Here is a 72089-nt window from a genome sequence, read left to right as displayed (position 1 = left end):
TAAATAAATATCAATAAACAAGTAACGACTAGTAAGTATCAGTTCCTAAGGCCAACACCAAAGTGAAATCTCCCAGTCCTCTGGTCATTGAAGGCATACTCCAGTCTTAGAGGTCCTAATGGCGAGTCTACGCGAATACCAACTCCACATCCATATCCACTTCCAGGTTTTCGCCTCGGGCCAGCAGGATCACCTGTTAAGGAAAAACAATATTGACCTAAAAGCATGCCAAAGTGTAATACATGTCAAATCCCCCAGATTTAAACTGACTTGAGTAGAGTGCTCGTCAATGGAGCCTTAGTCAAGTAGATAAATTTTAATACTGAGATTGAATAGACAATTTAGTTTATAGTTCCTTCATGTTTTTGAATTTAGCGGATGTTGCCTACAAAGGTGTCAAATGGGCTGATTGGACTGAATTTTGGCGGGTCAAAATCAGCTGAGTTAAATAAATGGGAGGGCCGTGAAGCTCCTCAAACTTGGGCAGGTAGGACAAGTCAAATTTTAATGCGCTAATTTTGCCGCTCCTAAGTTGCCTATTATCCACAAGTATGGATACTTATTCTATCAATCTGGTCGCAGTTAGACTACTACTGCCATCAGAAGAGATTAAACATTGTAGTATACTCTGTTTTATGTTGGTTTTTCTTTTTTTTTGTGTGTGTGTGTGTGTGGGGGGGGGGGGGGGGGGCAGAAACATCAGACCAGAGATACATACCAGGAACACTTGGACCAGAACCAAGATCTGTGCCATAATCAGCAAATACAGCCCCTTCTAATGGCCCCATCTGCAAAACACGGGGAATATGATAAGAAAGATGATAGCATACAGTATTCAAGTCAAAGACGTTTAGCAGAGAACTAATATTGTAAGGAACGTGTAGCTTAACAGAGGATGAAGCTGAAATGAAGACCATGGGAAACTAGGGTTAATAGTAGAGGCAAAAACCGTTTGGAAATATTCTTCCATCTACCTAAGTACTGATGGATAAAGTTGGTGATATTTGTACCGCTGGTAGGATGCAGCTATCGGGTGCAGTGGCGGACCCAGAATTTTGTGCAAGCGGGTTCAGTCGGAGAAGTCCATAACTAACATAAGCGGTATAAGCCGTATAAGCGGGTTCAAAAATAATTTCTATACAAAATTTTCCTTGCTTTAGCCATAATTTATACATACACAATATTATTTTTTGACGAAGCGGGTTCAGTTGAACCCACTTCTCACCACTTGGGTCCGCCCCTGATCGGGTGGCATAATTGAGGTGCGTATAAGTTGGCCCGAACCCTATCATTAACAAATACCAAAGTAGAGGGAGAAGGAGAAGGAGTCAGAGAGAGAGGTCTAATAAATTGTAGGGAAAGACGCCCATATAGAGAGGTGCCTAAAAATCAATGAACATTAGCAACAGTCATCTTGGTAGAGATGGGATAGCACCAGCATCATCAGGATAGATTAGAGAGATAGTGAAAATCACCAATAATCTAGAGAAGGTGTTGAACTATCAGATGATAATTTCCAACTGCCTCCACTTACCAGAGGGAACGAAATTTCTCCACAGCCAACCACATAAGACCGGCCTGAGCCAACTGCGCCTTCTTCATATCCTCTCACACTATTGGTTCCACCAATAGCAAATGCTTCATGAGGTGGAAAATTACCAACCACATGACCACCAGAGAAGCTGCAAAAGGAAACTCGCAATAGCCAGCAACTTAATTTAGAGGAATTTTTAAAGGATACAGTTGAAGGAAGAACAGCCAAATTTAGCATCTTTCTAGCTAATCCCACAAAAAAATGGAGAATGTACCTTCCAAGAAGACGAATAGGACCAAATACAACTCCTTTTCTAGCACGAGCATTGACTCTGTTGAAACCTAGCCACTCTGACCACACAGGAAGTCCTTGCTCCATGTTGAAAACGAACTGCAAAACAGCAGGGTAACCAAGTTTGGAGTACATCAATAATTCTTTCTATCTGTTTATTCACTAGATAAAGAGTCTGGCAGAATATTAGAAAACTCACCACTGACGAACCAGGGTCACCAGAACCAGTATAGACAGTCTCAAGTTTGGCAAGCAACATATCATCGTGAGTGTTGCCACTGCAGCAGTTCAGAAAGGAACACATTGGACAATTTCTTGTGGCCAGATATAACAACACTTTAGGCAGCATAAACCATCAACATATACCTTGCAGTAAGTGGACTACTGTAGTAGTCCCTTATAATAGGATTCCCTTTGTCATCCCGAGCACCAGCACGCTGAGAAATTCAAATAGGAAAGACAAGTAGCAGCAGCATTAACATATGGAAAATAAAAGATATGTCAGACACTGGAAATGATTAAATAACTCCACTGATGTCCCAAGACTAGAAAGTAGAGAGTTTTCATCCTCCTTGGCACACTCTTAGTTCTTACAGCACAATCTTACGGCAGAAAATATTATTCAAACTATTCATGCCCAGCTTCTGCTAATTATTGCATAAATGACTCAAAATTATTCCTAGGATTTGCTATTGTTGCATCACTATTTATAGGAATGGCAATGGCGCGGGCCGGGTTTAGCCTTAACCCGCTAAGACTTCAACCTGCACCGCATAGCAATATTTTCAGTTCTCAACCCGCAAACCCACCCCACCCCCACCCCCACCCCCCGCATAAACCCACACCACACTGTCTGTCTTCACTGAAGGAACCAAGTCGTGTAAAATGTGTTGAAGATGTGATCGATTTTACTTCAAGCTTTTGAATATTAACTACCTTACAAGTAATCCATAAGTATAGTTTGCTGAGGAAGGAATTTATTTTTACAAAATTAATCAACTCTGTCAGCAATGCAACTCAAACTGTCATTGAGTAAATTAATTACTTTAGCTTCTCCAAGTTGGTGTGGGTACTTGTACAGATTTTTCTTTTTCTTTTTTATATTGGATAAGTATTAGTCAAATAAATACTTGCAACAAATAACTGAAACATAGTAACATTAATTATCTATGAAAATTATAAATTGAAATGGTCAAAACCAGTCAAAAGAAAAGCTAAATTGAGATAACGAGAGTCGAAAGACAAAGTCGATTGAAAGTGGTAGAGTGAAACTTCAAAGTTAGTGCATTTAAAAGAAATGGAGCTGGTACAAAAATAGTATAACCCGCAACCGCCCCGCCCCCGCTAAAATTTTAAAAAATTTACTTCAATCCACACCGCACCGCCCCGCACCCGCCCCGCCCCATTGCCATCCCTAATCACTAAGCACAAGTGATATTTTTTTCTCCTGTTTTTGCCAGAGTAAAGTTGCTTCTGAACTCATCACTCCGAGATATGCTCTTTATTTCCAAGTTTCTACCAGTAATTAAATGCATTGACATGACGGTTATTACATCCAAAACCTCAAATATTCTTACTACGAAGGTCAGATGACTCATCCTAACTATCTGACTCTTCTGTTGAACAGCATTTTCTTCTCGAGCTCATTTATTGCAAAATAATTATGGACTTCTAATGAGCTAATAGAAAAAATGTCGGAATATGTAGAAGGTCATTCCACGTGAAATACACCCCATCCTAGCCATATATTATGCTTATTTGATATCAACATTCAATGGAGCGCATGATCAACCCTAATAGTAAATAAAAAGATAACACATGACATCTCTTTTTCATTTTCACAAGTTTCAAAATGAATTAGAAACTTTACTAGCAGCCTGACGTACCAATATTTAGACAAATGTTTAAACAATTCATAAGGCTTTTATAAGAAAGGGGGCTTATTCATGCCCAAAAATCTATTTGTTTTCGCCTTGCAAAAGAATTAGTCTATGTGGAGAATTGAAAAGGTTTATAATTGGTAACAGCATTGTACTAGGATCACAATACACTTAAATCGCCAAAATTACTTGGTAACAATGTAAATATAATGCACAATCACATTTAACATTCTTCTTTTTATTAAATGTGTGAATTCTTTTTTTTTCTTGGATTAAGCACATGCAATGTTTCTCTTTTAAAATGAACACTCCAAAGTTTAGGTAATAGAGATAATCGTTGGTCCCTGAAACAATACCAGTTCAATGAAATTTTACGAATAACTAGAGATGTAAATTCAAAACTTTTAATTACTAAATAACCCCATTCTAAAAATTCCCAAATCGACAAGAATTAGAGTTTACTCCCACAGGCAGTAAATTTCATGCTACGACATCCTGTTCAGGCTACATGGATGAGATGGTCTCTACACATTTGACTCTTGACTCTAAATACAAATCTCTTCGGGCCTTTTGGAAACAAGAGTTGAGTTTCTCACAGGCAAAAAATCTCATTCTCTTGGAGTCACCATTTCAACTCAATGTCAATTGCAGATTACAAAACCAACTTTCACACTCTTCAAAATCAATAAAGATCTTTATCACCATATTCCCTCTATAACATGCAAACCACCCAATAGCAGAAAGTAAGATAATCATTCTGCGGAGGGTGAATTAAATTATCAGACATTAATATATAAGCTACCTGAAATATGATTCCAGCTGTTCCATTCCACTTTGGTTTGAACGGCCGGCTGTATTCAATCCCAGCCGTGACACGTCCTATCGTCAGGCTACCATCGGGTTGGTTATGAACAAGCGTGCCAGGTGTCCTGGAATTCTAGTTAAAATAGGAAGTCAGACAGAATGAGCTCTGAACAAGCGTGCCAGGTGTCCTGGAATTCTAGTTAAAATAGGAAGTCAGACAGAAATGAGCTCTGACTAACTGCCACGATATATGCTTTAGTGGATCTTAAATTACCTGTATCATAATTGATCTTGAAGTCCTCTTATCATCTCCTTCAATCCATGGGTCTGTATAGTTTATCCGAAAAAGTGAGTCAATTTGACCTCGCTCCAGTGACAAATTCAGCTTTTGATTTCTTCCGAAAAGATTTTTGTGGTATATGGCACAACTGAAATGGAAAGATAAAATGAACAGCATACTCTAGGATCTTTTTTTTTTTGAAAGTGAATCTTTTTGGATTCAAGGTGAAAAGTAGCACACATCTTGAATATAATAGGAACTACTAATACATAGCATGCTAACTACTAGCACGGATGTCTGCCTACATTGATAAGGCTTTGTTTGAACGAGCTATCCTATCTATTAACAGAAGTTCATGTAAGAGTTTTTATTTTATATTTTTAATAAGGAAAAGAATTTGTGGCTGCTGGGATACGGAAGTCCATGTAAGAATATATTTCCTAGAAGTGTTTGAGCTAAAAACTGGTAAATATGTGGACCCTGAACCCTAAACCCTAAACCACAGATCTTTTTCCTAAGAAAAGGTAATCGCATTGGCTTCTTTTTTTCCGTTTATGGAAAAGCTATTTAGAGTATATTTGCAGCTTGTAAGAAATGAAGCACCAAAAAGTAGCAGAAATATAGTAGATTTCGCAGAAGTGCTCCCCACGGGGTTGAGCTTATGCTTCTAAGTAGTCCAATGAATAAGCTGTTTTTTTTTTAAGAAAACAAAGTCAATTTAGACCCTTAACGTTTTTTCTGAAAAGTTGTTCCTAATGTTAACCAAATTTAATTAAGAATTTCACATGCTTGGCATGAGTATATAGGTTTCACCAGTACAGCAATTTGATTAACCACATCCTTATGTTACGACAAAAAATTTCAATTCACAAAACCTAGAAATGTAAACAACAAAGTGGAGAATCTTCAAAGAACATGGAAGAAAGCCAACTTGACCATGATTGCTCGGAACCCCAAAAAACAATCTCCTAAAGTTGAAGACACTACACCAAAAAGAATTTCCCACTACTGAAAGTACCTGCCAATCAATCCAGCAAGGGGTCCATTTGTGATCCTGAAATTGAAATACATACAATTTAACAGGCAGTGGAGAAACCAAAAGAGACATTATAACAGAAAGTCGTTTTCCAAGAATAATAACTTCTCAAATGTCACCATACCCACTAGAAATTCCACCACCAGCAGAAATGCCACCCCCACTTTTACGCTCGACAACATTCATAATTAAGTCTACCTTACCAGTATCTGCAATATTGCATTCAAAAAGTTAATTTACAGAAAGAGCAATAGATTACAGCAAACAGAGAAGACGCCCAAAGGGGTAAGGAGGGCCTTGACGCCACCAAAACTTTCTGTAGTGCATATGGTCTCTTTTATATGCACAGCATTTTCTATAGTGCTTAATCATTGTCCGCCCCCTGGTGCAACCAAGAGGACCCACAAGCAAAAGAATATTTTAGTTATTAATAAGGCTGTAAATTTACCAAACAGATATATCTTGCGGTAATCTCCAATGCCTTAGATCTAAGTAATAACCACTAATTTCACAGATCTGTTCATTTTATTCTATTTTTATTCATTCTTGGATCTAATACATGTTATATTTGGCCTTCTATTATTTCTAGTTAAATTAGACTTTAATTTATAGGTCGCAGTCCAAAAAGCTCTTACTAATTAACATCAGGCTTGACTCACAGGTCATCCTCAAGAGAAGAGAAAGTTTTAAGATCTTAGGGTCAATTATCCAGGGAGATAGGGAAGATCGACGGGATGTTACGCACCGTATTGGGATGGGGTGGATGAAATGGAGGTTAGCGTCTGGAGTCCTGTGTGACAAGAATGTGCCACCGAAACTCAAAGGTAAGTTCTATAGAGCGGTCGTTAGACCGGCCATGTTGTATGGAGCTGAGTGTTGGCCAGTCAAGAATTCACATATCCAGAAGATGAAAGTAGCAGAAATGAGGATGTTGAGATGGATGTGTGGGCACACTAGGCTGGATAAGATTCGGAATGAAGATATTCGGGAGAGGGTGGGCGTGGCTCCCGTGGACGACAAGATGCGGGAAGCGCGGCTTAGATGGTTCGGACACGTGCGGAGGAGAAGCCTAGATGCACCGGTTAGGAGGTGTGAGTTGTTGACTTTGGCAGGTACGAGAAGAGGCAGATGGCGGCATAAGAAGTATTGAGGCGAGGTGATCAGGCAGGACATGGCGCGACTTCAGATTTCCGAGGACATGGATCTTGATAGGAACAAGTAGAGGTCTAGCATTAGGGTGGTAGGCTAGGGGGTAGTCGAGAGTTCTTCCCTCTTTATACGGGGTAGTCTGATAAAGTTTCGTGTAGGTTTGTTAGCGTTTTATGTTGTGTTCACATTGTTGTTTTGCTTAGTTTTGTGTTATTGTCCTTTCACTTATGCGTTGTTGTTATTTTCTTTCTGGCATCTCTTGTTGTTACATGCCTTTTCTCTTGTTTCTTTTCTGATATTATTGCCTCTTGTTGAGCCGAGAGTCTCCCGGAAACAGCCTCTCTACCCTTTTGGGGTAGGGGTAAGGTCTGCGTACACTCTACTCTCCCCAGACCCCACTAGTGGGATTTTACTGGGTATGTTGTTGTTGTTGTTGTAATTAAGGGTTGGCTTTCTTCCATTCCATGTTCAAGTAATTATTAGGAGCTTTTCGGACTGCAACCTATAAATTTGTTCTTGGTATAAGTATAGGTTCACCATTTGATCACAACACATCCCTAAATTAATTCTTGGTATAAGTATAGGTTCACCATTTGATCACAACACATCTCCTAAATTGAAATGGTGTTTGTTACTATATTTTCCTAACAAGGACATTCCTTTCTTGTGTTACTATATACCTTTATAATACATTTTGCCTTTGATAATATGTGTCATTTCATCCTTAATATTTTCTTTTATGTAATGCTATTCCCCCAACCCAAATAGAAAAAGAAACATCCTAGCTATGCCTCTCTTAACTTAGATAAAAATGCAGTTATGCACAAAGAGAGGTGCGATATGATTTGACAGTTAAAACCATCTTCACTAAATCACCTCCAGCAGGTTGAGGGATAATGCTAACATCTTCCATAATGCCCATAGCTAAGACAGTGTCCACATCTCTTTTCCCTTGAAGCATGCTGTATACCTAGACAAGAATAGACAAAATTTCACATTCGAACTAGCACAAAGATAGTGGATTTCCCAGGAAAAAAAGATGGTATACAAATTGAGAAGTTCCCATGCAATTTGCAAAATCAGCAATTTCACTTATGCCAATTCACAATTAAGAAATAGTAGAACAAGCTAAGTGTAAGATAGAGTCTTTTGGTCATTTGATATACATAACTATGTGAACCTCTCAATGAGAAAACCATGATTAATGGGACCTCTCTTGTTATACACGGGTAAAAGACACTCTCAACTTTGTGACTTCTAGTAAGAAATATTTGAATGGATAAACTAGTAAAAGCTAGAGCTTTCACACTTGCAACAAACATAAAAGAGCAGAAGTTGGAAAAAGAAGATAGAAGGAGGGTATTGTGCCAAAATGCTAACGTTCTCTGCCATGCTTCCCAAGTAACTAAAGTGCAGGTCAACTAACTTTGCAGCAAAATTTAGGATAACAGCAATTTCATTCAATCAGAAGGTGCAAAAAAATCCAATTGGACGCATTTTATTTCCATATATCTTTTTAAGATTTAGCCGCATGCGTAAGACATGCAAGTGAGACGCAAAGTGATGTTGAGATACTATTAACACAAGGTAGAATTTCAGAAAACAAAAACCAGTGAATTTATAAACGTGTCAAGCAGAAGTTAAGCTCACTTATTGTTTTGAAACACTTAAAACTCTAGATTTGTACAAAACTTTTCCCTTATTACAATGACGTGTGATAAAAAATATTTGGAGAACGATCATTTATTACAACAAATGTTGTCTGGTGAGATGAACCAGCCACAATAAGAAAATTGGAACAATTGCAACCAAAAGATAAATCTTCAGAGGAAAATCACTGAACGTATACAGAAGCTAGCTATAACTTTTTAGGGCTTCCAGATAAGGAGAGGTAGAGGAAGACCGAAGAAGCAGTGGGGAGAAATAATTCGGCAGAATATGGCATATCTTCAGCTTACCGAGGACACAACCCTTGATAGGAGGGGGTAGAGGTCAAAAATTAGGGTTGTAGGTTAGAAGGTAGTCGTACGTCTTTCCTTTCCATGATAGTAGTAGTATTTTTTTGCATTCTCTTATTCTTGGATTTATAGTACTATTGTTTCTTTTGCTTCGGCTATCTCACTATCTTGCTGTTGTACTGCTTCTTTTCCTTTCCATGCTTTTTTCAAGCCGAGGGTTTATCTAAACAGTCTCTCTACCTTCACAAAATAAGGGTAAGGTCTGCGTACACACTACCCTCCGCAAACCCCACTTGTGGGATTACACTGGGTTTTTTTTTGTTGTTGTTGTAGATAAACCCAAGCCAAGAAGTTAAAACAAACCTATTGATCAAGACTGCAACCTTTTCGTGATTTTTTTTGTTTTCTAATAGGTGAACAAGTTGGTAACCTATAACTTCCTATTGATTCACGAAAATTGAAGTTGACAACTGCCAAGGAAAAGATGACCAGCATATTAGCCTACAGAATGAGCCTCCTACTAAAGCATCAAGGTTCTGCAGAATTAGATGGCATAAACAAAAAAGAGAAAAGGGGTTAATAGGAAATTCGCTACTCTAACATACTTTAGCCTACTTTAATTCACTACTCTAACATGCTTTAACCTACTCATAGAAACACAAAACTGCTAAGAACTAACTTCAAATTGTAAAAGTTTCTAGATATCAAAGATGTACATTGAAAGACAGTTTTTAACACCAAGTTTTTAAAGGAATAAAAAATAAAGTGCTGTTAGAATAGGAAAGGCCAATCAAAGTATACCTGCCCTTTCTTTGTAGTAAGTTGCCGAAGTATAGTTTCAGGCCTTGTTTTCCCTACAGTTGGCTCACCACTGAGACATGCAAGCAAGTGCAAGACATTGCTAAGAGCAATTGTATTCACTAAAAGGCATAGGTATAAGAAAGTTAGGTTCTTACGTCTTATCAAGGAAACGGATGGCTATGTTATTCACCTCTGCTTCAGAAACTCCTAGCCTAATCATACCTCCAGAGAGCATCTCTACACTCGATACCTACAGGACATTATAAGATAACTCAAATTTACCACATCACAAATAAAGGCATCCAAAGGAGAAAAAACAATAACAGGCTAGTTATCATAGTGAAGTGCTAACCGCTCCAAAAAGCCCCCGCTCCATGTACCAACCATTTATAGAGCTTATTATTTCATCTATACGCTTGATATTAACAATTTTTCCTGCATTGCTTGACACCAAAATAAGCACAGCATGGGTTGCGTACTAGACAGAGCGCAAGATAGAGGCTGATTATTTAATATACTTGAAAGACAAATACAAAACAGAAGCTCGTGCATATGAAAAGAAATGACAATACAGGGTGTATAGCGAGAGTATAAGGAAGGCTTACCACATCCATCTCGAAAAGAATCCTCTACAAACCTTGCTGGAAGCACATTGGCTCCTTCACATACCAAACCATGGAACTCCTGGTTTGGTTCTACCTTATGCCAAAACATAACAGATATAGGCAATTATACATGGCAAACAATGAGGAAATAGTACATTTTTCTGAATGCATTTGAACATTTAGAAACTTTTAATAATATAATACAATCTTCATTTGCTTATCGAAAAGGAAACTCTTTTTATGCAATAGAATTTTTATCGGTTTATCCTAGTCTAATAATTACTACTATTGTTATTTCAAAATATAAAGTGAAATATCACTATTTGAAAAAAATAATATTTTAACCTGTCAATGGAATATATTTTTTCCTCTTTTTGTGACTAGCTTGCGCGCACTTTGACTATCCCACCACCAGCACAGGTATAGTTGCACCAGTTAATTCTACCTACCCAGGCTTAGGCTGATGGAATTTGAACCTGAAACCTCACGGTTCTCCTCCTACTTCATTGCAATACAATATCTTATATCTCAATTTATTCATCATGTTTCTTCTAAAAGAACCAACCTTTAAGCTAAATAAGATATCAATTAGTTCTTTTTTTAAGCTAATTAGATATAAAACTTGTGGTTTAAAACAAGCATAGACGTTTTTTGTTGATCTCATCAAAGGTTAAATAGGAAGTTTAAAGTTAAATTGTTTCTAAATATAGAAATCCGTCAGTTTTCCTGAACAATTCAAAAAGGAAAACGTGCCACATAAATTGGAACGGGGGAAGTAATAACTGAAGAAAAATGTACCTGGAAAACCAAGCGAATACCATCTCTAGTATCAACAGCAACAGGCATACAAGAGCAAAAGTACCCACTATCAATGATCCTATGCACATCTTCTTGTACCTCTCGTACAGTAAGTGCCGAATTGGGCCGACACGCTTTAAGCGCATTTAATGCTTCACTCTCCAAATCCTTCAGTTCAAGTTCTTCACCGTCCTTGTTACGTACTAATACCTCACTAATCAGAACTCTCTCCTCGTTCCCACTCCCCATTTTTGGGCCGGGCCCCGATAACTGAGTCGACCCGGGTAAGTCATCCGGGTTGTTCTGAGTCAATGCCATTGATGCAGAGCAGAGGAGTGGAATTTTTCGTAAATTCCAGTTAAATAGGTTGATGTTTCTGGGTTTTTTAAGGAATTGGAGAATTGCATTTTGGGGATTGAAATTTTGGTGAAATTTTGGGAGTGAGAATTTGGATAAAGTTTGTAAAATTGGATTTTGATTAATTAAGTGGAGATTCGTGAAGAAAGGGTTTTTTGGGGTATGGTGGTCAAGAGGAGGAGAAAAGAGAGGGAGTTTGATAGAAGAAGAAGTGAAGCGAACGTCGTCGTTTTGGGACATAGCTGAATGTTTACTTGCCTCTGTAACAAACTAGGGTTTTAGGGGTTGAAGAAGAAGAGAAACTGGAGCTGCACTCCACTCTACAGCTGATGACTGAGAAGGGGACAAACACCTTTTTATGTATTTTTGGTAAATAAAAATAGTAACATAAAATTATTAGAGCAAAAAATAATAACATAAAATGAAATGTATTTTTCTATTTTTATTTTCTTCTAAAAATAATAAAATAAGTATTTTTTGGGTATATATTATACTTTTTTCTGATTAGTGAATATAATTAATTTTAATTGACCATCCAACTTTTTACTTTGCCTAAATTATTATGATAGGGATCACTTTTTTTAACGAAAGCGAATCCAAATTAATGAATTCCAAATACTGGTTACCATGCTCGTAAACCTATTGTTTTTTTAAATTATTTTACGATAATGATAGGTTATATAAGTATTATAGGGGGGAAGTAATCACTACATATTAACTAAATAACTACTATAATCTATTTAAATTTATCTCATAAATTAACTTAACGACTATATTAAACTTAAAATGTGAGAATTACTACGGAAATTGAACCTGGTGCTACTAAAATGCCTCAACTGTTTTCCCATAACAACTTTTCTCTCTACTCTAACCTTGTTAATGAGTGTAGGTTATTATTTAAGAAACTAGAGAATCCCAAATCCGACACAATTTCCGCGAGGGGAATAGACTTGCACATAATTTGGCAAAGAAAGGATCCAAGCAATCAAGCAATACTCCCTTATCAACAAATGTTTTACCCACCGAATGTTTTTGGGAAGTTGCTATAGGAGGACAAAGCTACACATGATATGACTAGTAGTTGGCTCAGGTGATTTTCATGCCCCTAATGAGGCATCACCTCTATGTAATGCTACTACTTAATTATTAATATAAATTTCGTCGTTTTAGCAACAAAAAAAAAAACTTAAAATGCCCACCCCTTGATCAGTATAAAATAGTAAGTAGTAGCATGGTAAAAATAGAGGTTATAATAAACAGCAGGCTTTTAGTTATTGGTGTCATTGGTGTGTGATTTTAATATTAAAAATTGACCTATTGATTAGTCAACAACTTTTTTGTTACTAAACATAACTAAAAGCTGTTTTCCAACTTCCGTACAAAAGCTGAGTTAAACACTCTTTTTTCTTTTTTAAGACTATGGTCTAAAAGGCCCATAAGCGCCTGCCATTTTTCCGGGTCCTGAATGGCCCAAGAGGCCAACCCCAACTTTATATCTACCATTGCAATTGAAACTAAAAGCCCATAAGTTACAAATATCGCCAAAGTCTAGAATACCAACATGTCCCAGCTTACTCTCTCTCTCTCTAAGCCAGTGTTATATGTGTTTGATGGGTGTACTTTAGGTCTACTACAATATTCAATCGAAACACAATCTAGTTAATGTATCTAAATAAAAAAGAAAAATTACACGATACATCAAATATATATATATATATATATATATATATATATATATACACACTCTATTTATCATTTGTAGATATACTTTCAGGAATTTACCATCCATAGTTATATTTGGATTTTATAGCAAATCCACAAACAAGAGATCAATTGTTTTGAACTGAAACAAGAGAGCAACAGACTCTCATAGCTTAGTTGGTGAGAGTGCTCGCTTAGTAAGTAAAGGTATTGAGTTCGACTCTCAATTAAACAATAGTGTTTACCTTGAAAAATGTGGGTAACAATTAAAGATAATTTGTGGTGTTAAATATATGTGATATATTCTCATACTAGTGATTATGCAAGTAATATTGAGCTTAAGTAAGAAGAAATAATGAACCAAATCAATGTTATCGAAACAGTTGGGGCCTCGAGCTCGTCTATCCAGGGATCTCGAGGTCAGCTAGGGCCAATCAAGTATGAACAATAAAGTAAAGGCAGTAAAGTTGAAGAATAATTGATGAGCACGTTGAACAAGAAAAGAATAAGAATGTTCTATTGCAGTGAACGATCTGATCTTTACAAAATGATTGGGGTCCCCTTTAAATAGGAGGAGAAAACCCCAATATAGTACCTTGCTCATAAAGGTAAAGAATCCTATTGGTATAGGTGTATGACGGTCTAGTACGGACCTGTACTATTTTGTGCAACCCTTATCCTCTAATTAATGCGCTGGTCCACGTGTCCTAAAGAAATTCACGCTCTTTCTTGATTGATTTCGAGATTATGCTGCCTTCGATGCAAGCCGTGTTAGGCCTTCAATCAGCTTATTCGAGGTAGGTGTCCCTTAGCCGGATGCGACACCCACTTCGAGACTCCCGGACTTGAGCCTATAGCCCGATTTAAGACTTTAAAATCGTGCTCCTCGATTTTGACCCTCCAAGTTCAATGGCCCATCTACCGCAGCTGAAGATCGGCCGACCTGGGACGTGGATGGCGGGCGCAGGTTGAGTTATGCCTCATTCCCGACGGTTGATGCGGATCTACCACAGGCGCAGGTATGTTTGTATTACTATAAAATTTCAATTGTTTTCTTTTCCTTAATGAGCTGTCATTAATTAATTTTTAACTTTCTTATGAAGGCTTCGTCCCAGCCCATCTTTGAGGCCACTACATGCTTTAATAAGGACACCACAGATGCATATACTCAGGATGCCGACGAGAACACGGTGAGAAAATATTTTTTGACTTAACACGTACAATACTAATATACTTTTCACATGCTAAGCTTAGTACTTGTTTTGTAGGTTGTTGACGGCCCGACGGCCTCTTCTACCGATCCTGCCACTTATGGTGTCGATGTTGCTGCACATCCTCACATAAAGAGGCAGCTTGATGATGATGATCCAGATAGTGTACCCGGGCGATAGGGGATGCGACTCAGGCCAGCAACAGCACTGAAGCACACAGGCTGCGGGACACATTGATTTACTTATGTTTGTATTTTTTATAAATAGCACATTATGTAAATAATGGTAACAATTATGTTTTAGAAACAATTTTATTTTAACTGCGTTTGAACAACAATTTTACTTTAGCAGTACAGCACAAACACAAACCTTGCGAACCTAACACAAAAACAAACAGTAGAACTAATGAAAACACTTGACAAAGGAAACATAAAGATACACTACACCGCTCAACACGTACATGCCATTGTTTAGTCACTACTGCCTAGTATTCTCTGCTCCAACCACTTGAGCTGGTCTTCCAGCTTTTTTTTCTCTTCTTCCACCTCCTTGAGTTTCGCCTTCAACTCCGCAATTTCTTGCTTGGATTGGCGCTCTCTGTCCTAGTACCCCGTACACACATTATGAAGATGATACAACTTGTCTTTGTAGTATTCCTGCTCACATGTTTCATCAATCCACACCTTAAAATTGCATGTAGGTACGTCGGGTTGCCTATAAAACTTGTTCATACAGGCCCAGTAGCGGCGTCCAGCTTCTTCCCAACAATCGTACATCATGTTTTTGGTTCCGCAGTCGCACCTTGGGCAATAAAGGGGTTGTTGAGACATTTCTTAAAGAGAAACTTTGGTTTTATGGAAATATTTGCTATAGTTTGTTGTTAAGCGCAGAAAATAAATAGAATGCGCTCGTTATTTATAGGTAAGATTTCACATAAAACGTAATATTATACCACGCTTTACATACACATAAAACGCAATATTATACCACGCTTTACATATTAAATTTTTCTGCAAGAAAATAGCTTTTTCACATGGTTTTCAGCTTTTTCATAACGATAAGACAACTCAAAAAAACGTAGTATTATACCGCGCTTTACATATAATTTTTTAAATTTTTAGATTGGTCTTCCTTAGTAACACCAATAAGTTGAATATTTGAACAATTCTATGAAGAAAATACTACATTATGTAAATAATGGCAACAATTCTATTTTAACAACATTTTTATTGTAACAGAATTTGAACAACAATTTTATTTTAACATGACAGCACAAACACAAACATAGCAAACCTAAAGATACACATAACAAAAAACAAACAGTACAACTAATGATAACACTTAACAAGGGAAACATAAAGATACACTACTACGTTCAACACGTACAAGCCACTATTTAGTCACAACCAGCTACTACTCTCTGCTCCAACCACTTGAGTTGGTCTTCTAGTTTTTTTTTCTTCTTCTACCTCCTTGAGTTTCGCCTTCAACTTGTGAGACCCCATGTGTTTTTTTCTCTTCTCTTACGTAATATACGTAACGTGGCGTGGTTATATTAGGTATATATGATTGAGTATAGCACATTGGGAGAATAAGACTGAAAATGTGTGGTAATATCAAGGAACTAACTAAAGCTTTAGGTTAAAGGAATCCCTTAAACAAAGGTTCGTGGTTAAAGAAATGGCTCGGGTAGCACCCCGCGCGTTCGGAAGGTTTAAGTTAACCTGCACATGTGGGATAAGACTAAGAGTGTCTAATATGCTAAGAATAGTGTATTATGAGGTATTATAATATCACACGGGTCACATGTTGAGTTTTGGAGTCAAGCAAGTTGCGAAATAAAGATCGACAAAGGTTATCGTAAATTTCTCTAATAATTTTTCTAAACTTTAGGTCAAATGTATCAGATCATTTCTCCCAATATATAATGAGTTATGGGACCCACAACACATCAAATTGAAGGTCTACAAGTCTAGTTTGCAAAAAAAATCTCACATCAAACGGACATTGGAGTAACAAGTTATGACTGACTATTTTACCCTGGACTATCCAGGTTGAAACCGAGTCACGAACCGAGTCGGGTCAAATAAGTGGTATAAGCCGGAAAATCCGACTTGTAAGACCCCAAAACATTTCATTTTCGTCCCAAAACAGTGAGGGAGCTGAAGAGAGGGTTCCATGGTATTCTTGAGTGATTAAGGTACGTTTTTAACGATTTCTACCGTTAAAGTTTGTCCCCATGCCTAGAAACTCAATCTCTACGCTTTGCAATCGTTTCCCCCTTCTATTAGCTGTGTTTGGAGCTATTTTTGGAAGATAGGAATTTGTTGCTCTTGCTGGTTCTTCAGGCTTTATACTTGATTTTCCAAGGTAATCATCTTGGGACTCTTTTATGATCGTTTTTACAAAGTTCTACGGACGTTTCATCAAGTTAGGGCCATATGGCAAATCTTCCGATTTAAACTCAACTATGAACTATTTATAGGTGTGTATAAGCTGCATATATACAGTGTTTGCGAAGCTTAGGACGTAAGAAACAACTTTTGTGAAGGAACTACAAGCATTCGGACGTTCGTTGGGAAGGTATGTTAAGGCTAAGCTCTGTCCTTCCTTTTTGCACGAATTCTTGGAAATTCCTAGGACGTCAAATGTGATATTTTACTATTCTATTGCTAGAAAGACCTTCTGTGAAAGGCATTGGGATCACAGCTGAAGTATTTTCATGATGCTATTAGGTTGATATTCCACTCGTTCGGTTAATTAGGGTATTTGACATCTATATATGTCATTTTGTCGGTTTTCTTATCCATATGTTTATATATATGAATTCTTACTCGTCTTTGGGTTGTGTGACTAAACAAAATAAAGGCATGTAGTATTTACGATCAGTCTTTCTTCCTTGTTAAAGTATATTTTAAAATCTCTAAAATGACACATCGATTTCCAAAAATATCAAATATAAATTTTACGTTTAAACTATTAAAACACTTGATTTTTGATATACTTTCCTTTACTAATTACCAAGAAATTAGGTATAAGGACTAAATGAAGTACCTTAAGCTTTTTATGAACATCTTTAGAGTTAAGTTATCTTTCTAAAAGTCGAGTTAAGTTTTCAAGCTTATTTATTCAAAGAAAACATATGAGGTCCCACGAGACAATTGTATGCGATACGAAGGTGATTATGAGATCATGAGGATAAGAGTACCTATGAGCCAAGATTGGTTAAGTTCTTGTTATAGCCTATTATGTGCATTCAAAGTTCATGTCATACATGTCATATTATGCATGGACTTCGAACTATAATCGGAGGTAAGGGGCCTATTTGCCCGAAAAACTATATATATTGTACAGATGGCCACAAGTTGGCAATATGATATCAGTTAGCTACCGGGAGAGACCGCCATTGCTAGCATTTGGTTGGGTATGTCATGCATTTGCATCAATATATATGTATTCACGACATACACTTACACGAGCATATCATGCATAATTGATTACTATGAGGTCGGATGTCGGTCATGGAGGCTATAAGAGTTTCAGTGTCACGTGGTTTCACTATTTTTTTTTACATCAGCTATGTATGATTCTACTTTTTGCCTTACATACCAGTACATTTTTATTCGTACTGATGTCCCGTTGCCTGGGGACACTGCATTTTTGTTTCGTGCGTGTAGGTGCAGGTAGGGACTCTGATCGAACCCTCTGCTAGGATTTCGGGGTTCAGCTATGAGTTGGTAAGCTTCACCTCTTCCTGGAGCTTTCATAGGATGGTTACTTTTGTGTACTGTTTGGGTATAGTCGGGGCCTTGTTCCGACAGTGCTTATGATACTCTTAGAGGCTATTGTGGACACAATATTCTGGGTTTCTTTTTGTAGCTTTCAGTCTCCAGCCCATAGGCTTGGCATGTATATATATGTGTGTAGGCATGTATGTCTCCAATCGCGGCCTCGTCGGCCAACTAGTACTTTATTATTTTGGCTCGTCTACCTTTGTTTATATGGTTTATTGTTATTCAGGTCATGACTTTAACGGTCCAGTCTTAGTATTTCAGATGTTGTGCTGCTCGATCTGTTGGGCCCCAGTTTAGTTAGCTAGTATGTTTAGTGGCTAACTCGATCGAATACAGTATCGAGTGCTAGTCGTGGCTCCCCTAGTTTGGGGCATGACAAACTTGGTATAAGAGCAGGTCATGTCCCAGGGAGTCCACAAGCCGTGTCTAGTAGAGTCTTGCTTATGGGTGTGTTGTGCACCACACTTATAATCAGGAGGCTATGAGGCATTTAGGAATGGTTATGTTTCTTTCAATTAATAGATCGTGCTATAGAGCGAAGTTATAAGAACATATGAAATCTAAATCGTGCTTTGTGTTTCTTATCTTACAGACTACCTACGCTTAGGAGATGGCACAGCGAGAGATAGGTAAAAATCTTGGGGAAGGTACCAGTCGTTCCTTACTGGTTCAGAGGGATAGATTTCCCTTAGAGGCACACAGTGAGTCTCCAGTACCCCTAGTCTCAGCTTCCCCAGCACTTGTTAGAGCCTAGGGAGATGCAGTAGCCCCAGCCTCACCAGTTATATTAGTACCTGAGGCAGCCCGAGACACATGACATCTAGCACTTGTTGTTCCGCCATCAGAGACTGGGGAGCAGGGGATGAGGGAGGTAGTTCAGTTGCTGACTAGGATGGTTTCTATTCATGAGCGACAGCTAGAGTCGGGAGCAGATTCCCGGAGAGATCGGACAGGAAGCTCGACGGTACGAGAGTTTCTTCACTTGTCCCCTCCATTATTTACTAGATCCAGTTCCACTGAAGATCCCCGGGACTTTATAGACCAAATGTATAGAGTATTGAGGGTGATGCATGCCTCTGTCACCGAGGCTATGGAGTTGGCTTCTTTTCGACTACGTGATGTATCCGTCCTATGGTATGAGGCATGGGAGAGATCTAGAGGACCTGATGCTCCGCCAGCAGAGTGGGAGGACTTCTCTGAGACTTTTTTAGCCCATTATTTGCCATGGGAGGTTCAAGAGGCCCGTCTTGACCAGTTTCTTAACCTGAAGCAGGGGGATATGAGTGTGAGGGATTATAGCCATAAGTTTAATTCTTTGGGGAGGTATGCACCAGATATTGTATGTACCATGAGGGCTAGAGTTCATCATTATGTGGATGGTTTGGGGGATCATCTTATTAGAGACTGTAGGGTAGCATCCCTATCGGATGATGTAGATATTTCCCGCATATAGGCTTTCGCTCAGAATACAAAGGACCTTTCCCGTCGGATTTGTGATACTCACAGAGATAGGGAGCAGAGTAAGAGGGCTCGTACTATGGGGTCTTATAGGGATCCACGGGGTGATTTCAAGCCCGCACTACATCGATATCCACCTCGATCAGCATGTAGTTTCCCACCACAGATGCAGGGCCAGCGGTTTGATCGTTATATTCAGTTAGGACCGGGGCAGAGCTCAGGCCAGCCTGAGAGCCGTCGATAGGAGCGTTCCGCACAAATGAGACAACCTATTCCTCCAAGTACTTAGTGCGGTACGCTGCACACTGGGTAGTGTAGATAGGGTTCGAGTGCATGTTATCATTGTGGGCAGACATGACATTTTATTAGCTGGTGCTCGGGGTTAGGCAGAGGTGCACCAGCTCAGCCTTCAGGATCCACAACAGCCTCTTCGCCCTCAGTTCGTGCTCCCCGACCAGGTCCATAGTCTACTCAGGGACGTGGTAGGGGGAGAGGTGGAGGAGACACCTCAGGTTCTAGTGGTGGATAGAACCGCTTTTATGCACTCACAGGCCGACAAGATTCAAAGGCATCCCCAGATATTGTCACAGGTATATTGACAATACATTCTCATGCCATTTATGCATTGATAGATCCTGGCTCTACATTTTCATATATTACTCCATTTATTGCTGGTAAGCTTGACATGAGATCTGAGTTATTGCCACAACCAGTTGAGGTGTCTACGCCAGTTGGCGACTCTATTGTTGCTAATCATGTCTATCGAGGTTGTACAGTGTTAATTAATGACCGTCCAACTTCTGTTGATTTAGTGGAATTGGTTATGCTAGACTTCGATGTCATTATGGGTATGGATTGGTTGGCAGCTTGTTATGCTAATATTGATTGTCGTGCAAAGTTGGTCTGATTTCATTTTTCAGGTGAGCCTGTCCTTGAATGGAAAGGTAATGCAGCCATGCCCAAAGGTAAGTTTATTTCATACCTTAGGGCTCGGAAGTTTATTGCTAAAGGCTGTATATACCATCTGGTTCATGTCAGGGATATAGATAAGGAGCCACCGACTCTTCAATCGGTTCCTATTGTGAATGAATTCCCGCCGGTATTCCCTGACGAGCTTCCAAGAATTCCCCCCGAAAGGGAAATCGATTTCGCTATGGATTTGCTTCCTGATACGCAACCTATATCCATTCCTCCCTACAGAATAGCTCCCGCAGTGCTAAGGGAATTGAAGGAACAACTGAAGGACTTGCTCGATAAAGGCTTTATTAGGCTAAGTACATCCCCATGGGGTGCTCTAGTGCTCTTTGTTCGAAAGAAAGATGGGTCCTTGCAGATGTGTATTGACTACAGGAAACTAAATAAAGTCACTATCAAGAATAAGTATCCTCTTCCATGGATTGATGAATTGTTCGACTAGTTACAAGGTGACAAATGCTTTTCGAAGATCGACTTGCGATCCGGTTATCATCAGCTACGAGTCAGGGATATTGATATCCCAAAAAACAGCATTTAGGACGAGGTATGGCCATTTTAAATTCCTTGTCATGTCTTTTGGGCTTACAAATGCCCCAACAGCCTTTATGGATCTTATGAACCGGGTATTCAAACCATTCTTGGATGAATTTGTGATTGTGTTTATTAATGATATCTTAATATATTCACGATCGGAAGTCGAGCATGCGGATCATTTGCGAGCTGTATTGCGGGCTCTCCAAGACTACATGTTATATGCTAAATTCTCTAAATGTGAATTTTGGCTAACTTTTGTAGCTTTTCTTGGTCATGTTATTACCAGCGATGGTATCAAGGTTGATGGCCAAAAGATTAAAGTTGTGATGACTTGGCTGAGGCCCTTGAATCCGACAGAGGTTCGTAGCTTTTTAGGCTTGACAGGGTATTACCGAAGGTTTGTGGAAGGATTTTCCTCTATTTCTGCACCATTGACGAAGCTGACACATAAGGGAGCTAAGTTTCAGTGGACTGAGGCATGTGAACAAAGTTTTCAGGAGCTAAAGAAAAGGCTTACGACGACACCTGTCTTGACTCTTTCGGATGGCACCGAGGGTTATGTTGTCTATTATGATGCCTCGAGAATTGGCCTAGGTTGTGTTCTTATGCAGCATGGTAAGGTTATTGCGTACGTCTCCAGACAGTTGCGGAAACATGAACAGAACTATCCTACGCACGATCTTGAGTTAGCCGTAGTTGTCTTCGCCCCTAAAGATTTGGCGGCATTATCTATATGGGGTTCATATTGATGTTTTCACCGACCACCAGAGCCTTCAGTATTTATTTAAACAGAGGGAGCTGAACCTACGACAAAGAAGATGGCTAGAATTACTAAAGGACTATGATGTTGATACTTTATATCATCCCGGCAAAGCTAATATTGTTGTTGATGCTCTTAGCCAGAAGTCCATGGGCAGTCTAAGCCATGTTAAAGTTGATAAGGTCAAGATGACCAAATATCTATGCCAGCTAGCTAGTTTGCAGGTGCGTTTGGTAGATGCAGAGGGTGGACGCATTCTCGTTTAGAATACGGCAAAATCTTCTTTTGTTACTGAAGTGAAAGAGCGACAACACGAGGATCCTGAGCTTATAAAACTGAGGGAAAGTATTCCACAGCAGAGACAACCTTTATTTGAGCTAACTGGAGGTGGAGTCTTTAGATACCAGGGTCGCTTATGTGTACCGACGATCGGAGAGCTCCGCGCCAAGATTCTTTCGGAGGCCCATTATTCTAGATATGCAGTTCACCCTGGAGCGACAAAGATGTATCGGGACCTTCAACAGATCTATTGGTGGAATGGAATGAAAAAAGATATCGTGGAGATGGTAGCCCAATGTCCTAACTGCCAGCAAGTTAAAGCCGAACATCAGAGGCTTGGAGTAACTTAGTGTATTGAACTTCCATTATGGAAATGGGACATGATAAATATGGACTTCATCATCGGTTTGCCTCGCACTCCACATAGGTATGATTCTATTTGGGTAATTATTGATAGGCTTACAAATCTGCTCATTTTCTGCCAGTCAGGACGACATATTCAGCCGAGGATTATGCCAAGCTTTACATTCGGGAGATTGTGCGCCTTCACGGGGTACCATTATCTATTATCTCTGATCGATGGGATCAATTTACAGCACATTTTTAGAAATCTTTTCAGAAGGGTCTAGGCACGCAGGTAAATCTTAGCACAACTTTTCATCCGCAAACTGATGGACAGGCATAGCGTACTATTCAGACAGTTGAGGATATGTTACATGCTTGTGTGCTAGATTTTAAATGAAGTTGGGATGATCATCTACCTCTTATTGAGTTCGCTTATAATAACAGCTTCCAAGCTAGTATTCAAATGGCCCCTTACGAATCACTATACGGGCGGAAGTGTAGGTCGCCGATCGGTTGGTTCGAGGTCGGGGAAGCAGAGTTGCTAGGTCCTAATTTAGTCCAGCAAGCAATAGAAAAGGTAAAACTTATTAGAGACCGGCTGCATACAGCACAAAGTCGGTACAAGTCTTATGCAGATGTTCGACGACAAGACTTAGAGTTTGATGTAGAAGATTGGGTTTTCCTGAAAGTATCGCTTGTGAAGGGCGTCATGCGATATGGAAAGAAGGGGAAGCTCAGCCCCAGGTATGTTGGACCGTATAAGATTATTCAGAGGATTGGTAGGGTGGCGTACGAGCTTGATTTGCCTTCAGAATTAGGAGCAGTCCATCCTGTGTTTCATGTATCTATGTTGTAGAAGTGCATTGGAGATCCTTCACGTATTACGCCCAATGAGGATATTCACATTGCTGAAGACTTATCTTACGCAGAGGTACCCGTAGCTATTTTAGATCGGCAGGTAAGAAAGCTTCGAACTAAAGAAGTGGCTTTCGTGAAAGTGTTATGGCAAAAGAACAACATCGAGGAAATGACCTGGGAAGCTGATGAGGAAATGAGGAAGAAGTACCCCTACCTATTTACGACTTAAGGTGAGTCGCATTTAATTAATTGGCAATTATTTCTTTACAACACTTGATTGGATTTTTAAATGACAAGAAAGTGCAATTTAAATTTCTTATTGCGAGATAGCTATACGAAGCCTAGTAGTTGGAATCTTCAGAATTTGATTTATGCTTTGCAAATGTAACAAATATAGCCTCACAAATAATGTATTAGCGGAAAAAAATGAAACCAAGGAATTGATTTGACCCATTCGTGGACGAATGTTCTTAAGGGGGGAGACTGTGAGACCCCATGTGTTTTTTTCTCTTCTCTTACGTAATATATGTAACGTGACATGGTTATATTAGGTATATACGATTGGATATAGCACACTGGGAGAATAAGACTGAAAATGTGTGGTAATATCAGGGAACTAACTAAAGCTTTAGGTCAAAGGAATCCCTTAAACAAAGATTCATGGTTAAAGAAATGGCTCGGGTAGCATCCCGCGCGTTCGGAGTGTTTAAGTTAACTTGCACCTATGGGATAAGACTAAGAGTGTCTAATATGCTAAGAATAGTGTATTATGAGGTATTATAATATCACAGGGGTCACATGTTAAGTTTTGGAGTCAAGCAAGTTGCGAAATAAAGGCCGGCAAAGGTTATCGTAAATTTCTCTAATAATTTTTCTAAACTTTGGGTCAAATATATCAGATTATTTCTCCCAATATTTAATGAGTTATGGGACCCACAACCTATCAAATTGAAGGTCTACAAGTCTAGTTTGCAACCAAAAAAACCTCACATCAAACAGACATTGGAGTAAAAGGTTATGACTGTCCAGGCTGAAACCGGATCACGAACCGAGTCGGGTCAAACAAGTGGTATAAGTCGGAAAATCCGACTTGTAAGACCCCAAAATATTTCATTTTCGTCCCAAAACAGTGAGGGAGCTGAAGAGAGGGTTCCATGGTGTTCTTGAGTGATTAATGTATGTTTTTAACGATTTCTACCGTTAAAGTTTGTCCCCGTGCCTAGAAACTCAATCTCTACGCTTTGCAATAGTTTCCCCCTTCTATTAGCTGTGTTTGGAGCTATTTTTGGAAGATAGGAATTTGTTGTTCTTGCTGGTTCTTCAGGATTTATACTTGATTTTCCAAGGTAATCATCTTGGGACTCTTTTATGATCGTTTTTACAAAGTTCTACGGACGTTTCGTCAAGTTAGGGCCATATGGCAAATCTGCCGATTTAAACTCAATTATGAACTGTTTATAGGTGTGTATAAGCTGCATATATATAGTGTTTGCGAATCTTAGGACATAAGGAACAACTTTCGTGAAGGAACTACAAGCATTCGGACGTTCGTTGGGAAAGTATGTTAAGGCTAAGCTCTGTCCTTCCTTTTTGCACGAATTCTTGGAAATTCCTAGGACGTCAAATGTGATATTTTACTATTCTATTGCTAGAAAGACCTTCTGTAAAAGGCATTGGGATCGTAGCTGAAGTATTTTCATGATGCTATTAGGTTGATATTCCACTCGTTCGGTTAATTAGGGTATTTGACATCTATATATGTCATTTTGTCGGTTTTCTTATCCATATGTTTATATATATGAATTCTTACTCGTCTTTGGGTTGTGTGACTAAACAAAATAAAGGCATGTAGTATTTACGATCAGTCTTTCTTCCTTGTTAAAGTATATTTTAAAATCTCTAAAATGACACATCGATTTCCAAAAATATCAAATATAAATTTTACGTTTAAACTATTAAAACACTTGATTTTTGATATATTTTCCTTTACTAATTATCAAGAAATTAGGTATAAGGACTAAGTGAAGCACCTTAAGCTTTTTATGAACATATTTAGAGTTAAGTTATCATTCTAAAAGTCGAGTTAAGTTTTCAAGCTTATTTATTCAAAGAAAACATATGAGGTTCCACGAGACAATTGTATGCGATACGAAGGTGATTATGAGATCATGAGGATAAGAGTACCTATGAGCCAAGATTGGCTAAGTTCTTGTTATGGCCTATTATGTGCATTCAAAGTTCATATCATACATGACATATTATGCATGGACTTCGAGCTATAATCAGATGTAAGAGGCCTATTTGCTCGAAAAACTATATATATTGTACAGATGGCCACAAATTGGCAATATAATACCGGTTAGCTACCGGGAGAGACCGCCATTGCTAGCATTTGGTTGGGTATATAATGCATTTGCATCAATATATATGTATTCACGACATACGCTTACACGAGCATATCATGCATAATTGATTACTATGAGGTCGGATGTCGGCCATGGAGGCTATCAGAGTTTCAGTGTCAGGTGGTATCTTTATTACCTTTTTACATCAGCTATGTATGATTCTACTTTCTGCCTTACATACCAGTACATTTTTATTCGTACTGATGTCCCGTTGCCTGGGGACACTGCATTTTTGTTTCGTGCGTGCAGGTCCAGGTAGGGACTCTGATCGACCCCTCCGCTAGGATTTCGGGGTTCAACTGTGAGTTGGTAAGCTTCACCTCTTCCTGGAGCTTTCATAGGATAGTTACTTTTGTGTACAGTTTGGGTATAGTCGGGGCCTTGTTCTGACAGTGCTTATGACACTCTTAGAGGCTATTGTGGACATAGTATTCTGGGTTTCTTTTTGTAGCTTTCAGTTTCTAGCCCATAGGCTTGGCATGTATATATATGTGTGTAGGCATGTATGTCTCCAATCGCGGCCTCGTCGGCCAACTAATACTTTATTATTTTGGCTTGTCTACCTTTGTTTATATGGTTTATTGTTATTCAGGTCATGACTTTAACGGTCCAGGCTTAGTATTTCAGATGTTGTGCTGCTCGATCTGTTGCGCCCCAGTTTAGTTAGCTAGTATGTTTAGTGGCTAACTCGATCGAATACAGTATCGAGTGACAGTCGTGCCTCCCCTAGTTTGGGGCGTGACACAACTCCTCAATTTCTTGGTTGGTTCGGCACTTTCTTTCCCATTGCCTCGTACACAAATTATGAAAATCATAAATTCTCTCTTTGTAGTATTTCTGCTCACATGGTTCATTCATCCATACCTCAAAATCACATGTAGGCTCGTCGGGTTGCCTATCAAACTTTTTCATACACGCCCAGTAGCGGCGTCCACCTTCTTCCCACCAATTGTACAAACTGCAATTTTCTCCGCAATAGCACCTTGGGACATAAAGGGGCTGTTGAGATATTTCTTAAAGAGAAACTTTGGTTTTATGGAAATATTTGCTATTGGTTATTGTTAAGCACATAAAATAACTAGAATGCGCCCGTTATTTATAGGCAAGATTTCACATAAAACGTAGTATGATACCACGTTTTACATATTAAATTTCTCTTAAACGAAACTGCTTTTTCACATGGTTTTCAACTTTTTCAGAATGACAAGACAACTCAATAAAACATAGTATTATACCGCGCTTTACATATTAAATTTTTCTGCAAGAAAACTGATTTTTCACATGGTTTTCAGCTTTTTCAGAATGACAAGACAACTCAAAAAAACGTAGTATTATATCGCGCTTTACATATTAAATTTATTTTTTAATATTAAATTTTTTGTATTTTTTACAAACACCAATAAGTTTAATATTTGAACAACTATATCAAAAGGTCATGTTAAAAAATAAGATATACCAAGATTATGGAACATAATTTTATTTAATAGATATTGCAACATACACAAGTACAGACACGTATTACAAAAAACAATACGAAAACAAAAGACTAGAGGTATCCTTGATAGTTGGGTACATTCGACGAACTTGCACCAGGAGCTGGATTACCACCACCACGCACACCACCCGAACGACATTTACGACGGTCGTGTCCTTTTTGTGAGCATATGCCACATTTGCGCATATAAACGGTGTCACCAACATCCATTTGGTTCCGTATACACGTTCTCTTTTGCACTTGCTGCTTGTGCAAATAGTCCTTGTTACGTACCATCTTAAAAGGTTCCAGCGGCCAATAATGCTCAGCACCTAATGGCTGCAACTGCCCACTATACGTGTCTACGTATGCAGCAACACTGTATTGCCTATCAATATAGTTGGTTGCCCCAAAACTAACTTGTTGAAAGCACTTCAACGCATGTGCGCACGACATGTGGTAGATGGTCCATTTCCCACATGAACACAACCTTCTAGCTTCATTCACCGTCTGTAGATTATTCCCACGGTGTTCGCGGATAGCGGTCTTAACTTCAAAAATACCCCGGTCATGATCGTACTGTAAAAATGAATGTCAATGTGCTCGCCTCCTGCACCTTTCAAATCTTCTCATGGGTATTGACATAAATTGAATACCCATGTTCATCAATGCCGATGCAGCTCCATGCCTTTCAACTAACCTCTCCGTACTATGTTTGAATGTCATGTGGACCATGGCAGTGACAGGCAATCCACGGGCAGACTTCAACAAGCCGTTGAATGACTCCGACACATTTGTAGTTAGGGATCCCCATCTTCTGCCGCCATCAGCATGCAATGTCCACATGTGAAGCTCATGTCCTATCAGCCAAGTATAGGCTCGTGGATCTAGCTGCCGGATCGCTTCCATGCGCCTCATAAATTTACACTGCTGGTGCTCAATTGCAACCATCCACATTAAGTCATGCAAGTCCTTGTCAGGATATTTCTTCTAAAAATTGGCCTTCAAGTGCCTCATACAGTAACAGTGGTACGCATAGGGTTCCTGCCATTCAGGCAAGTACCGTACAGAACTTAAAATACCACCATATCGATTAGATATTAGACAAATACCTGAACGTTGTTTGATAACGTGCTGCCTCAAGTGGTTCAAGAAAAGCATCCACGTTTTTTCGCTTTCGTTGGCACAAATGGCAAAAGCTAGTGGAAATATCTGTCTGTTGGCATCTACTGCAACTGCAATCAAAATCTTAATATCATACTTTCCATAGACATGAGTATCGTCTATGGAAATTACAGGACGACAATGCACAAAACCATCAATTGCTGGTTTAAATGACCAGAACACATAGTTGAAAATATATTTCAGTCTGTCCGGACTCCGCTCAAGCCTCCATTCAACAACAGTCCCGGGGTTAAAGTGTTGCAGTGTGGCCACGTACCTGGGCAGCGATGAAAAAGACTTATCTCAGTCGCCATAAATAAGTTCAAAGGCACGTTTGCGACCAAGATATGCCTTTCTTTTGGTTATAGTACAACCATACTCCTGTTGGACGACTATAATACACTCTTTAATCTTGAACCTAATGGACACTTCCAAATATGGAATCAAGACAAGAGAAATCAAGTCTACATCCAGGTTGAAATAATTCTCATTGAATGTGTCCATTTCACATCTGTGGGTGCTAATAAATTTACCCACTTTCCACAAACCTGATTTCTTCTTGCTAGCACGCAACATCCAGTGACAACCCATAAAGTCTCTACGACATACAACTCTGTATACCTCCGTAGTTGACTCCCTTACCGTCATCTCATGGCACTCTCTTACACTGTAGATTTTTACAGCCCTAATTAGGCGAGCTTTATCGGGGAAATACATGCCCTTTGTTAGAACCGATGGTCTAGACTCATCCCACATCGCTGACCGAATTTCATCATCATCCCTTGTGAGGGCATCCACGTTTGGCATACTTGGCAAATTATCAAGGTAGGGAATATTTCGCTCATGAAATGGCACGTAAGACTCGTACACTCTTTGTCTAGCTGGAGGTGGAGGAACATGCTCCCTCGTCAGCTCAGGTTCCACATTCACTTCCTCCTCCTCATCACCCTCATCAGGGAAGGGTGTGTCATCTCCAGACTCATCCGCATTGTTGTCATAATCACTATCATCTTCCTGAATCTGCGCATCTGCCAAATCACGAGTCAATACGTCGTCTATGGGCAACTGTGTGAGGTCAGGAATATCAAGAAGCTCGTTTTCACTGCACAAAAAGAACAAAATGATAAGTTACCCAACTAGATAAATACTTTACATATAGTTATATCACTTTACTTACAAGTCGTACTATCTTGACGTTTCATGATGGATATTTTCTTGTTGGTGACGATCCCGAATGGACCACCGTGATCCAATACGCCAGAACTCCGCATATTCCAACTAGGGGCGGGGTCATAACTTGTAAAATTTATATCCGGACAGTACCCCCTATGAAAAATATGAGTGTTAATACAAATCCAATTAAAACATAAAATAAACAATGCTAAAGCGTAGAAAAATTGAAGTTTACTAGTCGTCTTGTGAATTATATAAAGTCGAAAAATTATTTTATGGCTGCTCATTTGCCGGTGGTGACAAGTTTAAATCAATGCAAACTCTTTCATCAACAATCTGTCCGGCAAAAACTGCTCCAGAATAACCGCCCAATGACTGGGGGTTATCCCTACTTTGCACGCCCTCATTATTGGGAACGTCTTCAATCTTCACGTATATTTTCAACAATTTTGTTACAATAAATTCCCTGTATTTATCCGGAATCCGCAAAAAAATCTCTAAGAGTTTCATCATCTTCGATGTTAAACTCAGAATAATAAGCAAACCCCTGTGGAGTCACTGAATACAGAAATCTACCGGTTACTTTAAGGTTAACCGAACGCTTCCTCACACTCATCTTTTTACGTAACAACGATACCAATTTATCGTACTCCATTGTAAGCGGCAATTTAACATGACACTGTGGAGGTGAGCTATACCTCACAGAGTTATTCTCCAGCACAACCTCACCCCCACCAATACAATGAAACCCTTATTTTTGGCTCTTCAGACATTATAAAAAAATGATTGATAAGAAGAAAAGAGAAGTATGAATGGAAGTTTGAAGAAAGTATTGAATAGATTTTCATAAAATTGAAACGCCTTTAAATAAGTCAAGTCCGAGCCTGGGGTGCAGAATTTTTTTTATGCAAAATGCGGTACAATACCACATTTTATGTATTTGAATTATTGTTATGTCAGTTATACGCAGAACACTTATTGATGGGCCCAAAAATCAGAGTAAAACGCAGTATAATAATACGTTTCAGTGTATTTGCACTAAAAATTAATTCTCTGCAGTCCTGCAGAAATGGGCCCAAATAATATAGGGAAATGCAGTATAATACTGCGTTTAAATTAATCGCAGTATTGTACTGCGTTTTCCTAAAAAATTTTTTTTTTAATAAAATGCAGTATAGTACTGTGTTTTATGTATTTATGTAAGCTTTTTTTTAAAAGTAGAAACGTATTTTGTGCCAATTTTGGCACTATTTAAGTTTCGGACTCCCCTTTATATAGGAGGAGAAAACCCCAATATAGTACCTTGCTCATAAAGGTAAAGAATCCTATTGATACAGGTGTATAACGGCCTAGTACGGACCTGTACGATTTCGTACATCCCTTATCCTATAAATAATACGCTAGTCTACGTGTCCTAAAGAAATTTTCGCTCTTTCTTGATTGACTTCGAGATTATGTTGTCCTCGATGTAGGCCGTGTCAGGCCTTCGATCAGCTTCTTCGAGGTAGATGTCCCTTAGCTAGATGCGACACCCACTTCGAGTCTCCCGGACTCGAGCCTATAACCTGATTTAAGACTTTAAAATTGTACTCCTCGGTTTTTACCGCATACAAATAACTACGAATTGTAACTACACAAAATATAGTCACCACTCTCTAGACTATAATGCTTTATACAAATTCCTCAAAAAAAATATAGCAACTTTTAAGTGTTTCCATATTTATTGAGCCAAAAAAAAAGGGAAGAATCTTTCTTTCCTCAAACATTGGACAAGTTAGAAACGTGCATCATCTAACTCTTTTCACCCCACAAGTGAAAAGCCTACTCATCTCTTCACTTCTATATGTGCTTTTGGACATTATTATGTGAGTACAGCTTTTGTACTTTTGTTTTATTATACAATTATTTGCTCTCATCCCAACTTTACACATTATACTATATGTCACTACGGCAAAAGTGAAAAAGTTAAAGCCCTCAATCAAAATTCTTTCCCACATAAATGGAAAGTTGGATAAACACTATTGGGATTTCCTTTTTTTTTCTTTCGAGGGCACTAATATTTCCAATGTATGGATCGCACACCATTTTCCTATCAGAATATTTAGTGGAAAGCATGCTTTAAAGTAATACACGTCGTGCTGTTAAGAAAAGCAAAGTTTAGGATCATGGATGCCATGTAGATTCTTTTGTTAGCGGACCTCTCTGATAATTCGATTGTTATCACAGAACAAGAATACTAAAAACGTAGCATGGGCAGGGGCGGATGCACATGTATCGAAGACGTGTCACGCGATACCGCTTCGTCGAAATTTTTTACTAAATATATATGTTAATATTGTAAGGAAGCAAATAAGTAGAAAAAATGATTCTAATTGACATAAATTATCTCTTGATGCATTGGTTATGTGCTTGATTTTACTCTAAGAGATCAAATGTTCAAACCTCAACTAGCGCTTCTTTTTGTCTAGAAGTATAATAATTAAAGTTATAATTTCCGGTCTAAGCATAAAACAATTCATGTCTATGCCCCTAAGCATGGGGATCACTAAAAAAGGGATAGAGAGCGTGGAACGAACTTTCCAAGCATAAAACAATGAGCAAGTTCAAAAGATGATTATAAATATGCTTTATATTAGATACGTAATAAGTTTTTCTTTTTGCTATCCTACAAATCTTTGGAAGATCAGTTCTGTATATAGTCCATTACAATATGTAGGTTTTTTTATAAGAGATAATTAAGTAAAATGCCATATAGAGGAGCTAATAGTAGGTAAAATACACGGGGTTTATATTACTTTATTTTCTTCTATTCAAATTGTAAATAGTGATGCAAGAAATTGTTTTCCTCATTTTTTTGTTTATTAACCGCTATCGACGAAATATTTTTTTTTAGAATTAGTGAAAGAATATAGCATATACGGTATATATAGATACTTCGTACCTCCAAAAAAATATATTATTTTATCGATGTTTGTACGTTCCGTGCTGAATTGTAAGGCAATTCGTAACTCAACACATGAATTGTTCACGTATATATTATTTATAAAGTATAGTATTAGTTGTACACAATACAATACCAAGTCACCAACCTCACCATATTAGTAATATATATTACTCATATAGTGGCATTCGCAATGCCATCTATATCTTGAAGCTTGAATTGACTATTTATTATAAAGAGATATTCAAATAGAAAATATATTTCCATTTGCTGTTTATTCTAACAGTATTTAGGTTTTAACTTTACTAATTTATGCATCTTTTAAAATATTAAAGGTGAAAGCTACAAGTCACTGTCCTCTTGTTTGTATTGTGACTGTCGAAAAAGCAATGGAAACTCCAATAACACTAATCAAGCCAATGTTGAAGCAGTTTTTATTTTCCCTTTTAATTTGTGTTGGATAAAAAATAAAGAAAAAAATCTGCTTAGTACTTTTACACTTGAAATATAAAAAGGTTACAAAATATCTATGGTTTTTTCTACGTGATAGTTATTGTAAAACTGCATATATCCTATTTGGTTATTTTTATTTTAATAAATAATGAGGCTATAATATAATTGATCAAATTAAATTATCGGGATGGTTTAATAACTTCTCTCACATGATGGAATATTCAAATATATAAAATGATTTTTAAGGAAATCTGCATATTTCTTGCTTTAAAAAAAGAAGTTTCACAGTATAATGAAGTTATTGTTCATTACTTATAAACCATTGTGGATTCATGTAATTATTGTACAGACTTATAAAGTGTTCTTTAATTTACCCAATTGCGAAGTTCTACGACCTTAAAGATACGTTACAATCTCAAAAAATTATACACACATTATGCATATAGTTATACATATAGTTGTATAATAAGGGACGTCATCTCAAATAGCAAATTATTATGGGTTTTTTTCACTTTTAGGCTTGTCCGAAACTATTTATATTCGGTAACTGAAAAAGTGTATAATTTTTATATCTATACTATATTAAAAGCACGAAAGCCCTTAGCGAAATGTTGTTCGCCTTTTTTGACCTTTAAAAATAGATTTTTGTTATGAAACAACAAAAAAAGAAGAAAAGTATTGCAGAGAAAAGCAGAGAGAGATGATTCTTATTAATTTGGGATCAATTACAATGGAATATAACTCCTTTATTTATAGGGGAAGAATGATTTAGCCACCAAGTAACAAGTCCTAAGATCTCTCTAAATATAGACATTCACCATAAATAAAATAATATTTATAACACTCCCCCTTAAATGTTTATTCAATAGATAATGTGCCTCGTTAAAACCTTAATTAAAATAAAACCCAATGGGAAAAAAATTCTATAGAAGGAAAAAGAGTACACATATCTAACAATACGCCTTTTGGTTGTCTCGTTAAAAACCTTGCAAGGAAAACCCAGTGGGACAAAATCTTATAAGGAAAAAAGAGTACAACGCGTATTAACTCCGCCTGCAATTCACATCCTTGAGCCTTCGCATCCCAATCTTGTGCACCATCTTCAAAAGATTGTTGGTAGAGATTTGATAAACAAATCAGCCATATTAACTTGAATGAATATATTGCATCTTGAAATCATCATTCTTGATAGAGATTAATGTCTTCATAAACTGCCGTGAAATGGCCGTTTCAATATCTCCATAGAGGTATTCTCGCTATCACATTATCATGCTTATAGTTATAGCAAGATACATTTGTACACAAATTGCACTGAGGAAGTGGTACTTCAAGATCAAGAATTGTATATGATTTAAGCAGTTTAAATCCTTTTGGGGATTGTCATATAAGCATAGTCAAATAAGTCATTTAAAGAAACTTTAGATGCATATCAACTTTTCATGTCATGCTAGACATATAAGATAAATAAAAGTGACTGCACACACCATTGACTTTATACTTTCAAGTGTTTGAACTGCATGTCCAAAACAACATGTCTTTCATATGAAACCAATTCTACTTGAATTATTTCTTTAGACTTAAGATCCTCGTATATATATTTAGCGCTATTATAGATGTCGTTGACAAATATTTTATATCGGTTCCAACCTCCTTATTTTCATATAGACATAACATAGAGATCTCTCCATTCATATGTTCAGGTAACTGAATCTCTCTTGAGATTTTATGAAGTGTTATGTCATGTGATTTTCTAGATCACTTGTCTCCTTTATTATGATCATTTTGATCATTTCCTCATCTTATTTATCAAGAAGTTTATTTGAAACCGATTTGTCTATACGCTTTAAGAGTACCATAGACTTTGTCCTTCTAGGACTTAATAGGAGCATTTGCAATGAGAATATAGTTACTTTCTTTGAGTCAGCAAATGCGTCTGGCATGCTTTGCAATATATTGTAAATGAATTATCTTTTTATGAACTTCAAGTTCATATTATCGTATTCGAGGATCTAGATATACAAATGATAATTCATTCCACTTAACTTTTTCTCAACTATTTATCATGTCTCCCCCTCATGTTAGAAAAACTAACTTGCTTCCTCAACTTTGAAAGCCCATCTTTGTGGGTCATGATGTTAATCAAAATATACACCGCACATCAATAATAATAAGATGGAATTATTTGGTTCCTGACCCCGAACCACTTGTGAGGGGAGAATATAATATATTTTCATATATAACGTATATCAAACTGATATAGATAACTTTGTTCTCGTAGGAAATAGTTTAGTTATTAAGTGGAGGCACTTAATAAATCACTTTGCTAAACCAACTGTGATGTAAATCAACTTATCAAGATGAACTATCTTGAATAGAAAAACTGAAAATTATGCTCGAAATTAAATTATTGAGCAAATTACCTCGCAAAACACCATGTTGCGGGTTAATAATAATCGCACATGTAACCATCTCATAGATGAATCTTATGTGGTATACATGATAGGTGAATGGGCTCATATTCACCTTTGATATTTCCAGCTTTCATGGGATTCAATCCCAATTTTAGTTGGTCTATTGATTAATGAGAACAAACAACATAAGAGAATTTATAAAGAACTTTCTAATTCTTTAATATTTACCTATGCGAATTCTCTTTTATTTTTACACATCATGCTTAAATTGATATGGCTAAACCAATTATGCCAACTGAATAAATTATCAATATTGATAAAGTTGAGATTTTTACACCATTACATGTGCAATTATCAATAAACTCAAGTTTATAATGATATGAGTTTTTATATCAATAAACTTCTACTTTATTGTAGCATTCTTTTGTTTGTGTAGTACAAACTGGAGAATAAAATGGGTAACTTTTCACATACATATTACCCCGCTACAAATTGTAGAAATAGAAGATATTAAATCTTTCCTTACTACAACACAATGCCTTATTGATAATCAATTTTATTCCTCCAAAATAGTAATAATTGGCTCTTCGAGAGCTCTCAAATAATTTGGTACTACCACATATTCATCAACATCCATATGGTGAATATCTCTTTTAAAGATAAAGTTATACTATTATGGTTATGGTCAAAATTATATGCAAGATCTGTTTCTTGCATTACCGTTGTCTTTTAATAGTCACATCGCCAAAATATTTTGACGTACAATAAGTATGCGACCAATGACCATTCATGCCATAATATTGACATTATTTTCTTATTTCCCCTCAAACCTCGTTCTAGAGGTGAGTGTGGTATATTTACTACCACTAGTACATTCATTTTCTTTCAAGAATGAATATGTATTCACAAATCAGATGTTGTCACATTCACATCATGAATGGACCATAATCATCTATATGTGCTTGACAAAATCTCATGTCAAATCGATGACAAAGTTTACTTTCACAGAGTGAAGGATTATTTTGAAAATCCTTATTATTCTTATTATCACAATGATGATGATTATAATTTCGTTTATTGTCGCGTCCACATTCATTGATACCTTCACGGTAATAATTTTGTCTTCTTTTAGACATACTGCTATCACATTCTCTTAAGGGAATGAGAATGGAGCAAATTCAATGGGAAGAGTTTTCAGTTCTTTGCCACAATCATACATAAATTTGATCATGGCAAGACATAGAAATTTTACCACTTTGGGTGGTTATAATTTCTTCAAACTCCATTAGAGTTATACATAAAATTTATTGTCTTTGCTTGTATTTAAAATCAAATCATAGAATAAAAGAGAAAAATACGGTAAAATACATACCTTAAATCCAGAATTCAATCATAAAGGAAGTTCATGAAACAATTGATAATCATTATGCTCAATCCCAAAGCTTCTACCCAATTGGTTAGAGTCTCGTGTTGATAACGTGTTATGAAACAATAAAAGAAGAAGAATAGTATTGCAGAGAAAAGCAGAGAGAGATGATTCTTATTGACTTGGGATCAATTACAATGGAATAAAACCCCTTTATTTATAGGGGAAGAGTAACCCTAAGATTTCTCTAAATATAGACATTCACCATAAATAAAATACTATTTATAACAATTTTACATTAGACGAAAGTGTAATTTAAGTTTTCCCTAATTTTTAGGAGCTCTTAATCAACTAAAATTTAAATATTAAATCTTTTCCTAATATGTAAAAAGTCCAAAATAAAAATCGAATAGAAATTTACTCGATATAAACTCTTCCCTTATTTGGACAAGTTAACGTAATTATAACCTTCCATATAAAAATTTTCAATATTAATTTTCAGAATAGAAAAATAAATAAAAGGAAATTAAAAAGGAAAGAAGTACAGATATAAAAAGGTTTACCTGTTATGGACTCCTTCGAGAATTGAGATTGCATTTTTTTAAAAACTTATTTTCAACTTTTGTTTGCTTCTCTTTCTTCTCGCTTATTACTATTATTATTTCTTTTTATCATTGTTTTAAAAGAACTTAATCTAAGTGGAAAGTTAGAGGAAAGAAAATCAAGATTAAGAGTTTTATATATGCATATACTTTTGGAATCCACTCACTTTATTTTTTTTTTAACTTAAGAATTGAGAGTTAAAATAATTTTAGAGAAAAACAAAACTATATATAAAAGATTTTTGTAAAATTAACTAAATAAAGGAGTATATCAGAAAGGACAATTTAGTCAAACTCTAACTTTTTAATGTTATAATAAATAGATTAGAAGTATTGTTATAAAAAAAGTTAGAATAAAGGAGATAAATGTAACACCGTAAATCATATCGGAAATTAGTGTTACAAAGCCAAATATGAAAAGAAGACTCTAATTTGTTTTATTAATTCTTTAATTTTTAAGAGTTTAATCACTTATAAGAGTATAAATTACTTTTTATTTGAATAATATATCATAACTAAAATTGCTTACATGTTATCCTCGTAGACTATATATAAAAACTAAAATATATTTTTACTTCATACTTGAACTACTTTCCTAAAAGAGATCGAGAAATGGTTGGAGAATCTATAACACTGATAATTATGCAAATATAAAGATGCAAAAATGGAATATCAATAGATTTTTTACCTTTCATAAATCTTAGTGGATAAAATTATATTACGGTTAAACATATAAAACTTTCAATGAACCAATATTTAGAATAAATCAACAAGGAAATAAAATATTTCCTCAAGTATTGAAACTAAATATTTAAGTCTTTGATTAATTAATAAGAGAAAAATCCAAATCAATCTTTTCTAAAATTCATAAATTTTTAAGCTTTCAAAACTCTTAGGATATATAATTTGTTTCCGTAAGAAAAGCACTACCGTGAGAGAAACAAAAAAAAAAAAAAAATAGAGTTAAATTAATTATCATATAACTTTAAGAGTAAAATTGGTAAGATATACAAATTTGAAGTAATAAAGATGAAATACTAGAAGATAGAATGTATCTTACAACTTGTTTGCATGGTTGTTACATGTCGTTTCGTAATGTATCGTATCATATTGTATTGTATTGTACTATATTATTTGATGAATATAATGTTTGGATAGATTGTATCATTTGCCGTTATTTCATGATATCACGCACCATCAATATGAAGAATAAACTGCAATATTGTAAAGAAAAATTATGATACAAGTAAAATTATTATATAAAAAGGTAGGGTAAATGATAAAATAAAATTATTTAATAATAATGAAGGGTGAGATTGAGAGAAAAAGACAAGGTAACGACGCGATCACACCAAATTGGTCATTACATAAAGTGACACATTTTGTCGTTATGTAACGAGAAATTTAACGATACAATACAATAAAATTTAAGTAACAATGAAAACAAATATCGTATTTAACGTAACAATACGATACAATATAACAAGTAACAACCATCCAAACAAGCTGTTAACGAGGAGATAATTTTTTTTATTTTTTTGCATTTATAGCAATAAATGACAACTCTCTACGTTATTTTTAGACATATTATCACTTGCCAATATCTTTTTAAGAGCTACATGATCAATGTTTTCGTTTTCATATCTCTAGAAGAGACACAATTTTACTTTTTTGTTTAATTTTTCGTACGAAATTCCTACATAAGTTCTCAAAAATCACTATAAGCCATTGATAACCTTTTTAATTGAACTAACTAAATAGGATCAACATTCATCATTTTTGGGAACTTATACTTTTTTCTTATTTTTTATTTTATAACTCACACACATTATTTATATAATTTTTAAAATTTATGAACTCATTATATGGGGTACACACGCAAAGCGCGTACCCTAAAACTAATAATATAATATATAAAAAAATATATATATTTCAAGTATTATTTTAAGAGCAGCTATACAATGTTATTTTCCCATTTATTATACTGTTGCGATCTTTTTTGCATCGGGCTACAAGCCGGGTTGAGATATGGCCTCTAAAATGGAGGGTATTAATGCAATTAACCACACGTCGAGGGGTAAAATTACAAATAGTCTACCCTTGGGGTGGCTTTTCTTGGTGGGAAAGTAGAGGACCAGTTCGTTATATTCGAAAATTCAAATCATTCGTATCCAATGGACTAAAGCAAAAGCATCATTCTCTCTCTCATCCCCTCTCTCTCTCACACACACACACAGTGTCAGAGCCCAATATATATATAAAGAGACAAGACTTACAAATTCAACTTTCCCTAAATCACACCATTTCTCACCTTTGCCTCATTCCTGCAACTGTCTTACAACTTCCTCAATTTTATTCCCTCCTCAAAACCCTAAAATTTTATTCCCTATTCAATTCAATTTTCTCCGTTTTATTCCAAGTTTTTTTTCTTCATGTTTTTGAACTTTTAAGTGGAAAAAGGGGAACTCAACTGATCAAATTCAAAATTGAAAGTTGTGCCAGAAAATAGTTAAAGGTATTGACTTTTGGACCCAGTTTCTTATGTAGCCTTTTTTGTGAAATATGTAGCTTTGGCCAAATTATTAATAGGTCAATGAATTTGTGCTAAATTCTGTTTATGTCTATTTTTTTCTCACTATAAGCCCAAAATATTCATTTTTTCCAGGATTCAAGTAGTTAAAAGGTATTGACTTGTGTACCCTGTTTGTTATATGTTACTCTATTTGTGAATTATGGAGTTTTGGTTAAATTATTTATAGGTCAATGAGTTTGTGTTAAATTCTGTTTATATTTGACCTTTTTCTTTTTGCACTCTGGAATAATGAAAATTCCAGAAACTAAAGCTCATCCTTTTTATTACTGTAAGAGTTTTACATGTTTTTGATATTTAAGTGAAGACAAGAAAACCAACTGATCAATCTTCTGTTATAGTGAAAGTTGTGCCAGAAAATAGTTAAAGGTTTTGGCTTTTGTACCCAGTTTCTTATATAGTCTCTGTTTGTGAATTATGGAGCTTTGTGAAAATAAAACTTTGGCCAAATTATTAATAGGTCAATGAGTTTATGTTAAATTCTGATTCTGTTGACTTTTTTTTTAATTATTGGAATAGTGAAATTCCAGCAATTCAGTTTCTTTCATTTTTATTCCAAGATTTTGTGTCATAAATTTTGAAGGTTTTAACGAAAACCCAAGTGTTTCTATTACAGTGCAATCTGTGCCAGAATAAGTTAAAGCTATTGGCTGTGCTACTCAGTTTCCTATATGTCACTTTGTGTGAATTACGAAAATTTATGAAAATAAAGCCTTGGGCTAATTGTTAATTGGTCAATGAGCTTATATTCAACCTATATGTTATCTTTTTCTCGATTCCTTCATGGTGCAGAGTGTCATATTTTGTGATGTGTTTATGTTGTTATTATAGAATTTTTGGACATTTGTTCTGTCTATCTATACTTTCAATGCCTCTTGTTTTCTTCCAAGATTTACAGTTTTTAAACTTCTGAGAAATAACATAGTGAACAATACTGATGACTTTTCATAGTACAATCAGTTTTTTTATAAATTCTGTTAAGGTATTGGCTTTATGCGTGTGAAGTGTGGAGTTTCCAGAACATTTCTTCACTCTACTCTGTGTTGACATGTTTTTCCCTTTTTTCTGTTTTTTGATTCGTAAGAGCTGATAAGGTAATTCCAAGTGATTAATCTTTTATCATACTGAACCTGGTGCTGAGAATTCGATTTAGCCACTGGTTCTGTTGTGTGAATTATGGAGTTTTGTGGACATACTCTTCCATTAGTATTTGACTGTGCTGGTTGTATTGGAGACATTATGTACATGATGGTGTTTGTTGAGGGCAGCCTTCAATGATTTTGTTACAGTATCTATTATCAAACTTTGACTGCATGACATACGTGGTTTAACTATTGTTATCATCAATTTTCAGTGTTGAAGATTGATTCCCAGGACAAAGAAATGGAAGCTAACGGGAAGGATGACTTAATGAAACCGCTTTTGCAAGATGCTGATGCTGTAGCTGTCAATATGGCTCAACTAAGTGATAGTAAAAATAAAAAGATTAGAACTCTTCTTTTCAAAGTTAATGGCATCACTTGTGCATCTTGTTCGAATTCCATAGAATCTGCGCTGGGAAAGCTTAAGGGGATTGAGAGTGCTACGGTGTCTCCACTTCAAGGACAGGCCGTTGTTAAATATGTGCCAGAACTTATCAGTGTATGTCCAATTTAAGATAATGGAACACTATCTTAATTTTAAGCTAAGAGTATAGTCTTCAAACATTCGAGGAATTCAGAGTCCTTGGCGACCAAATAACTCAGTTGTATTTTCATGCTGTTGACAGTCTATTGGTTTTGAAAATCACTATATCTGTTGTAGTTAGTTAACTGATAAATTGATTCTTTTATTTGTGCTTTTCTTTTCCATTTCCAATTTCATGACTTTTCTGTTATAACTGCTTCCTTAAAGTGGCTTGTGTTCCGAACATAATAAAATTGATTGTTGTGACGAAACATTTTAAACTCAGTTTAATATCTCAAAGAAGGTATACCATACATTTTGCTCAAAAAAGGGTTGTGCTCTCTCTCTCCATTCTAGACTTGCATACATATCTATGCATCTCTCATTGTAAGGAGAAGGTTTACGAATTTCATAAAAGAGCAGAATAGGTTTACAAGTGAAACAACAAAGGAAAATATTCTAGTATGAAGTACCATTTTAAAAAAAATTGCCTGATTTCATATCATCTTTGGGTATGTTGAGCGCTTCCTGAGCTCAACTGAGAAAAGTTGGATCAACTCTAATGTCTATGACTTCAGAGATTGATTTAATGGTGGTTGATGCTCTTTGTTTTTCTTCTTTGTTTATATTTCCTTATTTCACAAAAGATATGGTTATTCCAGGCAAAAAAGATAAAAGAGGCTGTCGAAGACACTGGTTTTGAAGTTGATGAGTTTCCAGAGCAAGACATTGCTATCTGCCGGATCAGAATCAAGGGGATGGCATGCACAAGCTGTTCTGAGTCTGTTGAACGTGCCCTTTCGATGACTGATGGAGTAAAGAAAGCCGTGGTTGGTTTATCTCTTGAAGAAGCAAAAGTTCATTTTGATCCAAATGTTACCAGTACCAGCCGGATTGTTGAAGTAATAGAAGATGCTGGATTTGGAGCTGATATAATTAGTTCAGGCAGCGATTTAAATAAAGTACACTTCAAGCTAGAAGGCATCAATTCTCCAGATGATATTACTGTTATTCAATGCTGTCTCGAGGCGCTGGAAGGTGTAAACACTGTTGAAATAAACCAGCAAGAGTATAGAGTGACCATAAGTTATGAACCAGATATAATTGGTCCAAGAACCCTAATGCATTGTATTCAAGAAGCTGGGCATGGGTCGAGTACTTATCGTGCAAGCCTTTATATCCCACCAAGACAGCGGGAATTAGAGAAAGAGCATGAAATCCACACTTACAGGAACCTGTTTTTGTGGAGCTGCTTATTTTCAGTGCCAATATTTGTTTTCTCAATGGTACTTCCAATGCTTCCCCCTTATGGGAATTGGTTAGAATACAAGGTTTTCAACATGCTTACGGTTGGATTATTGTTAAAATGGATCCTTTGCACTCCTGTGCAGTTTGTTATTGGTCGAAGGTATTCTTTACAATGTAATTGCCTTTTTATTCTGAACTGTCTGTTGTAGAAATCTAATAATTTCTAGTAATAAACTATTTTTCTAGGTTTTATGCAGGATCATATCATGCACTGAGACGGAAATCTGCAAACATGGATGTTCTGATTGCATTGGGCACTAATGCTGCCTATTTCTATTCGGTTTATATTATGATAAAAGCATTGATTTCAAATTCCTTTGAGGGGCAAGATTTCTTTGAGACTAGTCCGATGTTGATATCGTTTATATTATTGGGGAAATACCTAGAAGTTCTTGCAAAAGGAAAGACATCAGATGCTTTGGCAAAGTTGACAGAGCTGGCTCCTGAGACTGCTTACCTATTAACATTGGATGGTGCTGGGAATATTATTTCTGAGACAGAAATTAGCAGTCAATTAATACAAAAGAATGATGTCCTTAAGATTGTTCCGGGGGCAAAGGTTCCTGTAGATGGCGTTGTTATTAATGGTCACAGTTATGTGAATGAGAGTATGATCACTGGAGAAGCTAGGCCTGTTTCCAAGATGCCAGGTGACAAGGTACTCAAGATTTATTGGCTATGGGTTTCACACTTTTTGTTTTCAAATGCAGGCATTAATAATAGATATTTTATTATTAGGTCATTGGTGGAACTGTAAATGAAAATGGATGTGTACTCATCAAAGCCACTCATATTGGTTCGGAGACTGCGCTCTCACAAATTGTTCAGTTAGTTGAAGCTGCTCAGCTTGCCAGAGCACCTGTTCAGAAACTTGCTGATCAGATATCTAGATTTTTTGTACCCACGGTGAGTTTTTTCAATTTAAGTAGAAACTACTACAATTCTTGTTAGATAATTTTGTTTTTCTGAATGAAATGAAATCCAAGCAATGAATAAAAACTATTCGGATCTGCACGGTGACTAATTTCTTTTTCCAGACAAATCTTTAATTGTCGTATGTTTGTTTGAGCAAAAGAGATACTCCCTCGACATGTAATGAAGAAATATGTTGCTATTGATATCTTCAAGATATTCCTCTTAGAAGCCTTTTTGACAGTGTACCATTACTTTAAATGCTAACAACAACAACAACAATATACCCGGTGTAATCCTACAAGTGGGGTATGGGGAAGCTAGTGTATACACAAACCTTACCCCTACCTTGTTAGATAGAGAGGTTGCTTCTGATAGATCCTCAGCTCAAGAAAAGCAAAATCACAACAGTTTAAAAGAAATAGGATAGCGAAGAAGACATGGAAAAAGAAGAGATAACAACAACAACAAGATAATAAGAAAATCAAAGCAGAAGAAACATCAGGTAGTAGTTGAAATCTAAGAATAAGGAAAGACGCTCGACTACCTACTAACCTTACTAAGTCTCGACCTCCATACCCTCCTATCAAGGATCATGTCCTCTGTAGTGTAAGCTGAAGATGTGCCATATCCCTCCGGAGCACCTCTCCCCTCTTAAAATTGAAGTTAATTACTAGTTCACGTTAAGTTCGTATCAGTCTCAATCAGATTGTTTCATAGAGAGAGTCTACCTTTTTTTTATTTTATTTTGGTCTACCTCTGCCTCTCCTTAGACCCACTATGGCGAACTTCTCACACCTCCTCACTCCTCACTCCTCACTGGGGCATCCGTGCACCTCCTATTCACGTGCCCGAACCATCTCAGTCTCGCTTCCCGCATTTTGTCCACCACGGAGGCCTCCCCCACCTTATCCTGAATCATTACTTTAAATACTGATGGATGTAAACAGTGAAATCTATAGTGAACTGAAGACCATGGCCAAATATCCTCTGGTTTATTCTTAGACCTTAATCTGAACGATTAGGATAACAATAGTTTGGAGCCTGTCATAGTTTCTAATGTATTATAATACAGCACAGTTCATATGATAAGAGAGTGAATATAGCTTTTGAGACCTAAAATGGTGCTTATTAAGTTGACCTTATTCACAGATTTAGCCAGTTATCTGCACAAAAGCTAAAACAATCAAATTTTATTATTATTTCAGGTTGTTTTAGCTGCAGTCGTGACATGGCTAGCGTGGTTTATCCCTGGAGAAGTAGGTGTATATCCTTCAAGTTGGATACCAAAAGGAATGAGTGTATTTGAGCTTGCATTACAGTTTGGTATATCGGTATTGGTGGTCGCTTGCCCCTGTGCTCTCGGATTAGCTACTCCTACAGCAATTATGGTTGCCACCGGAAAGGGCGCTTCTCAAGGTGTCCTTATTAAAGGTGGAAATGCTCTTGAAAAAGCACATAAGGTTTGTTCACCTCAAAAAAAAGTTCCAGCCTTATTAGTAGACTACAAGTGAAATTATTTCTCTGTCACAGAAGAAAGTGGTCTACTCTTATCTCTCCCCCACCCCCCCCCCTTCCCCTTTTGAGCTAGGGATTTGAGGGGTTGGGCAGGTGTTGTCAGCTTCATTGCATTCAAATGGATCAATCTGTTGGTTCCAGAAGTTCTTGTTTACAACTAAGAAAAATAAAGAATAGCTAGTTAACTGGGAGTTCAATTGTGCTTGCAGACTAATTAGACTACCAAATATTTTAAGTCATGAATAAAAAATAAATTGCATATTTCTATTTTCTGGTGTGGGTGTTAATGCAAACGCATTGTTCTTACAGGTGAAACTGGTTGTGTTTGATAAGACAGGAACACTGACAGTTGGAAAGCCCACTGTTGTAAGTGCCGTGATATTCTCCAACATCTCTATGCAGGACTTCTGTGATGTAACTATCTCTGCTGAGGTGCGGCTTCTTTTCCCTTCTTCTGTTTCATATTTCTTTTCCTTAATACATATTTAGATGCAATGCCTACACTATTATCTGGTAGCTTTGCTATGTGGTGTATCATAGTCATGTATTTCTTATATTTGCACGTGAGAGGCGAGTCCATAATCTAAATTGTAGAGAACTGTATGATACAAAGAGACTGATCTTTAATTATCACCATAAAGTATCAGAGCTACTCTTCCCTATCCTATACTTTAGTAGTAATAGTAAATTATCACAACTGAATATTGTGGCACATGAGATAATAAATTCTCCTCAGCTTGTATTTGTAAAATGATACTTCATCTCTTCCCACTTTGTCCCTTTCTTTTTTAAGGATATGTAACTTGGATATTGGAGGCTTATTTAACTTGAACATTTTATATTGTGCTAGAAGAAAATATTAATTGTGATGGATATAATTACATAAGTTATTGCCAACTAGTATTAATTCCATTAAAGTGATACATTTTTGGACTTCCCCACAATGAAGTGGATTACCTGTATCATGTCCAAGTAGTAATCATTAAGCTAACTATCCAAAATATGGACTCAAATAAAATGAGGCATTTTCAAATGTGATATCAAAAGTGGACAAGTTATTAAAGTTGGGAGAAATATCAGTACTATGACCATCCATGTTAGATTCATATGTCCGGAATTTGATTTTCAGGCAAATAGTGAGCATCCTATTGCAAAAGCTGTTGTGGACCATGCCAAAAAGTTACGCCAGAAGCACAGTGCAGAAAATGAACATCACCCTGAGATAGAGGACTTTGAGGTGCACACTGGAGCTGGTGTGAGCGGGAAAGTTGGAGAACAAAGAATTCTTGTGGGAAACAGGAGGCTTATGCATGCTTTCAACGTCCCAGTTAGCAATGAAGTTGAGAACTACATTTCAGAGCATGAACAGCTTGCTCGTACTTGTGTCTTAGTTGCCGTGGATGGTAAAATTGCTGGGGCTTTTGCTGTGACTGATCCTGTAAAGCCAGACGCAGCACGTGTTGTTTCTTTTCTCAAATCAATGGACATCACAAGTGTCATGGTGACTGGTGATAACTGGGCGACAGCAAGAGCAATAGCAAGTGAAGTGGGAATTCAGATGGTGTTTGCTGAAACAGATCCACTGGGAAAAGCTGATAAGATTAAAGAATTGCAGGCAAACTTCTCTCCTCTTTCTTGATAATATGCATTATTTATTAAGATTCATGATTAGCAGTCCATGTACGAGGCAAGTTGTTTATCTACTAATGGCTTGGCAATTTTTGAATGTAAGTTTAATGCTTTACGGTTTCATTTTGAGTATGGTTTGCGATTGTTAGGAAAAAACTCCGGACTGTAAAAATGCTTTGAAGATCCTAGGCTCAAGTTAGCTTCTAATTTCTACCACTTTGATGCAGTTGAAAGGCACACCTGTTGCAATGGTAGGAGACGGGATAAACGATTCCCCAGCACTTGTTGCAGCTGATGTTGGGATGGCAATTGGTGCAGGCACTGATGTAGCTATAGAAGCCGCTGATGTTGTTCTCATCAAGAGCAATCTTGAAGACGTCGTCACAGCGTTAGATCTCTCTAGAAAGACAATGTCACGTATCCGACTCAATTATGTTTGGGCACTCGGGTACAATGTGCTTGGCATGCCAGTTGCTGCTGGTGTCTTGTTCCCCTTCACTGGAATCCGTTTGCCCCCATGGCTTGCTGGTGCGTGCATGGCGGCTTCTTCTATTAGCGTGGTTTGTTCATCGCTACTGCTGCAGTCTTATAAGAAACCTCTGCATTCTCGAGTCAATTAATCATAGTTTTCTTAAGTTCTTGAAATAATCACCATTAGTGTTAGTTTCTAGCTTAAGCATTGCTTTCAATTTGACCAAAATGAAGGTCAAAGAGGGGCATAAATAGAAAATGATTGTTGTATTTTAGTCTTTCTCAATATGATACATCTTATTAGCTACTTTATCTCATTTGTAGAATTTACAAATGCTAGTGTCTTTACTAATGGTATGATACTATAGCAGTAAGCCTAGTCATCGCCCCCCGCCACCCCACCCACCCCCATGTCCAAAACAACATGTCTTTCATATTAAACCAATTCTATTTGAATTGTGTATCGTCTATGTCACGACCCATTTTTCATAATAGGTCATGATGGCGCCCAACACCGTTGTCAGGCAAGCCAACGCGGAAATATTAGTGAATTCTTATTTTACTTACCCAAAACAGTTACAACATTTTTTCTTAATTTGCAATTAAAAGCAGGTGATAATATGCAACATTCAATAATAATTATACAATCCAAAAGAAACGTCTACTAATGTGTGTGCCAAGACCTGGTGTCACAAGCTGTGGGCAACTAGTAGAATATACAAAATAATACATCTATCCTACCGTCTGAAATAGAATAGACAGTCAAAAGTAAGGAAGACTCCATCCAACTGCTGATCGACACAAGAAGGGAAAGCAACTCACCGTGGAAGTCTCGGACTATGATCAGGGACGCGCACCGGTCTGATAACAAGATGAACCTGTCTCAGAGCCTGTACAATTAAGTACAGAAGCATAGCATGAGTACATAAACAATATGTACCCGGTAAGTATCCCGTCTAATCTCGAAGAAGTAGAGACGAGAGTTCGACTTGATACCTACTAGGGCTAAATAATATAATATGATGTTATGCCAGGTATGATGGTCACAATATATAACATGTGAAATAAGTATTTCTAAGTCATGTCATTGTAACACCCCAGTTAATCCTTTACAATTTAAACCATGTAATAGGCAGGTCATCAATAATAAATTCACATAAATATCATGCGCACGTTATGCCGAGGTCGACGACCCGATCCAACACAAAAGAAACTGTGCACTGCCAGAGGGTCGAATGACGTGAACCATAGATGCATCTATTTCTACCGAGGCGATCGGCCCGATCCACAAGTATCAATTATCAACAGAAGAATACAAGAAGACGCATTTATATTCAAATAAACTCATACAAGTATTCAACACAACATATGTTCACTTATGTTCATTTCCAATTCTCTGGCATATCTTAACTGATCACATTAGCAAAAAGACATACAACATTTGCAATTATAGCATGACACGGGTCCTAAACTACCCGGACAATTAACATGATAGCAGCTACACACAGACTCTCATCACCTAGTGCGTATGTAGCCCCCGCATTTAGTAGCAAATTATACAATTATTACTACTATGGTTACAATTCTCTCTTACAAGGTTAGAAAGGAGACTCACCTCGCTCCAAAGTGTACTTCCAATACCAAGAACGATCCCGAACCCTCAATTTGGAGCCGAACGATCCAAAACTAGTTAAATGGGGTAAGAACTAGTCAATACAAGCTCATAAGGTCACATCCTAACTATTAAAGCAATTTCCAAACCTTAAACACAAGTTTCCTAAAATCTGACTCCGGGCCCACGTGCCCGGATTCTGAAATTTTTCGAAGAAAGTTGTTCTTTGTGACCTAAGGATCAATAATATATGATTTCTACTTCACTTCATAACCAATTTCGTGAAAAAATATAAGTTTTATCAAAACACTAGGTTTTGCTCTAATCCCATGATTTTACCTTAATCCTAGTATTTAATCTACCTAAGACACAAGTATTAAACTAGGAATAGGTGGGATAAACTTACCTCAAGATGCTAGGTGAAAGTCTTCTCTCAAAAGCTCCAAAATCGCCCAATGGAGGAGTGAAAAGTGGCAAAAATGACTTAGAACCCGTATTAAATGAAGCTCACTGCTTCAGCGATTTCCGCATCTGCGATCCCGCTTCTGCGAGGAAGAGACCGCATCCGCAGAATTGGCCAAGCGGGCTGGGACCGCTTCTGAGGTCTTAAGCCACTTCTGCGTCTTGAGAGCTGCTTCTGCAGTTTTGGGCCTGGCATGCCTTGGCCGTATCTGCGAGAGGACGACCGCTTCTACGGTCTCGCACCTGCGGCTGACCAGCCGTAGGTGCGGTTATGACAGAAGCAGATGCTTCAGCTCTTCTCAACCTTTCCAACTTCACTCGAGCCTCGTCCAATTGACGCTCGGGGATCCCGGGCCCCGCTCGAACATACCGACAAGTCTAAAATTATGAAACGGATCTGCTCGAACCTTTGGAACGCCCGAAACAACGCTAAATCTAAGAATCACCCCCTAAAACCAATTGAATCAAACTTATGAACTTCAAGTTCTTAATTCTCCTTTAACGAGCCGAAACGCACCTAAACTACTCGGATTGACACCGAATTTTGCGGGCAAGTCCTAAATGTTATATTGAATCTGTACCGGGCTCCGGAACCAACATACGAGCCCGATACCCATGTGATCAATCATTAATTAGTTTCTTTAAATCCTTAGAATTTCAGTTTAACAATTTCTCATAACAATTAATTACTCGGCCTAGGGACTTCGGAATTCAATTCCGAGCATACGCTCAGGTCCCAGATTTTCCTACGGACCCTTCGGGACCGTCAAAATACGAATCCGGATCTGTTTGCTAAAAATATTGATCAAAGTCAAACTTAGCCTTTTAAGAAAATCTAAAGGAATCAAATGAGCATATTTCAACCCAAATCCTTCCAATTCCTGAACCCGCCATCCCCGCCATCCCCGCAGGGTCGTAAATTAGTTAAAGCAAGAGCGGGAAGTTTTATTTAGGGGGACGGGGTTCTAAAAAGCAAAACGACCAGTCGGGTCTTTACATTCTCCACCTCTTAAACAAATGTTCGTCCTCGAACGGATATAGAAAAGTACATGAGGTGCTGAATAAATGTGGGTATCTACTCTGTATGTCCTCCTCGGACTCCCAGGTCACCTATTCGACTAGTTGGCCCCTCCACTGGACCTTTACCGTTGAAATCCTCTTGGATCTTAACTGGCGATCCTGTTTATCAATAATGGCAACTGGCTCCTCCTCGTAACTCAGGCTCTCATCCAACTGAATAGTACTGAAGTCCAACACATGGGACAAGTCGGCATGATACCTCCAAAGCATGAACATGTGAAAGACTGGGTGAACTCCCGATAAACTGGGGGGGTAAAGCAATCTCGTAAGCAACCTCCCCAACTCGTCTCAACACCTCAAATGAGCCAATAAACCTTGGGCTCAGCTTGCCCTTCTTCCCGAACCTCATAACACCCTTCATTGGCGAGACTTTCAAGAGGACCTTCTCGCCAACCATGAATGATACATCGCGCGCCTCCTGATCCGCATAACTCTTTTGTCTGGATTGAGCTGTGCGAAGCCTCTCCTGAATCAACTTTACATTGTCCAAGGCATCTTGCACCAAATTGTACCGTATAACTTAGCCTCACCAAGCTCGAACCACCCAATAGGAAAACGACACCGCCGACCATATAAAGCCTCAAATGGAGCCATCTCAATGATGGACTGATAGCTGTTGTTGTAAGCAAACTCTACCAAAGGAAAGAACTGATCCCACTGTTCTCCAAAGTCAATCACACATGCTCTAAGCATGTCCTCCAAGATCTGAACTGCCCGCTCCGACTGCCTGTCGGTCTGTGGATGAAATGTTGTGCTAAGCTCCACGCGGGTCCCCAACTCACCCTGAACAGCTTTCCAGAAATGAGAAGTGAACTGAGGGCCTCTATCTGATATGATGGAAACAGGCACACCGTGCAACCGGACTATCTCCCGAATGTAAATCTGAGCCCGCCTCTCCGAAGTGTAAGTGGTCACAACCAGTATAAAGTGTGCTGACTTGGTCAATCTATCCACGATGACCCATACTGCATCAAAATTCCGCAAGGCCCGAGGCAAGCCAACTACGAAATCCATAGTAATGCGCTCCCACTTCCACTCTGGTATAAGCATCTGCTGAAGTAGGCCACCCGGCCTCTAGTGCTCGTACTTGACCTGCTGGCAATTCAAACACCTAGCCACATACTCCACTATGTCTTTCTTCATCCTCCACCACCAATAATGTTTCCTCAAGTCACGATACATCTTTGTAGCACCCGGATGAACAGAATATCGCGAACTGTGTGCCTCTTCTAGTATCCTCTCCCTTAGACCATCAACATTAGGAACACATAGGCGACCCTGGAGTCGCAAAACACCATTCTCGCCAATAGAAACCTCCTTGGCACTACCCTGAAGCATTGTCTCTCTGAGAACTACCAAATGTGGATCATCGAACTGCCGGGCCTTGATCTGCCCCAATAAGGAAGACTGAGCAACAACGCACGCAAGAACTCGACTGGGCTTTGAAATATCCAACCTCACAAGTTTGTTAGCCAAGGACCGGATGTCCAAAGCTAGTGGCCTCTCCTCTGGTGGAATGAATGCCAAGCTACCTATACTCTCTGCTTTCCTGCTCAAGGCATCTGCGACCACATTTGCCTTGCCCGGGTGATAAAGAATGGTGATGTCATAATCCTTCAGCAACTCAAGCCATCTACGCTGCCTCAAATTGATATCCCTCTGCTTGAACAAGTGCTGTAAGTTGCGATGATCAGTATAAACCTCATATGATACCTCGTACAAATAATGCCTCCATATCTTAAGAGCATGAACAATCGCGTCCAACTCCAGATCGTGCACAGGATAATTCTTCTCATGGATCTTCAGCTGACGCGAAACATATGCAATAACTCGCCCCTCCTGCATCAATACACATCCCAAGCCAATGCGCGAAGCATCGTAATATACCATATACATCCCTGAACCGAAAGGCAATACAAGAACTGGTGCTGTAGTCAAGGCTGTCTTGAGCTTCTAAAAGCTCGCCTCACAATCATCAGACCAATGGAAAGGAGCACCCTTCTAGGTCAATCTAGTCAGAGGTGATGCAATAGATGAAAAGCCCTACACATATCGTTTGTAATAACTTGCTAACAACAGGAAACTCCTGATCTTGGTCGCTGAAGTAGGATGTGGCCAACTCTGAACTGCCTCAATCTTCTTTGGGTCCACCTTAATACCTTTCACTGACACAATATGCCCCAAGAATGCCAATGACTCTAGCCAGAACTCACACTTGGAGAACTAATCATATAGCTTCCGTCTCGTAAGGTCTGAACACTACCCTCAAATGCTGCTCGTGCTCCCCCAGGCTAGGGGAGTATATCAAGATATCATCAATGAAGATGATGACAAAGGAATCAATATAATGCTTGAACACTCTGTTCATCAAGTCCATAAATGTTGCTGGGGCATTAGTCAAGCCAAAGGACATCACCAGAAACTCATAATGGCCATATCTAGTCCGGAATGCAGTCTTCGGAACATCTAAGTCCTGAATCTTCAACTGATGGTACCTTGACCTCAAGTCGATCTTAGAGAACACCCTAACACCCTGAAACTGGTCAAACAAATCATCGATGCAAGGCAATGGATACTTGTTCTTGATGGTGACTTTGTTCAATGCACATCCGTATAGTCCCATCCTTCTTCTTCACAAATAACACTGGTGCACCCCAAGGCGATACACTGGGTCTAACAAACCCCTTTGCTAACAACTCCTCAAGCTGCTCCTTCAACTCCTTTGGAGCCATTCGGTACAGTAGAATAGATATAGGCTGGGTGTCTGGAGCCAAGTCAATACAGAAATCAATATCATGATCCGGTGGCATGCTGGGAAGATCGGAAGGAAACACATCGGCAAACTCCCGAACTACTGAAACTAAGTCAATCGTCGGAGCCTCTGCGGTGGTGCGACTGGAACAACTCTAGGACGCCTTCGTCCCCTTTCTCGGGCTGGTGCCCTCCCCTGGCCTCTGCCTCGTCCTCTAGCAACGGGGGGAGTAGCCCCTCCCGGGTCTGGAACATCCACCGTGCGTGTCCTCACCATTTGTGAGAGAATAGAACGGAGAAATTTAGTGTACCATCCACTGCACGATAGGAGATGAATAAAGAGTAGTTTCCTAATACCCTATAGCCTCTCGAAGATAAATACAGACGTCTCTGTACCGATCCGTAAGACTCTATTAGGTTTGCCCATGACTTGTGAGACCTACGTGAACCTAGTGCTCTGATACCATGTTGTCATGACCCATTTACATAATAGGTCATGATGGCGCCCAACACCGTTGTCAGGCAAGCCAACACGGAAGTATTAGTGAATTCGTATTTTACTTACCCAAAACAGTTACAACATTTTTTCTTAATTTGTAATTAAAAACATGTGATAATATGGAACATTCAATAATAATTATACAATCCAAAAGAAACATCTACTAATGTGTGTGCCAAGACCTGGTGTCACAAGCTGTGGGCAACTAGTAGAATATACAAAATAATACATCTATCCTACTATCTGAAACAGAATAGACAGTCAAAAGTAAGGAAGACTCCATCCAGCTGCTGATCGGTACAGGAAGGAAAAACAGCTCACCGTGGAAGTCTCGGACTATGATCAGGGATGTGCATCAGTTTAATAGCCAGATGAACCTGCCTTAGAGCCTGTACAATTAAGTACAGAAGCGTAGCATGAGTACATAAACAATATGTACCCAATAAGTATCCCGCCTAATCTCGAAGAAGTAGAGACGAGAGGTCGGCTTGATACCTACTAGGGCCAAATAATATAATATGATGTTATGCCAGGCATGATGGTCACAATATATAACATGTGAAATAAGTATTTCTAAGTCATATCATTTTAATACCCCAGTTAATCCTTTACAATTTAAACCATGTAATAGGTAGGTCATCAATAATAAATTCACATAAATATCATGTGCACGTTATGCCGAGGTCGACGGCCCGGTCCAACATAAAAGAAACTATGCGCTGCTAGAGGGTCGAATGGCGCGAACCATAGATGAATCTATTTCTACCGAGGCGATCGACCCGATCCACAAATATCAATTATCAACAGAAGAATACAAGAAGGCGCATTTATATTCAAATAAACTCATACAAGTATTCAACACAACATATGATTACTTAAGTTCATTTCCAATTCTCTAGCATATCCTAACTGATTACATTAGCAAGAAGACATATAACATTTGCAATTATAGCATGACACGGGTCCTAAACTACCCGAACAATTAACATGATAGTAGCTACGCACGGACTCTCGTCACCTAGTGCGTACGTAACTCCTGCATTTAGTAGAAAATTATGCAATTATTACTCCTATGGTTACAATTCCCTCTTACAAGGATAGAAAGGAGACTCACCTCGCTCCAAAGTGCACTTCCACTACCAAGAACGAGCCCGAACCCTCAATTTGGAGTCGAACGATTCAAAACTAGTTAAATGAGGTAAGAACTAGTCAATACAAGCTCATAAGGTCACATCCTAACTATTAAAGCAATTTCCAAATCTTAAACACAAGTTTCCTAAAATCCGACCCCGGGCTCACTCGAATTCTGAAATTTTTCGAAAAAAGTTGTTCTTTGTGACCTAAGGATCAATAATATATGATTTCTACTTCGCTTCATAACCAATTTCATGGAAAAATCTAAGTTTTATCAAAACCTTAGGTTTTGCTCTAACCCCATGATTTTACCTTAATTCTAGTGTTTAATCTACCTAAGACACAAGTATTAAACTAGGAATAGGTGGGATAAACTTACGTCAAGATGCTAAGTGAAAGTCTTCTCTCAAAATCTCCAAAATCGCCCAATGGAGGAGTGAAAAGTGGCAAAAATGACTTAGAACCTGTATTAAATGAAGCTCACTGCTTCAGCGATTCCCGCATATGCGGTCCCGCTTCTGCGAGGAAGAGACCGCATCCGCGGAATTGGCCAAGCGGGCTGGGACTGCTTCTGCGGTCTTGAAGCCGCTTTTGTGGAGCCACTTCTGCGGCTTGGGAGCCGCTTCTGCGGTTTTGGGCCTGGCCTGCCTTGGCCGTATCTGCGAGAGGATGACCGCTTCTGTGGTCTCGCACCTTCGGCTGACCAACCGCAGGTGCGGTTATGACAGAAGGAGATTCTTCAGCTTTTCTCAACCTTTCCAACTTCACTCGAGCCTCGTCCGATTGAAGCTCGGGGCTCCCAGGCCCCGCCCGAACATACCGATAAGTATGAAATCATGAAACGGACCTACTCAAACCTTCGGAACGCCCGAAACAATGCTATATCTAAGAATCACCCCCTAAAATCAATTGAATCAAACTTATGAACTTCAAGTTCTTAATTCTCCTCTAATGAGCCGAAACGCACCTAAACTACTCAGATTGACACCAAATTTTGTGGGCAAGTCTTAAATGTTATATTGAACCTGTACCAGGCTCCGGAACCAACATGCGATCCCAGTACCCATGTGATCAATCATTAATTAGTTTTTTTAAATTCTTAGAATTTCACTTTAACAATTTCTAATAAAAATTCATTACTCGGCCTAGGGACTTCAGAATTCGATTCCGGGCATATGCTCAGGTCTCATATTTTCCTAGGGACCCTCCGGGACCGTCAAAATACGAATCCGGGTCCGTTTGCTAAAAATGTTGACCAAAGTCAAACTTAGCCTTTTAAGAAAATCTTAAGGAATCAAATGAGCATATTTCAATTCAAATCCTTCCAATTCCCGAACCCACCATCCCCACGGGTCATAAATTAGTTAAAGCAATCACGGAAAGTTTTATTTAGGAAAACGGGGTTCTAAAAAGCAAAACGACCAGTCGGATCGTTACAATTAGTACCGCACGAAGTGCGGATAATATTATGATCCTGCTAAATTCTATAAATTAAAAAGAACAAATTATATGAATAATTATTGACATAATATTAAATATTATAACCTCATATATAGCCGGTGATATAAACAAATAAAAATACAATATGATTCAAAAATAAATACTCTTTCCCTTTCAATTTACATAAAATATTTTTCTTATTAGTCTGTTCTAAAAGAATGACACATTTCTGTATTTGAAAATAATTTAACTTTAAATTTTTTATTTTACCCATTTTACATATAATGAGAAGTCCTTACACCCATAAAAATATCATGGCCCTACAAAACTATTAGGTTAAGTTTCAAAATTTTCTTTTTCGTTCTTAAATTTCGTGCCAAGTCAAACTATCTCATCTATATTGAAACTGAGTGAAGTCATACTATATAGAGTAATAACAAATAAAAATATATTTAGTAATATCTTAATTTAAATTATAAAAATATATTTGTCACGATCTCAACATAATAAACTCTCACATCAACATCAACTTCTACCAACCTAAAATTACGCGGTGACAAATTAATATATTCATACATGATAATTTATTACAACCAATATATTCTAACTTTTGGGAGTTATCACCTTATAAAACAGTTGGATCGTAATTTGCTCAATAATTTTGCTAGTTACCTCTATTTTAACCACACAATTAAAGTCACATTGTTTTCAAAAATTTAAATGATACCTTTGGGCGATTGTTAAGATTAATATATTATAATTAAATAAATGTTAACCTACTTTAAATATGTTTCATCCATGATGCACATGTACTAAAAGAAGATGAGTTCTTACATGTAATTCTTAATTAAATGAATCTTACATTATGATTTTATGATTCACTTTATTTTGTGTAAATAACAATCCCAAATAGTGCAATTATATTCATCTATGTGTTTACCCTATCCAAATTTATTTTATTCTAATTGACACACACACAATTTGAGAGAACATAAATATCAACAACGCGCTAAAAAGTCATTGTCCATACCTGAGTCATTAGAGAAGAATACATATTTTCTTCTTATATATTTTAGCATAGCAACTGCAAGCACTAATAGAAAAACAAAAAAAAATGTATATATTGCTTCCAAACAATTGAGATATAAAATAAATTATAAAATATTAGATAATTAATTTTACCTTAAGGCAACACAATTGACATTTGTTTAGTCAATGTCTAAGTCGATTCATAGTTAAACATTATCCCTAAGGTAGTTACGAAAGTTAAGTTTTGATCCAACAACTTGGTAATTATGATTATGGGTTCGAACCTATATTTTTTAGTCTTATTTCTAGTAACAAACACATTTTTTTTCTCTGTTATTTTTTATTGTGAACTCAACTTTCAAAAAACTCTTTCTCATTATTTAGAACAATTCGCCTCACTCATTGAGCCTCCCGTTTGAATTGGAACATTTATGTGTTGATTAATTTTCCTAATTAATTAATTAATCAATCAATTCAAATTTAACTTTCTTTGCATTCAAATTCAAAAGAATCTTATTTACTATCTGTCTATTTAAATTTAAATAAATATTTTGTCTTTCAATTTAAATTAAATACTATAACAAATATTGTCATAATTTGCCAAGTGGCTTTATATTAGCTTGCCACTTGGCTTAACCTTAATGCACACTTGCTATATTGCCATATGACTTTTTATTAGCTTACTGTGTTACTTAATGTCCTTACTCATTGCTCTACTTTTAGTATAATACAATGAATATAGTTTTGTATTACCCTAAAATTTAATTTAACTTAATTTAATTTAACTTTGTTCTTTTGTTCCGTAGCTCCAATTGTTTTGTTTAAATTTATCAATAATATTATTTTTCCTATTTAATTATTTTATTAAACAAATTTAAAGTGTAGACCCCTTCACATTACTTCTATTCCCCTCTATATACATTATTTTCTATCATATAATATTTTAATTATTTTTCATATTTCGTGCTGTATCTATAATATAAACATTATCCTATTATTTTTCTAATTATTTTGAAAATATGCCAAAGTTTAAATGAAGAAGCTCTTTTATTATTTTACATAAATCTACACTTTTAGTAATTATTATTCAGTATTATGTGCAATAAGCAATTAATATTTTTCTTTTTTTTTCCGTATAGAGTTTTGACTTTAATTTTTTTATAACTTAACTACATGACAATTTTAATTACATCTTTATATTATATTTGTTGCTTGGCGTTATTTCATTGTAAATGTTTTAAATTTAGGTTTATAAATTATGTTTTCAATTGCGTGATATTATACATATTATATGTTTTTCTCGTAATAATTCAAAAAGTTTTCTTATATCAAATTTAAATGTCTAATCCTTCTATATATCTACAATTATATTATTTGTTTAAAAAAATTCTCTATTTTTTGTTTTTTGTCTATTGTTATTGTGTTACTTGTTACTTAATATCGTTACATTATTACTTAATTTTTTATTACCTTATTACCTACTTTATATCCCTATTTGCTACTTCTATTATAATATACTATAATGAATATAATTTTTTTCTCTTAAAATAATCTTTTATTTATTTTTAATCTTTATTTGATTCTATCAATAATATTTTTGAGTATTAATTATTTATTTTATTTATTTTATCATTTAAATTAATTCAAAGTATAAATTCTCTCACATTATCTTTATCCCCCTCTTTCTAAATTATTTCCCCAAGTAAGTAGGATATTTTATTTAATTTTTTTATTTAGTGTTTTATTCAATAATAGACAAAAATAAATGTGCATATGATCAAACTATATAGTACTTCACCAAAATATTACAGTATTTTTATTATTAAACTTCTAATAATTATATTTTTAAGCATTTAGCCTTTAAAAAAATATTTTTATTGTATAATTGTTTAAAATTCAGAAAACTTAGTCTACAACAGGTACTTTGGATTATCCATTATGAAATAAATAAATTATTAAATAAATCTACATTCTGAATTTTAGGTTAAAACCTTAAAATACATTCTTCAACTCATTAAAAAGTATTGAATTTTTAAAATAAATTAAAATTGTACATTACATTACGGTAGAATATATTCTTCTCGCTCGATATTAAAAAAAGAATCCAAATACTATTGATATCAAAATTCTTTACTTTCCAAATAAAAAATTTCAGTTAGAAAATATTAGTACAGTGATTGAACTTTATTTTTCAAAAAAAAAAACTTATTTAAATTTAATTTCAATAAATAGAATTCCATATATAGTTCTTAACTGATATTTCCTTATTTGACAATCTCCCACAAACTCTTTAAGATTGTCAAGTGGCTTTATAGTAGCTTGCCACTTGGCTTAACCACAATGCAAACTTTTTTGCTTTAATATATACATAGATTGTATATTTGTTTAAAATTCAGAAAATTTAATCTAGATGTGACGACCCGGATTTTCCACCCGCGGGAGTCGTGATGGCGCCTACTAGTGAAAGCTAGGCAAGCCGACCATTTGAACAAATTACCTTTTTTCCATTTTAATTCTTTAACAAATGTGAATCAACAGTTTATAAACAACGAAAATTTAAAACAAGCGGAAGAAATAATTAAACCATTTAAATAATTCCAACATGATTTCTTAATGAAAAGCTACCCAAGACTAGTGTCACAACTCCACAGACGGTCCAAGAAATTCTATAAATAAAGTCCGAAAAATAAATGCAACAATGTTTCTGAATTACATAAGTGAAACAGGAAGAAAAGATAGAGGGAGACGCCAGGACCTGCGAACTCCTAGAGGAAGACGCCAGGGCCTGCGAACGCCTGCAGAACTACCTTGGATCTCCGTATGAACTGATGGCAGCCACCCAAGCTAAAGTCCAAAAGTTATTGCTCCGGGATCTGCACACAATGCAGAGTATAGTATCAGCACAACCGACCCCATGTGCTCGTAAATGCCTAGCCTAACCTCGGCGAAGTAATGACGAGGCTAGGACCAAACTACCAAATAAACCTGTGCAATTATATAATATACATGGGAAAATAAAGCAGAAATGTAGAGTTAAGAATGGGAGGGGGGAACATGCTGCGGGGGAATATCATTTACCAACAGTAACTCAGGAGAATAGAATAAAAAGCAATTTAAAATTCCAGCAGAAGGAATAAGGAAAGTGTAACAAATCAATAACCACTTTTATCCTTTATTGTTGTGGCGCGCAACCCGATCCAAATCATAAATAAACACTATTGGGGTGTGCAACCCGATCCAAATATAATATTGTTGCGGCGTGCAACCCAATCCGAATATAGTATTATTGCGGCGTGCAACCCAATCCGAATATAATATTATTGCGGCGTGCAACCCGATCCAAATATAATATTATTGCGGCGTGCAACCCGATCCAAATATAATATTGTTGAGGCATGCAACTCGATCCCAATATACAATGCAACACCAATCACAAAAGAGTCCCGACAAGGGAACAATAAGGGAACCACAACATCCCGGCAAGGGAATCAACAGTATAAGTAAATACGTCCCGGCAAGGGAATCAGCTATAACCAAACTTGTTCCAACATTTAACTTCACAAAGAAACCTCGACTAGCACCAATGCTCACCCATAGGAAATTTCTACGAGAATAATCATAATTCTTTCCTAACACAGAGAATCAACAACTTAGGCGTTTGTAGTACTTATTAAGAACATAATGATTTCAATTTAAGACTCACGGGCTTGCTTGACAACTACGTATAGATAATCGTCACCATGCCTATACGTCGTACTCAACAAATAACACATAGCAAATATGACTCGACTCTTAATCCCTCAAGCTAAGGTTAGACCAAACATTTACCTCAAACTTCCACGGCTAACTCAAGCCTCAAACACCACTTTTCTTTTAGAATTCGCCTCCAAATAACCTGTATCTAGTCCAAATTGATTTAACAACATCAATAAATGCTGAAGAATACATCTTAATTATAGGTTTTCCATCATTTTCCCCCAAAAGGTCAAAAATTATTCCCGGGTCCGCTTGATCAAAATACAAGGTTCGGACCAAAACTCGATCACCCATTCACCCACGAGCCTGTATATGTAATTAGTTTCGAAATCCGACCCCAAATCGAGGTCTAAATTCCAATTATTCAAAAAGCTATAACTCTACCAAAATTTTCTAATTTCTACCATGAGAACCCTAGATTTTAGGATGAAAATTGATTAAATGCAATGGAAAATCGAAAGAAAAGATTTAGAATCATATACCAATGTTTTGGGGAAGAAATCGTTCTTTGAAAATCGCCTCAATGCTCCCAAATTTTGAAAATGTGAAATAAATGGGTTCTGCCCCTTTTTGCTATTGATTTAAAATAACTGGGCAAGCCTTCATCGCGTTCGCGATGGGCCTGTCGCTTTTGTGATGGGTCAGGCCCAACTGACCATCCCGTTAGCGATCACAAGCTCGCGTTCGCGAAGCTTCAGCCCCAGAGCCTTTGCGTTCACTATCGGGTGGTCGCGTTCGCATAGAGAAAATGTGAAACCCCTCCCCCAGACCATTAACCTACGCGTTTGCGAGTGCCTGGACGCGTTCGCGTCCCAAGATCCACGTTTGCGAAGAACAATTTTTACCTGAGGGATATAGCCTTCCGCGTTCGCGAGTGAAGCCACGCGAACGCGAAGCTCAAAATTCCTGTGCACCAGAAACTGAAAACCTGCAACATTTTTGAGTTTAAAAACCTTCCGATACCTATCTGAAACTCACCCGAGCCCTCGGGGCTCCAAACCAAACATGCATACCAACTCAAAAACATCATATGAACTTATCCATGCGATCAAATCGCCAAAATAATATCTTAAACAATAAATTTAGCATAGAATTCTAAGAAAAAACTCAAAACTTTCAAAGTATCAATTTTCACAACTACGGGTCCGAATCACATCAAACGACTTCTGTTTCTTACCAAATTTTACAGGCTCGACTTAAATCACATATAAGACCTGTACCGGACTCCAGAACCAAAATACAAGTCTGATACCAACAACTTCTAAACATTTTTCATTTCTAAAAACTCATATATATTCCAGAAAATAATTTTCTTTAAAAATTCATTTCTCGGGCTTGGGACCTCGGAATTCGATTTCGGGCACACGCCCAAGTCCCATATTTTCCTACGGACCCTCCGGGACAGTCAAATTACAGGTCCGGGTCTATTTACCCAAACTATTGACTGAAGTCAACTTAAATTTATTTAAAGGCGCTTTTTATCATTTTCAAAGATTTTCACATAATGGCTTTCCGGCTACGCGTCCGGACTGTGTACACAAATCGAGGTGAGACAGAAAGAGGTTTTTAAGGCCTCAGTGCACAGAAATGTTTTCTAAAACAAGTGATGACCTTTTGGGTCATCACATTCTCCACCTCTAAAATAATCGTTCGTCCTCGAACGAACATAAGAAGGAAGTACCTGAGTCGGGGATAAGATAGGGCTAACGGCTCTACATATCAGACTCGGACTCCCAAGTCGATGCCTCAGCAGGCTGACCTCTCCACTAAATACGAACAAAAGGAAAACTCTTCGATCTCACCTGACGAACCTGCCGGTCTAGAATAGCTAACGACTCCTCCTCATAGGACAAGTCCTTGTCCAACTGGACAATGCTGAAATCTAACAGGTGGGATAGATCACCGTGATACTTCCGAAGCATGGACACTTGAAACACTGGATGCACGGTTGATAAGCTCAGCGGCAATGCAAGTCTGTAAGCCACCTCTCCCATCAATCAAGAACCTCAAACGAGCCAATGAACCTATGGCTAAGCTTGCCCTTCTTTCCAAATCTCATCATGCCCTTCATAGATGACACCCGAAGCAATACCTGCTCACCGACCATGAATACCAAATCACGAACCTTACGGTCGGCATAACTCTTTTTCCTGGACTGAGCTGTACGGAGCCTATCCTGAATAATCCTAACCTTGTCCAAGGCATCCTTCACTAGATCCGTACCCAATAACCGAGCATCTTCCGGCTCAAACCATCCAACCGGCGACAGACACCGCCTACCATATAAAGCCTCATAAGGAGCCATCTAGACACTCGACTGGTAGCTGTTGTTGTAGGCAAACTCTGCTAAAGGCAAAAAATGATCCCACGAGCCTCCAAAGTCAATGACACACGCTTGGAGCATATCCTCCAAAATCTGAATAGTACACTTGGACTGCCCGTCCATCTGAGGATGGAATGCTGTGCTCAACTCGACCCGTGTGCCAAACTCACGTTGAATTGCTCTCCAGAAATGCAAGGTAAACTGCATACCTTGATCATAAATGATAGACACGGGCACACCATGAAGACGAACAATCTCCCGGATATAGATCTCAGCTAACCTCTCAGAAGAATAGGAGACTGCCACACGAATGAAATGCGCTGACTTAGTCAGCCTATCAACAATAACCCACACTGCATCGAACTTCCTATGAGTTCGTGGGAGTCCAACAATAAAGTCCATAGTGATATGCTCCCACTTCCACTTGGGAAGCTCAATCATCTAAAACAAACCACCAGGTCTCTGATACTCGTACTTCACATGCTAATAGTTCAAACAACAAGCCACATATACAACAATATCCTTCTTCATCCTTCTCCACCAATAATGCTACCGCAAATCCTAATACATCTTAGCGGTGCTTGGATGAATAGAGTGCCGGGAACTATGGGCCTCCTCTAAAATCAACTCCCGAAGTCCGTCCACATTAGGCACACAAATATGACCCTGTATCCTCAAAACTCCATTGTCTCCAAATGTAACCTGCTTGGCACCACTGTGTTGCACCGTGTCTCTAAGGACACACAAATAAGGATCATCATACTACCGATCTTGGATACGCTCCAATAAAGAAGAACGAGCGATTGTGCAAGCTAATACACTGCTGGGCTTCGAAACATCCAATCTCACGAACTGATTGGCTAAAGCCTGAACATCCAAAGCAAGCGGCCTCTCACCGACCGGAATATATGCAAGACTACCCATACTGGCTGACTTTCTACTTAAAGCATCGGCCGCCACATTGGCCTTTCCCGGATGATATAAGATGGTGATATCATAGTCCTTTAATAGCTCCAACCACCTTCTCTACCTGAAATTTAGCTCATTCTGCTTGAACAAGTACTGCAGATTCTTGTGATCCATGAACACCTCATATGACACACCATATAGATAATGCCTCCAAATCTTCAATGCGTGAACAATAAATGCCAACTCCAAATCGTGAACTGGATAGTTCTTCTAATGAATCTTCAATTACCGCGAAGCATAGGCAATAACCTTGCTATCCTGCATCAACACCGCACCAAGTCCAATATGAGATGCGTCATAATAAACTGTATATGGCCCTGAACCTATGGGCAAAACCAACACCGGCGTCGTGGTCAAAACTGTCTTGAGCTTCTGAAAGCTCGCCTTACACTCATCCGACCACCTGAACTGGGCACCCTTCTGGGTCAACCTAGTCATCAGGGCTGCAATAGACGAAAACCCCTCCACAAACCGACGATAGTAGCCTGCCAAACCTAAGAAACTCCGGATCTCTGTAGCTGATGCGGGTCTAGGCCAGTTCTTGACTGCCTCTGTCTTCTTCGGATCAACCTGAATACCCTTTATTAATATAACATGACCCAGGAATGCAACTGAACTCAACCAGAACTCGCACTTCAAAAACTTGGCATACAACTGACTGTCCCTCAAAGTCTGAAGAACCACTCTAAGATGCTGCTCGTGCTCCTCCCGACTGCGAGGATAGATCAAAATATCATCAATGAAGACTATCACGAATGAATCCAAGTAAGGCCTGAACACTCGATTCATCAAATAAGTTGTTGGGGTATTTTTCAACCCGAATGACATCACCAAGAACTCATAATGCTCGTACCGAGTGCGGAAAGCTATCTTAGGGACATCGGATGCCCTAATCCTCATCTAATGGTAGCCAGACCTCAAGTCAATCTTCGAAAATACCTTGGCACCCTGAAGCTGATCAAACAAATCATCAATCCTCGGCAATGGATACTTATTCTTGATTGTAACCTTGTTCAACTACCGAAAATCTATACACATTCTCAACGATCCATCATTCTTCTTAACAAACAACATCGACGCACCCAAAGGCGAAACACTAGGTCTAATGAAACCTTTTTCAATCAAGTCTTGCAACTGCTCCTTCAACTCTTTCAACTCAAGCGGGGCCATACGATACGGCAAAATAGAAATAGGCTGAGTGCCCGGAGCCAAATCAATGCAGAAATCAATATCCCTATCAGGTGGCATACCCGGCAGGTCTGAAGGAAATACTCAGAAAACTCACGAATAACGGGCATAGAATCAATAGAAGGAACCTCGGCACTAGAATCACGAACATATGCCAAATAGGCCAAACACCCCTTTTCGACCATACGCCGAGCCTTCATATATGAGATGACACTACAGGTAGAATGACCAAGAGTCCCTCTCCACTCTAAACGAGGTAAACCCGACAAGGCTAAGGTCACAGTCTTGGCATGACAGTCCAAGATAATATGGTAAGGTGATAACCAGTCCATCCCCAATATGACATCAAAATCAACCATGTCTAGAAGTAACAAATCTACACGAGTCTCAAGGCCCCCAATCACAACTATACATGAATGATGGACTTGATCTACCATAATAGAATCACCCACCGGTGTAGACACATATACAGGAGCACTCAAAGAATCACTAGGCATGACCAGATACGGTGCAAAATAAGATGACACATAGGAGTATGTAGACCCTGAATCAAATAGAACTGAAGCATCTCTACTACAAACTAGAACAATACCTATGATAACTACATCGAAAGCCTCAGCCTCAGGCCTGGCTGGAAGAGCAAAATATCAGGGTTGGGCCCCACCACCCTAAACTATATTTTTGGGATGGCATGCTGCTGGCTGGCGTCCACCTCTAGCTGCCTGACCTCCACCTCTAATACCTCTACCTCCACCTCTAGCACCTTTACCCCACCCCAGCTGGCGGAGCGGGCGGTGGAACTCCTGGCACCTGAACTATAGCACGGGAACCCTGCTGCTACGACTGAATACCCACTAATCTCGGACAAGCCCTCTGGATATGACCATACTCATTGCACTCAAAGCATCAACCTGAGTGTTGCGACTGAGGAAACTGAGACTGACCCTGGCGACCTAAATGACCACATCGAAAACTCAGGAGCGGCGGTGCACTGATAGGAGCTGGTGGTGCATTGTAGGGCTGCTGATCAGAATACTGCATATGTGGACCACGACCACATGAAGCGCCGTGAGAAACCTGAAATGCTGAATAAAAAGTCCTAGGAGGATGTCATGTACCATACGAATCCCTGCCTCCAGATGAGGCACCACTGAATTTGCCTGAATGACGAGGCCTCTTGTCAGACCCCTGACCAAACCCCTGCGATAGAACCATCTCAACTCTCCTAGCCACATTGGTCGCCTCCTGAAAAGAAATCTCACTCCTCGTCTCCTTAGCCATCTGAAGTTGAATAGGCTGAATGAGTCCTTCAATGAACCTCCCTACCCTCTCTCTCTCTCTCTTGGTGGGAAGTATGATAAGAGCATGACGGGCCAAGTCGATGAATCTGGTCTCGTACTGAGTAACAGTCATAGAACCCTGCTGGAGACGCTCAAACTGCCTCCGATAGATCTCTCTCTAAGTGATTTGGAGAAACTTCTCCAGAAATAGCTGAGTAAACCACTCCCAAGTCAAAGCTATTGATCTGGCTGGTCTAGCCAAACAATAATATCTCCACCAAGTCTTGGCGGATCCAGACAACGGAAAGTAGCAAAGTCGACCCCATTGGTCTCCACTATCCCCATGTTCCTAAGAACCTCATGACAACTGTCTAGATAATCCTGGGGATCCTCAGAAGACGCGCCACTGAAAGTAGTAGTGAAGAGCTTGGTGAGCCTGTCCAATCTCCACAAAGCATCTACAGACATATCTGCTCCATCACCGGTCTGAGCTACCACACCCGGATGAACTGCTCCAACTAGCTGAGCTGTTGGAGTCTAAAAATGGGGAGCCATCTGCTCTAGAGTGCGAGTAGCAGGAGTCTGGGCTCCTCCTCCAGCCTGAGAGACGGCTGGTGCTACAGTAAACAAGCATGCTCGGGTGACACTCTCCATAAGGCCTACTAGACGGACCAGAGCGTCCTAGAGTACTGGGGTAGCAATGAACCCCTCTGGGACCTGAGCTGGGCCCACCGGAACTGCCTGGGCCGAAACCTCATCATCAAACTCAACCTAAGGCTCCGCCGTTGATGCTGCTGCTCTAGGCTGAGCTCTGCCCCTCCCTCGGCCTCTAGCACGGCCTCGACCTCTAGCACGGCCTCGGCCTCGCCCTCTGCCCCTTGTGGGAGCTACTGCTGGGGGCTCGGGCTGCTGATTAGTGGATGAGGAAGCGCGTGTTCTCGCCATCTAGAAAGAATAGAGCAGAAATTCAATTAGCATTGAGAAACCAAACCGCACAACAGGAAAGAATAAATGTGAAGTTTTTCCTAACTCTGTAGCCTCTGGGGGATAAATACAGATGTCTCTGTACCGATCCCTCAGACTCTACTACACTTGTCTGTGAATTGTGATACCCATGTAACCTAGAGCTCTGATACGAACTTGTCACGACCCGAATTTTTCACCCACGAGAGTCGTGATGGCGCCTACTAGTGAAAGCTAGGCAAGCCGACCATTTGAACAAATTACCTTTTTCCCATTTTAATTCTTTAACAAATGTGAATCAACAGTTTATAAACAACGAAAATTTAAAACAAGCGGAAGAAATAATTAAACCATTTAAATAATTCCAACATGATTTTTTAATCAAAAGCTACCCAAGATTGGTGTCACAACTCCACAGGTGGTCTAAGAAATTCTACAAATAAGGTCCGAAAAATAAATGCAACACTGTTTCTGAATTACATAAGTGAAACAGGAAGAAAAGATAGAGGGAGACGCTAGGGCCTGCGAATGCTTGCAGGACTACCTTAGATCTCCGTATGGACTGAAGGAAGCCACCCAAGCTAAGGTCCAAAAGTTGTTGCTCCGGGATCTGCACACAGTGCAGAGTGTAGTATTAGCACAACCGAGGTAGTAACGAGGCTAGGACCAGACTACCAAATAAACCTGTACAATTATATAATATACAACAGAAAATAAAGCAAAAATATAGAGCTAAGAATGGGAGGGGGGAACATGCTGCGGGAAAATATCATTTACCAATAGTAACTCAAGAGAATAGCATAAAGAGCAATTTAAAATTCGCAGCATACGGAATAAGGAAACCGTAACAAATCAATAACCTCTTTTATCTTTTATTGTTGCGGGACCCAACCCGATCCAAATCATAAATAAACATTGTTGCGGTGTGCAACCCGATCCAAATATAATATTGTTGCGGCATGCAACCCAATCTGAATATAGTATTGTTGCAGCGTGCAACCCGATCCAACTATAACATTATTGCGGCGTGCAACCCGATCCAAATATAATATTGTTGTGGCGTGCAACCCGGTCCAAATATAATATTATTGCGGCGTGCAACCCGATCCCAATATACAATGCAACACCAATCACAAAAGAGTCTCGGCAAGGGAACACTAAGGGAACCACAACATCCCGGCAAGGGAATCGACAGTATAAGTAAATACGTCCCGGCATGGGAATCAGCTATAACCAAACTTGTTCCAACATTTAACTTCACAAAGAAACCTCGACTAGCACCAATGCTCACCCATAGGCAATTTCCACGAGAATAATCATAATTCTTTCCCAACACAGAGAATCACCAACTTAGGCATTTGTATTACTTATTAAGAACACACCGATTTCAATTTAAGACTCACGAGCATGCTTGACAATGACGTATAGATAATCTTCACCATGCATATACGTCGTACTCAACAAATAACACATAGCAAATAGGACTCGACTCCTAATCCCTCAAGCTAAGGTTAGATCAAACACTTACCTCAAACTTCCACGGCCAACTCAAGCCTCAAACACCACTTTTTCTTTAGAATTCGCCTCCAAATAACCCGTATCTAGTCCAAATTGATATAACAACATCAATAAATGCTAAAGAATACATACCCAATGCTTAATTATAGGTTTTCCATCATATTTCCCCAAAATGTTGAAAATTAACCCCAGGCTCGCTTGATCAAAACACAAGGTTCGGACCAAAACCCGATCACCCATTCACCCACGAGCCCGAATATGTAATTAGTTTCGGAATCCGACCCCAAATCGAGGTCTAAATTCCAATTATTCAAAAAGCCCAAACTCTACCCAAATTTTCTAATTTCTACCATGAGAAACCTGGATTTTCGGATGAAAATTGATGAAATGCAATGGGAAATCAAAAGAAAAGGTTTAGAATCATATACCAATGTTTTGGGGAAGAAATTTTTCTTTGAAAATCGCCTCAATGCTCCCAAATTTCGAAAATGTGAAGTAAATGGGTTCTGCCCGTTTTTGCTACTGATTTAAAATAGCTAGGCAGGCCTTCATCGCGTTCGCGATGGGTCAGGCCCAGCTGACCATTGCGTTCGCGATCACAGGCTCGCATTTGCGAAGCTTCATCCCCCGGAGCCTTCGCGTTCGCGGTCGGGTGGCCGCATTCATGTAGAGCAAATGTGAAACCCCTCCCCCACGCCATTAACCTTACGCGTTCGTGAGTGCCTGGACGCGTTCGCGAAGAGTACTCCCCCCACAGCCTCGCGTTCGCGTCCCAAGCTCCGCGTTCGCGAAGAACAATTTTCACCTGAGGGATATTGCCTTCCGCATTCGCGAGTGAAGCCACGTGAACGCGACGCACAAAATCCCTGTGCACCAAAAACTGAAAACCTGCAACATTTTTGAGTTTAAAAACCTTCTGATGCTTATCCGAAACTCACCCGAGCCCTCGGGGCTCCAAACTAAACATGCATACCAACTCAAAAACATCATATGAACTTATCTGTGCGATCAAATCGCCAAAATAACGTTTTAAATAACGAATTTAGCATAAATTCTAAGAAAATTCTCAAAACTTTCAAAGTATCAATTTTCACAACTATGGGTCCGAATCACATCAAACGACTTCCGTTTCTTACCAAAATTTACAGGCTCGACTTAAATCACATATAAGACCTGTACCGGGCTCCAGAACCAAAATACGGGCCTGATACCAACAACTTTCAAACATTTTTCATTTCTAAAAACTCATATATATTCCAGAAAATAATTTTCTTTAAAAATTCATTTCTCGGGTTTGGGACCTTGAAATTCGATTCCGGACATATGACCAAGTCCCATATTTTCCTACGGACCCTTCGGGACCGTCAAATCAGAGGTTCTGGTCCGTTTACCCAAAATATTGACCGAAGTCAACTTAAATTCATTTTAAAGTCACTTTTAATCATTTTTCATAGATTTTCACATAATGGCTTTCCGGATACACGCTCGAACTGTGCACGCAAATTAAGGTGAGACGGAAAGAGGTTTTAAGACCTCGGAACATAGAATTTATTTCTAAAATAAGTGATGACCTTTTGGGTCATCATAACCAAGCTTCTTCCTAATCTAAAAGTGTTTTTTAAGCCTGTTTGAATTAGCTGACTTGAAGTAGCTAATAAAAATTAGGTGCTGAAAAGTACTTCTAAGTGCTAAAACCGATTTAATAAATAAGCATTTACGTGTTTGGATATAAGTGCTGAAATTAATAATAAGTTGATGCAGTATTTGATAAAAAAGTGCTGATAAACTCTTTTTCTGTTAAAATGACTTAAATAACCTTATAATTGTTTATACTTATAGGGGCATAATTTCTTCAAAATTTAAGATTCCAGATCGAATCAAATATAAAATATTCTATTTGTCATTTTATTTTAAATACAATTGTGCTTAGATAAGATAATTTTACGATAAATATAATTTATTTTATGATAAACATATAATCATAAGTTACAATAATTAATAAATTTACAAAAGTTTCTCAGTAAAAAATAAACCTAAATAGGACAAAATATTTGAAGAGCAACAAACACTGTCTTCATCACCACAATACTTACAAAGCAATACACCAAAAATTTGATATGCCCTCATTTATTACATATAGTTCAAAGATTAACACACAATCACATAGATACAAATATGCAAAGGAATAAAGATTTTTCTTATCTTAAATAGTCAATGAGAATTCAAGACCTGAAGAGGAGGGGGGTTTAGGTTGAAACAATACTTGAGGCAGTGAGTATCGATATAAGAGTTTTGTTCTAAAAAAAGAATACTTTAAGAATAAAATAGTAAAAATTTTGGTCAAACTTAAAGTGCTTATAAGCTAAAATTCATAAGCTGTAGGTGACCAACTTATGGCGTTTGGCTTATTTTTGACTTATAAGCACGTGGATTATAAGCACTTTTAACTTTACCAAACGCGTAGATAAACCGAAAAATGCTTATAAGCTAGTTTGACCAGCTTATAAGCTTAGCCAAACACCCTCTTTTTTCCTTTTTCAAAAAAGCATTTTTTTTTCTAAACTTGAGGTGTTTGGCCAAATATTTTTGGGAAAA

The 72089-nt window shown here is 37.9% G+C and overlaps 2 protein-coding genes across 3 annotated transcripts in view; one reads left to right on the top strand and one right to left on the bottom strand.

Annotated features, from left to right (window-relative positions):
- The window catches only part of LOC107782880 (outer envelope protein 80, chloroplastic), an 11898-nt gene extending 63 nt beyond the window's left edge, over positions 1–11835 (bottom strand). Inside the window, exons 1-16 of the mRNA XM_016603821.2 lie at positions 11137–11835; positions 10339–10432; positions 10086–10168; positions 9889–9983; positions 9734–9803; positions 7851–7944; positions 5950–6034; positions 5808–5843; positions 4784–4937; positions 4508–4642; positions 2192–2262; positions 2025–2103; positions 1809–1924; positions 1535–1682; positions 719–788; positions 1–193 (exon numbers count right to left, since the gene is read on the bottom strand). The exon at positions 1–193 is cut by the window's left edge and continues 63 nt beyond it. Of these exons, the coding sequence (XP_016459307.2) occupies positions 39–193; positions 719–788; positions 1535–1682; positions 1809–1924; positions 2025–2103; positions 2192–2262; positions 4508–4642; positions 4784–4937; positions 5808–5843; positions 5950–6034; positions 7851–7944; positions 9734–9803; positions 9889–9983; positions 10086–10168; positions 10339–10432; positions 11137–11733 (2082 nt within the window). The 5' untranslated portion in view covers positions 11734–11835 and the 3' untranslated portion in view covers positions 1–38. The remainder of the gene's footprint in view (positions 194–718; positions 789–1534; positions 1683–1808; positions 1925–2024; positions 2104–2191; positions 2263–4507; positions 4643–4783; positions 4938–5807; positions 5844–5949; positions 6035–7850; positions 7945–9733; positions 9804–9888; positions 9984–10085; positions 10169–10338; positions 10433–11136) is intronic.
- A 27735-nt stretch (positions 11836–39570) lies between these two features.
- On the top strand, positions 39571–47824 carry LOC107785665 (copper-transporting ATPase HMA4). Of its 2 annotated transcripts, none has more exons than XM_075237467.1 (9): positions 39571–39912; positions 41342–41628; positions 42315–43060; positions 43147–43618; positions 43699–43866; positions 45081–45335; positions 45700–45822; positions 46520–47005; positions 47247–47824. In XM_075237467.1, the coding sequence occupies exons 2-9, from the start codon at positions 41371–41373 to the stop codon at positions 47637–47639; spliced, it is 2901 nt and encodes a 966-aa protein (XP_075093568.1). In that variant the 5' UTR covers positions 39571–39912; positions 41342–41370; the 3' UTR covers positions 47640–47824. The 2 variants fall into 2 exon arrangements, with proteins under 2 accessions (XP_075093568.1, XP_075093569.1); XM_075237468.1 differs by lacking the exon at positions 39571–39912 and adding an exon at positions 40270–40356.
- Positions 47825–72089: the final 24265 nt, after the last annotated feature.

This window comes from Nicotiana tabacum, chromosome 18 (assembly GCF_000715075.1).
Source record: "Nicotiana tabacum cultivar K326 chromosome 18, ASM71507v2, whole genome shotgun sequence".
Taxonomy (NCBI): domain Eukaryota; kingdom Viridiplantae; phylum Streptophyta; class Magnoliopsida; order Solanales; family Solanaceae; genus Nicotiana; species Nicotiana tabacum.
This window is presented reverse-complemented; position numbering and strand designations above follow the sequence as displayed.

Bases quoted from the DNA above. Each gene is read 5' to 3' on its own strand.
- LOC107785665 (XM_075237467.1), top strand. From the start codon at position 41,371: ATGGAAGCTAACGGGAAGGATGACTTAATGAAACCGCTTTTGCAAGAT. The intron at 43,867-45,080 runs GTGAGTTTTTTC...TTATTATTTCAG, and splicing joins CTAGATTTTTTGTACCCACG to GTTGTTTTAGCTGCAGTCGT. The intron at 45,823-46,519 runs GTGCGGCTTCTT...TTTGATTTTCAG, and splicing joins ATGTAACTATCTCTGCTGAG to GCAAATAGTGAGCATCCTAT.